Source organism: Vanellus vanellus (assembly GCF_965231255.1).
Source record: "Vanellus vanellus genome assembly, chromosome: 1".
Taxonomy (NCBI): Eukaryota; Metazoa; Chordata; class Aves; order Charadriiformes; family Charadriidae; genus Vanellus; species Vanellus vanellus.
This window is the reverse complement of record NC_138905.1, coordinates 64,965,380-65,036,966: the sequence shown is the minus strand read 5'-3', so window position 1 is coordinate 65,036,966 and position 71,587 is coordinate 64,965,380. Positions and strand designations below refer to the sequence as shown.

At 43.9% G+C, this 71,587-nt stretch overlaps 3 protein-coding genes across 5 annotated transcripts in view; 1 reads left to right on the top strand and 2 right to left on the bottom strand.

Moving 5' to 3' along the window:
- SSBP1 (single stranded DNA binding protein 1) overlaps nucleotides 1–390 on the bottom strand; it is a 9,816-nt gene extending 9,426 nt beyond the window's left edge. The window contains exon 1 of the mRNA XM_082496890.1: nucleotides 287–390. Coding sequence (XP_082353016.1) covers nucleotides 287–341 — 55 coding nt within the window. The 5' untranslated portion in view covers nucleotides 342–390. The remainder of the gene's footprint in view (nucleotides 1–286) is intronic.
- Nucleotides 391–13,969: 13,579 nt separating this feature from the next.
- On the top strand, nucleotides 13,970–26,054 carry DENND11 (DENN domain containing 11; the record flags this gene model as incomplete). Its single annotated transcript, XM_082496881.1, has 9 exons — nucleotides 13,970–14,207; nucleotides 20,267–20,366; nucleotides 21,412–21,570; nucleotides 22,247–22,400; nucleotides 22,661–22,799; nucleotides 23,270–23,401; nucleotides 23,591–23,741; nucleotides 24,206–24,274; nucleotides 25,345–26,054. 9 exons carry the CDS (start codon nucleotides 13,970–13,972, stop codon nucleotides 25,538–25,540), a joined length of 1,338 nt encoding a protein of 445 aa, XP_082353007.1. The 3' UTR covers nucleotides 25,541–26,054.
- A 5,949-nt stretch (nucleotides 26,055–32,003) lies between these two features.
- Nucleotides 32,004–70,646, bottom strand: AGK (acylglycerol kinase). 3 transcript variants are annotated; one of them, XM_082498388.1, is made up of 15 exons: nucleotides 70,454–70,646; nucleotides 61,610–61,649; nucleotides 57,191–57,270; nucleotides 55,837–55,912; nucleotides 53,925–54,017; nucleotides 52,898–52,930; nucleotides 50,800–50,894; nucleotides 48,646–48,715; nucleotides 47,779–47,858; nucleotides 45,617–45,674; nucleotides 42,115–42,262; nucleotides 40,914–41,011; nucleotides 38,567–38,637; nucleotides 34,189–34,273; nucleotides 32,004–32,461 (listed from the first exon to the last, which is right to left on the bottom strand). In XM_082498388.1, the coding sequence occupies exons 1-15, from the start codon at nucleotides 70,561–70,563 to the stop codon at nucleotides 32,324–32,326; spliced, it is 1,275 nt and encodes a 424-aa protein (XP_082354514.1). In that variant the 5' UTR covers nucleotides 70,564–70,646; the 3' UTR covers nucleotides 32,004–32,323. The 3 variants fall into 3 exon arrangements, with proteins under 3 accessions (XP_082354514.1, XP_082354516.1, XP_082354515.1); XM_082498390.1 differs by having other exon boundaries at nucleotides 70,501–70,545; XM_082498389.1 differs by lacking the exon at nucleotides 34,189–34,273.
- Nucleotides 70,647–71,587: the final 941 nt, after the last annotated feature.

Below are 71,587 nucleotides of genomic sequence, written 5' to 3'. Positions count from 1 at the left end.
AGAGTGGTTCCCACAAGCCAGGATTATGAAGATCATGAGACAGAAGTAAAATGCTGCCAAATATCAGAAAAGGCTCAGTTTTAGAGCAGCAGTAGTGGCAAGAATAAAAAAAAAAAAAAAAAAAAAAGAAAAAAGACACACCAACACAAGATATTTACCTTTTCAGGCAAGATCCTCTTTCCTTTGAAGCACTGTAATATATCCAGTCAGAAGGACCAGTTACAGGTCCCACCCCTGAAAGGTCACTTGGAGGACCCTCCACAAAGGAAGAGAGTACTGTACTTACTCGGTTTGATATCCAGGTGCACAAGGCCTGAGTTGTGGATGTATTTTAGCCCCATGGAGACTTGTAACAATATTTCTTTCAGCTCTGCTTCTGGGAAATACCGGCCAAGCTTTGCATTTTCCTGCAGCACATCTTGGAGACTCCCACCTAGGTGAAAACAGTCAGTCTGACACCTGAGAAAGGCTTTATGGAGCAGCATGTTTGAAATAACTTAGTAGAAACAAGTGCCCAGAGCACTTGCAGGCTTGCTAGCAACAAACCCTGACCAGACCGGACATATGTTCTGATGATCAAACTTGGGCATCACCATTTGGCTTCAGCCTTTCCATTGTCTCAGGGTGCCCTGCCTCCTGCTTGCCAAGGACAGAGCAACTGCAGTTCTACCTACAGCACCAGAAGGGCTGACCTGTTAGTGATGCTGACGCTGCTGCAAACAAACAGCTGAAAGTTAATTACTTTTGCCATGCTTACAGGCAGAAAGCAGGTCTATGAATGGTGGAGCAAGCAGATTAAGCTCCTAGTAGCAGATTTTTGATGGAAGAATGTAGCATGACAGAGTTTTGTGGGTCTCCATCAAGGCACTCTGGCTATTTCAGGACTAGCAAATATCATGGCCTGTCTCCTCATTAGCTTGCTTTTCACCACTTCTCCTTTAGTCTCAGTTGTTCATTCACTAGAACTCAAGAAATGCATCAGTGCTGCAGCAACAATCACCACGTTTCATGGTTAACTCCATGAGATTTGAAGTCATTGGTGCGAACAGCTATCACCACTCATCACTGAACCCCAAGACTGCAGGAACAGTTGAAAGACGAGAGCTACATATTTGCCTTCAGCTCCTCTGGCAGCCAGAGCTGTCCTTTCCAATGTCTCCCAAACAGTGGTGTGGCCAAGGGCAAACCCAAGTAAGAGTGTACCACCATGCTGGCAGCGCCCCGTTTAGTTTACCTCGTTATTTAACTGTGTTCCTCTGCAGCTGTTGAGCCCTTTCTTCTAAGCCAAGATGCAAGGTGCCTTTGTCTTAGCCAAGTAGCCACTCTTCAAATCATTACTCCCCTTCATTAAGAAGGGCTTGTTTCCAAGATACATGGCGCTTAAGTTAGCTGCTCTTGAGTCACTGATCAAGTTTTACCTGGGCCGTCCCAGACACAACTCTAAGCATCAGCACAGGGAATACTTTTCCAGGCCAGCCAACACAGAGGAACAGTTTTTAAATCCCACAAATTAGAAGGTATTCACTATTTGCAAGACATCAGTACCATTCAGAGCTTTGTCTAAATATTATGAGCCCTTACTGGATTCTCCATGGAACTGTAGCCCCTGTGCTGTTTGCTTTGCTTTAAGCCAAAACACCCCATATAAGCACAAAAGAAGGTAACTGCATCCATCCTGAGATCTCAGCCTTTAAAAATGTCACAGCTCTTACCATTGCAGTGTTCATTTTGGATAATCATGTGATCGTCCTCTGCCCATGCTGAGTAGTAGCGCACAACGTGGGGGTGGTGTCCAAGAACAGCATGAGCATAAACCTCACGCAGTGCCAGCTGCCTAGAGAAGCACGCACAGAAAAAGCAGTGGTGACAGAGTGCCAGGGTCCTGCTTGGGACCATGAGAGGAGCCCTGGTTTGCAACCTTACTTAAGAAAGGGAAAGCAGAGCGTTTAGGACTTTCTCTTGGGTTTTGGCAGACAGACTGGCTCCCACAGCTACTGAAGCAAAACCTGCCCTTGCTCAAATGTGCTGAGCAGCTGTTGAACACCACCCCCCCCCCCCCGCACTGAGCAAGTCTTTTGTTAAAGAGGCAAAGGCAGCTTCAAAGACTTAGCTTTAACATGCAGGACAACACTAGCTGGTCAACACAGATGTGAGCAGTGCTGGCCATACAGCAGGGCAGGGACATACCACAAATGAACTATTTGACATTATTTTAAAGAGATGGGGTGCATGGACCCAAGAAGGTCAAGTAAGCTGTCATCTCACCCTGCAATGCATGTGGCTTCTTCTCTTTCTCAGACGCTTATATCCAATAGTCCTAAAGTGGTAACTTCCCCCACTCTCCCAACTGTTACTTGAGCGCAACAGCAGCCAGTTTTCGCTCATGCCACCCCTCAGATACCTTTAGATCCACACTCCTTCCCCATCACACCTCCCAAGTACATGCCCATCATTTCAAATGGCAGTTTCTAGCTAGCACACTCACTCATCCGAGGATCCTGCCAGAGGCCTTTTGGAACGTTTGATGGCATAAACACATCCATCAAGGCGTTTGATGCACTTGTAGACAGAGCCAAATTCCCCCACACCAATTTTTTCTAGTTCCAGGAACTCCTTCTTATACCGGGAAACCATATTGCTCTCTTTCAGAGGATATCTCTACAAGGTCACAAAAACAGCAAAGACAAGTATGAGTTGAAAGACCTGGATAACAACATCTGTCGTGTTTTTCAAGCTGTGTGGCATTCACAGCCAAGGTTGCCTGCAGCAAGGACATCCTGCATCAGTTCAGACTCTCATCTGAACGGTTTGAAGCACCAGCTGTTGACTAATGGCAGATTAGCAGGTCTCGGTGTATCTGTTTGTATTCCCAGTGATTTCTCACCGAGAGCCACTTTTCCACAAAGGGCTAAAAGCCTGCAGAACAGCTGGAACATCATTATTTCTACAGTAATGGTCACTAGGGAAATAGGAGCTGCTGGTACTGCTTGTAGAGTGATGTCTACTGGCAGGGGAGACAAGTAAAGAAGAGAGAAGCAGTGGAGCATGAAGTGAACAAGAGAGTGGACTAAATTATTTTTCTTCATCCTCCTGTTCCCCTTACAGGGTGTTGCATGGTGGTTTCCACAGAAATCACTACTGTGATTTCTGTGGTATACATTATATGACCTTAAAGGGCAGAGGTAAAGAGTTAGCATTCACAGGCAGTAAGACTTGGCCCATAAGAAACAGCAGCCCTTCATAACAGGTCATATTGCATAAGGCAGCTATATTTTACTGTATCTTAAAGCACTCGGGGAATAGAGATACCTCCTAATACACAATTTTATATCTAATTTACATACTCAATCAAGTCAGCACTCGAGAAGAATAATATTTCAGTAAGTCACAAGTTATTCGAGGCCTTCCAAGAAAAACAGTAATTGTGGTAACCCCAAATGTTACCTGGTAGCAGATTTACTCCGCAGCTGTCGTTTTTCCATGCAGACCAGTTTTTCTGCAATACCAGTCTCCTCCGCTAGAGGGCACTGGTATTCTTCCAGTAAGCCTAATTATGTCACAATTACAATGGACAATTCTACTTATTTGCACAAGACAAGATAGTTCATTCGAGAGGCTGCTCAGGAAAACGGAGATTTTAACTCATCTGAACACATATATTTAGTTCAGGCTTAGCTTGCTTTCCAGAAGCCAGCTGGATGAATAGCTTCCCCCCAGATAAAACTGGGGAAAAGGAAGATGGCTGCGGGACACAGGCTCCCACACCAGCTACCCAGTTCTGCCAGTGCAGTGGTGAGTACATGAGACCTCACACCCTGCCCAGTGCAGCCGGGCCAACACACCCCACCGCTGAGATTTGCCAGCAAAGCATGGCCATCAGCAACAGCAAGAGAAATCAGGTTTGAGTTGTAAGACAGTACTTGCTGTCCTGTAGCTACATAAGCTGTGGTGGGTCCTTCCCTTGGACCCCAAGGCACACAGACACCCCACCGGCTGGACATTTTCCTACTGAAAAAGAGTACAGAATTTGCTGCCTTGCTTCAGAAGTTTGCCATTGCTACTACCGCAACTGAAACTCTGCCCTCAGTACTCATCCATGTCAGAGCCGTTCAGCTCAGTCTTTGTGGTTTTGCAGCGCAGGTCCATATATTATTTGCAATATAGAAGCCATGTTCCATTCACATCCAAAGATGCTCAGTACACCAATTCACGGGAACAGCAACACATCTGCTTTGTCCAACCACAAAGGTACAGTCACAATTTATGCAAACTCAATAATACAGTCCCCCTGAGGAAGCCAAATTATATTGTATCTCCTAGAAAGACCTGCTGACCAAAATCAATGAGGTTTAGGATTACTTGTCAAAGTTTCAGATCTGCTTTAGTACAAGTTTCCTTTAGAGATAGGAATAATTTCAGAGTTTGTTGTCTCAAACAAATGTTAACATAAAACATTCAGCTTGGAATTATTCTGTCATAGGTATTCATCCTCTGTCATGATGACATAACTTATACTCCAATAGAAGAATAAATTTCATCAAGAAATCTTTACAAGCATCTTATCCTCTCTGGGGGGGGAAATACAGACACTCACCTTTGTAGGTAGCTCCTGTTTTATCTGGCTTCTTGGATCAGGATCCCTCCTATAACAAAAGTTTAGGAAATTCTAGATGTATCATTTCAGTGCAGCAATCCAACTGAGATTTGAAATGAAATCATTGTTCAAAAGAATCTTCAAACCTTGATTCACAGTTTAATTAAAAATGTATTTTGTACAGTGTTAATACACAATGAGTTTCTAGTTGAGGTCTTAAAGACTGTAGCCTATGGCTAGGAAGTCTTTGTTTCCATTTAGAAAGCCTCCACATACCAACTTTGGTACTGCCCATAGGACAGAGTACCATCATTCAGGGGCATCATTCACCTGGCTACCTTATTTTAACTGTATACTGGGTTGCATCAGAAGTGTGGCCAGCAGGTCAAGGGAGGCGATTCTGCCCCTCTACTCTACACTGGTGAGACCCCATCTGGAGTACTGCATCCAGCTCTGGAGCCCCCAACATAGGAAAGACATGGACGTGTTGGAGCAGGTCCAGAGGAGGGCCACTAAGGTGATCAGAGAGCTGGAGCACCTCTCCTATGAAGACAAGCCGAGAGAGTTGGGGTTGTTCAGTCTGAAGAAGAGAAGGGTCCGAGGAGACCTTATAGCAGCCTTCCAGTATCTAAAGAGGGCCTACAGGAAAGAAGGGGAGGGACTCTTTATCAGGGAGTGTAGTGATAAGACAAGGGTTAACAGTTTTAAACTCAAAGAGGGTAGGTTTAGATTAGATATTAGGAAGAATTTTTTTTTGCTATGAGGGTGGTGAGGCACTAGAACAGGTTGCCCAGAGAAGTTGTTGAGGCCCCATCCCTGGAGAGGTTCAAGGCCAGGCTGGATGGGGCTTTGAGCAACCTGGTCTAATGAGTGTCCCTGCCCATGGCAGGGGGTTTGGAACTAGATGATCGTCAAGGTCCCTTCCAACCTAAACCAGTCTATGATTCTATGATTATTACTGGTGAAGCTACGTGGGCTATGACCTTGAACAACAAGTTCCTAGTGAAGGCGAGAACTGCCCCACTCTGCTTTCAAGGAGGATACCCAGCTGAGCATCTATTACAGTTGGGGCTATGAAAGAACCTGAATGTCATTGTAGTACACAGGTATTTGACTAAGTTTGTGTCTTGGTTAACCCAGACCAGATCCGGAACTTTTGCAGGTCAGCAGTAGCCTACATCCCTCTTAAAAGCTGTATTACATGCAAACACACCTGTCATTTCTTCTGAGTTGTGCGTATGTGCATAACTGAATCAAGCTCTGCTCAACCCATGGTCAAGAAAGAGGTACAATTTTCCCCTACAGCCATAGCATTGAGGTTAGCTCTTGATCCCTCACTTACATTTCTGAACAAAGGAAATGATTGATTTTTATTTACATTTCTATTACCTTCATATGTCTGCTAGTGTTTGTTCTGCACTAATGAATACTATGGAAGTGGATGATTCATTGTTAGCAAATAAGTCCAGGTACTAAACGTCTCCATCATTACTTATCTCCTTCAAACAGTCTCCTTCCAGCCTCTTATTTAAGAGTAGTTCACTTACAGCTCTCCTCTGGTCTTCCGCTTGCCATCAGGAAGAAAGAGCATTTGTCGATACGACTCTGGTGTAAAGGGATTAATGTTGACAAGAGAAGCTTGGGTAGAGTCATCCGAGTCAGCACCAGGAGTAAATCTCAGATGTCGGAAGCCTTTGGAGGGGACTTTTGCCCCAGGTGAAGGAAAAGCTGTCTTCGATAACAGGCTCTGTATTGGGGGGGGGGGGGGGAATAAAAAAAAGCACGGCAGGTAAGCCAGCAAAATGTCTTTGTTGCTATGTCAGAATAAAATCTCTGCTGTCCCGCAAATCAAGAACTCAGCTTCCTTCCTCAAGGTAGCTGAGTCATTAAAACCGTGCATCCCTAATTTGGTCCTGACACTTTTTATTCCTCCTTCCACAAAGTATTACAGTCTTCACTAAGCCCTTTCAGACTCTATTCCCTGCTCACTTGGGTGAGGCCTGCAGAGTCATTTTGACAAGCACAGTCCTCAAGAGGAGCCAGCTGCTCATCTTTTCCACCTGCAGAAATACAGGAATTGCATCATATGTTGCATTAGCACAGAAGACCCAGTTCTGTGAAGCATGGACTGTTGCATCAGTTTGGTCAGAACAGGTTTGTCAGGAGATGAAATAGACTATCACCCAAGTTTCCTTTCAGTTCCCCAGCAATAAACAGCATTAGTATAGGGGAAGTTGGTAGAAATATTTTTATCTGGATACTGGCAAAGTGACCAGAAAACAGTTCTCCTTGAGAAGGAAAACCAAAGTTTCAGAGATTTAAGTTCAGAAGGAACCTCTGGATCTTCTGTAGTTCAGCTTCCCAAAGATGACAGGCCATCGGGTTTCACCTAGTAGTCCAAAGCCTTGGGCTCAGTAAAGCATAACTACAGAGAAGCACCCAGTCTTGATCTGAAGACAAAAATCTACTTGCTTTCCGTGATTTGACCCCTTCAGTAACCACCAGCTTTTTGAAATACAAGTTTGGTTTTGACTTGTTTCAGCTTCAAGAGAGTGTTGTAAGGTCTAAAGGCGTTGTTAACATACCTCTTTCTTCTAGTTAAAAGCCCTTCAAGAACCCAGAACTCCTCCTGTCATGAAGATCAAAATATTTCTGTGTGGTTTTGATCCAACAGTGGTCTCACCCTTGCGAGTGAAGATGTGGCCCCAGGATCATATCTAGAGTTCCTCCCCTTCTCTCATAGAAAGTTTTTGAAGATAAAAACCCTGGAGCCGCATGCAGTATCCTGCATCCACCTAATTGATGCCACATTCATGGATATAGCTACTTCTGGGACATCCCTCTGTTTCTATACCTTACTTGGAAGTTCAGATACTGGTTTACTATGACCCTGAAAGTGTTTCTTGATCACTTCTGCAAGCTCCAGTCTGCATCTCCTTGCTGTCAGGTGGAAAAGTTCTGCATATGGATGTATTAAAAGCAGTATATGTCCAAGCCCAACTTACCCTGCAGCCTAGTTCTGTAGAATTTTGGCTATGTTCTAGTCCACCACGAGTCAAGAAAGGGGTCTAAAATACCATTGCAGCCTGCTGTTGTATGCATGCAATTCCCATCTGCTGTACTAAGGCTCTATTTTGTAATCAAGCAGACTTGTCTCCTGTAACATCATCTGATATTAGCTGCTGCCATACAGTGGAAGTAAGGCAGCTACCATAACTAGCTGTAGCAATCTGTTCCAGGATTGGATAAGTCTACAAAATACAATCATCTGCCTCCTCTGCTGTGCATCCTAGCTGGGACTTCAGTGCTCGTCTGTCTGCAGTTAGATGCGGCTCTGCTCTCTTACCCTTTCACTCACCTTCAAATGTTCCAAGACCAATGCTCCCAGCCACGTTTATAAGTAGATTTAGGCCCTTTAGACCCCACCTTCTGCAGCATGCTTGTAAACCAAGGCCTTTCTCCCAGAAGACAGCAAAGGAAAAGAAATTGTTGATGTAGTGCAATTGCTGCTCATGGACTACAGGGTGACAAACCACAGGCAGCATATCTTGAAGCATCCAGCCAACATGTTATCTACACGAGAGCACACAGTGAAGCACCCTGCACTACCAGTAGCCCATCTGGTCTCAAAGAGATTCTAGACCTCCCACCTCTTTTCAGATGAGATTCAGGGAGATTTGTTATAAAGGGTTATTGCAGGAAATTCTTGGAGTGATGCCACTTAGATTCACTTTCTTCTACAGAGCAGCAAGCCGTTCCTCTGTAACTATAACCACAGAGTTCATCATATGCGATCATATGATCATCCTTCTCTCCACATAATCAGGTTTCTGGAGTGGGACAGGGGTCAAATCCTAGTTCAGAAGCACTAAAAGCACTGATGTTCTGTGTACCATGTAAGCAAAAGAGCAGCCAGTCTATCAGTAGTGCAGGAACATTAAGAGAGGACTGAAGGAGCTACATTTAATTGAAAGTCTTGAATACTAGAAGCCAGCGCCCACAACAGAAGTTATCTAGGAACAGAGAAGCTGGCACCAAGTCTCCACCTGCACTTACAGAAGACAAAAAACAGTTGTAGTATATTCCATGCAAGACGTTTCACAGAAAATAGAGCCTGGGATCATCCTCCCAAGAAATTATCTCAGTGGACAAGTTACATTTTAGGACAGTGACTGAGGAAGACAGGATAACCTTCCTCCACAAGCACCCATTAATTTGTTACCCCTTCCACAGGGGACTTGCTACGCTGAAAACAAAGTCCTGCTTTCCCCAAACTCACTGAGCAGTTGAGTTTCACATGAAAAGAGAATCAGCATCACTGGCAACAAGCTGGTCGGAGGTGATCCAGACTTGCCAAACAAAGTATACCCCAGCCACAACGCCATTTCCAACTTTCTCTTTCAAGAGAAAACCCACTTGCATTCAAAAGTGTGCTGAACACAGCAGTCAGGGCAGCTGCTCGTCTCCAAGATCCCCCTGTAAAGATGAGCTCCTTGAAGAGAGATGCATTTATCCCTCTGGGAGCACAGTGCACAATTCCTACAGAGATTCTACAGATGTTCGCTCCCCTAAGTGGAGCGTGAGGAGCACATGGGCAACCGAGGCATGTGGTTGCTCGTTTTTTTCCAAGGCAGACTAGCCCAACACCAACTAATTGCTTTTAACAACAGCTTGCAAAGAGTCAAGACACATGCTCCCACACACAGATTTCTATTCACGCTCACAGAATAACCCTTCCACAGCTAAGAAGCTCATGGTCCAGGTTTCTAAGGGAAGAGTAGATGTTAACAACAATAACATTTAATAATGCTTTCCACAGAGCTAACAACATATCTCCTCACCAACCCTCGCAGCAATGCCACGGACCCTGCCTGCCCAGACACAGAGGTGATGCTTGCCATTACCTTGGGAGTGTACGGTGTGTCACACAGCTGCAGCTTTTTCCAGGTGATGTGCAGCGGTGTCTCAGCATTATGCCGGCTCTTGCTCACAGCTGGGGAAGACTTCTGGGTGGGACTCACCCAGGCTTTTGTCCTGCTCACAAAGATCTCATTAAGCTTTCTCTGAGGGGTTACTGGCAGAGGACTGCTCCATTGCCACTTCTGGAACTCAAAGCTGCTGGGGGGGCTCGAGCTCAGGGAGTCCTCCTCATTTACACTTCTGTCCTCACTCTCTTCACCACAGCTGGAAAAATCCAGTCGCTGAATGAATTCATTGCTGTTGTCCCAGTTATCCATTTCACCATATGAAACAGAACAGGTACAGCTGATACTGGCCTGCTTTGTTAGAGGGAGAAGAAGATAGTGTTATTTACACAGGCAGACTAACCACCCTCTTCCTTGCCTTATCAAAGGCTTTCATTCTACTCACAGCATGCACTCCCCCACCCTGATCCCCCCCCCCCACAGAAGCACTGATCACTCATAGATGTCATTTGATAGCATTGGTTAAGGAAGAGCACCCCAGAATTAGCAAATACAAATCCACTCAGTTACTGTTCATATAACAACAACAGATTCTGCTTTTCACCTTGTTGGTGCAAGTCAGATACAACTCAGAAGTCACTGCTTTTCCCAGTAAGACTCCAAGGCAACTTCTCCACCCACCAGTACTTCATCCCCTACTCTCATCACACATCAAAACAGAGCTATCAAATCCTAAAAAACAGCACACACCAGCCCTCCTCTCATCCTTTTCTATCTTAAATTTCTCAATCAGAAAAAAAGAACCCAAGCCACATACAGCTGTAAAAGCAGAGGGTGCCCCAAGCAGTTACCAGATGCCCTACAGACAACACTTCTCCTGCCCTGGTGCATTTATAACCACCCCACACACCTGGGCCACTGCTAATGGGAAGAATCTGGAGCTCGGCAGCACCTGTGCACAACTGCCTGTTGCCGAGGGAAGTTGGTGGCTGAGGGATTTTGCTGTGGATGTGGATTTGCTGTGCCTGCAACCAGCTCTGCAGGGAGCCAGGGCTCCCTCTGAGTCATCTCCTTGCTTCTGCAACGCTCTTCCCTCCTCCGGCTTCCCGGGGCCTCCAGGGAGGTGACGTTTGATGACAGTCAGTCTGCTCCATGTTAATCCCATCAGAGATGCAATCTTTGTGGGCTTTACTAGTATAAGTGATTAGTCTTTTGATGATGGGGCCCTGTGCTCTCCTCTTTTAAGTCTGAATTTCTCTTCCTGCATTTAGATGTGCATTAGTTTGGACAAGCATTGCAGCCTGCACTGAGAGGTTAGTAGCCTAATTTGTAGTGCGCTAGACTTCAGGAGAGAGTTAGGGACCATACACAGGTCTTTGTATGGGTTCCCATCTTGAGGTTTCAAGGGAGAGGAGGGAGAAGCTGGCTGCGTTGGTGAAGGTGGCCCCGCAGGTAGGGTGGATCTGCCGCTCAGCAGGAGTGCGTCACTGTCTCCTCTCACTGTGCTTCTCTGTTAAAAAATGGGGATCTTTCCATGCCTTTGTGAGCCTGCGTTGCAAAGAGGGTCCAGAGTGAGCTCTAACTAACTGGGAAGAAGGTTACAGCAGCCTTTTTTCTTAGCATCAGGGACAGCTGCTAGAAGGACATGCAGAAATTGGAAGTGGCCGCAGCTCAGAGGAGATGGGGGTTTGTCAGAACCGACATGTGCTTTCCCATGCATGTGTCGAGGGGAATTCCCAACAGAAAACAAAGGGACATGTCAATCTGAGGTCACTCAGCCCTCCTAACGTGGTCTTTGAATGCAAATTATGGCCATACAGGTCTTGGAAGTTGCCTGTTAAGACTGCGACTGGCAACTTTTTTGCCACAGGCCACCAAAGCTATATTAGGAGGACATGCCAGGAACACAGTATTGGTTTTACTGCTGCATCTGGCCCAGAGGTTGTAGCATTTCTTCCAGGCACAGAGCCTGTTGCTGCCGTGCAGACTCCCTTCTCCTGCAACGCAGCTGCTGCGTCTCCCTGCGCGTTACCTTGAGCGAGGTCCAAAAACCTGGGAGTGCCAGCGCTGGCTGCTTTTTGCTATGAAAAGCTATCTCTGCAGCATCTGGCCAGCTGAGCTCCAATGACAGGACCACTTTAGTACAGCTGTGATCTGACTGTATTAATCAGATGTTCAGTACTTGGAGCCTCGGATAGGAATATTTTATTTTAAACCTGAAGAAATAATGCTTTTAGTCTCCATAAGTACATAAATATATTTGTATTAATAATCCAGCAATGAAACTCCTTCAGACCACAGTTTTTAATCCCATCTGAAGTGTATTTTTTTTCCTTTTTTTTTTTTTTCTCAGGGTTTATAGGGAGTATCCATTTTTCTAAGGAGGAATGCGATACGTAAAGGAGAAAAGTTGGGCTTGCTGCGTAAAGAAGGCCCAACTTGTTCATCTTGCATCTTCTAACTAAAAGCCACTACATTTTCATTTTTTTTTTTTTTCTGGAGCACTGCTCAAAGATCTGATAATTTTCTTAGCCCTCAATTGGAGGGAAAATGTGTTCATTTTCTTCTGAAGGAGAGTTTTTTCTCCTAAGAGAGCCATATTCTCTCCTGGCCTAGGTCTTTTCGATTTTGGTGAAATACTAAAGTAGAAAATGCGGCCTTTGGTTTTTGCACTTATTTAACAAACAGTGTTCCCTCAGCAGGCCCAGATTGCTGGCCAAAGCAGCGTAGGAGCCACCGGATCTCTTGTCACACGAGGGCTTTTTCACTAAAAGCTGAGAGCTCAGAGTGTGATGACATTTCGCATATCGCAGAGCCAGCGCTGGCAGCCTCTGCTCCCCATCACTGGCTCCTCTCCCCACTGCATCTTCTCCCTCGTGCTGGGGTGACGCTGGTGAGGACCAGGAATGGCTCTGCACTGCAAATAGCCATGCGGGTGGAGGAGGAATTTTGCTTTGTGATTTGTTTCCCCTGCCTGGATTGCTGGGGGACAGACTGGCATTCATGCCAGCACCACTGCAGGGATGAAGGAGAGGAGAGAAACGAGCTGTCACTTTAGCATCACTGACATGCAAAAAAACATTCGTCAAAATGAAGCTTGGCACTGTCTGTATGGTTAAGGCAAAGCATGGTGCCAAGTATTTGCAGAATCTGGCTTTTCTTTATACAGTAACAAAATATTGTGCAGGGTTTGTTGTTTTTTTTTTTCTTCACCAGTCACCTTCCATGTAAAACTCCATCTGCTAAACACCTCCTACTGCGGTTTATAGCTCTGCAAAGTAAACTTGTGCATGGGCCTTGTGAAACAAAATGCCCACTCAGTGTTGGAGCTGTCTGAAATGAAGCTCAAGCAAATGGATGCTAATGTTACAAAAAAAAAAAAAAAAAAAAAGAGAAAAAAAAAACAAACCCACTGTTAAGGAAACTGGACGATGAGTTTCTTAGTGGCGTATTGAACACTTAGAGCTGCTCAACAGGAAAAAACTTACACAATTAAGGCTTTTATGGCAACACTTTCCCTTTAATTGTGGCCTGCTTAATTGGGTAATCTAATTAATCAGAAAGTCCTAGGGAACCACGTTAAACCTAATGACACTGAATTACATTGGCAGTAGCACAATGAGGATGGTAATTACACAAAAGTTGGCTGCCTGTGCATGCCTTGGTCTTGCCTGTGTCTCCATCTTCCAAACTCAAGCTGATTCTGCCTACTCCTCCAAAAACTTCCACATCCTTCTGTAGCACATACATATATATACACACACACCAGTATATACTGGATCAGTATGACTGACTGACTCAGATTTGTGGCTTGCAGCTTCCACCACAGCAATTTGGGGGTGCAGGACAGTGCCCCATTGCTGGCCCTGAGGCTGCTCTGCTCAACTCCCCGGGCTCAGCCAGCAGGACCAAGCTCGACAGGGCTCCCCCTTAGTGTTCCTGCTCACAAAGACAGCTGGTCTACGTTGGGGACGAAGGCTTGGGCGGGGAGACAGAAAGCAGACAGCCAGCTCTGCACCCCGGGAGGAGGCGAACCACGGGGAGGCGGGTGCCTCGTCCTAGGGAGCCCCCGGTCCTCCCGTGCTCCTCCGGGAGCTGACAGCGGACAGCGCAGAAGCCGGGAGCCCCCCACCCCCCCCTCGGGCAGCTCCGGCTGCTCTCCATGCCCCCGCCGCCACCCTCCAGCCCGACGCGACCACTGCCGGTACCACCTCGCCGCGCCCCCGCCAAAATGCACCAGGCCACGCCCCCGGCTCCACACCACGCCCCTCAGCAACAGGCCACGCCCCTCCCCGTCGACCTCGCCCTCTCCGCGACGGGGGCGTGGCCTTCCGTGTCCCCGCCCCTGCCCCGTCCCCGCCCCCCGCCGGCGGCCGGTGCGGTGCGGGGGGGGTGCGGTGCGGCCGCGGCTCGGCTGTGCTCGGCGCCGTGCGGGCGGGGGGCCGCGGCCATGGTGGAGCGCGCAGACGAGGCGCCGCTGCTCTTCTGGGCTGAGGGCCCCGCCGTGTCGGCGCCGCCGCCCGCGGCCGAGGCGGGCAGCGGCGGCGGCGGGCGGCGGCTCGGCGGCGGCTGGAGCGCGGCTCCTTGGGGCGGTGAGGGGCCGGCGGAGGCGGCGGGGCCGCCGCGGGCGGAGGCGGAGGAGGACCAGATCGTGGCCGTCTTCGTGGTCACCTTCGACCCCCGCACGGGTGAGGGGCGCCGGCGGCGGGCGGGACGCGGGGCCGAGTCGGGGCCTGCCGTGGCCGGGCCTGGGGCTCCCGGTGCCGCTGGCGTAAGATGGATGCGGGCCGGGGCCGGGCTGCGGGTCCCTTGCATCCCTCCTCCCCCGGGGACCGCTCCCCCCCACCACCTTTGAGGGCAGCGTCGCCGGACCCCGGTGGAGAGCGGCCTGCGGGGAGCCGGGCTGCCCTCTTGCCCCCACGGGAGATCGCTGCTTCACGGCACGACTGCCGGTCCCCCGTGGCCCGGGCCGGCCTCCCGAGGAGCGCCGTGCGGCCGGGGACCGGGGGAGGGATGCCAAAACCGGGAGTATGAGGGGGATTGCGTTTGCTCTCCATCCCGCCGAGAAGAACTTGTGACGGGAGGAAGGCGCCGCTCCCGGTGCCACTCCGAGGAGAGCCGGTGAGCCGGGCAGGCACGGATGTAGCTCTGCCCCGCAGCGGCACACGGGACAGGGATTCTGGGGGCAGCACTGGGGCACCCCCAGTACCCCGCATGGCACTCAGGACTCGGGCCGAGCCTGTGCCCAGCACTGCCTGGGGGGCACCAACCTGTTAGCAGCACCTCGAGAGCATCCTGCTCTCTCCGTGGGGTGGCGTAGACCTGCCTGCAGCCCTCGGGGATGGATGGTGGTTACGGCAGGCATGAATCTATCAGGCACACAGGGCATCATCCCCAGCAGAAGCACCAGCTCGGCGATGTATTTCTCGGTGACCTGTGCATTTAGAGGCTGGCCTCTGGTGGCATCTCTGGGACTCTTGGTACTTTGGAATGCTATGATCCAGGAGGGCAGAGGAGCGGGGCAAGGGGATGCAGTTTCCACCTTTCGCTGCCTTGTCCATCTCCCTCGGCACTGTCGGACTTCGCTGTTGGATCACTTCTTTTACTGACAGAGGTTATTCGTTTCAGGTCTGCGAATCGGAATGTCAGAAAACATCTTAACTTTGTTTTCTTAGTCGTGCTGCTCTAATTACATCCAGGAAACAGGATGTTATGACACAGAGAGAAAGTTAGTGCCCATCTCGCATTTCTTAACGCAGGCACTGTGCTTAGGGGGATGATGTCCCGATGTCCCTAGACTGTTCGTTGGGTCTTTCGGCTGCCTGGCGCCAACCTGGGGTGCCAAGGCAAGTGTGGGGCGGAGCTGAAAGTCTTGGTATGATCAGAAAGTTTAGGGAGTAGCTTGGGAGATGCAGGAGCCCATTTGCCTCCAGACCTGGTGGGAGCGAGTTCCTCTTCCCTCTAAACAGACGCTTTTTTAACAAATCCATAGCAAAAGTACTAGAGGCAGGAAGGAGCTCTGTTAAAGCATGGTGGGGTCCTTCAGTGGAAGGGGGAGGTAACTGAGGTCATGCTCACAAGAGGGCCCTGATAGTGAAGACTGAATCCCAGTCTTGAACTGAAAATCCCAAGGAAGTAGTGAAAAGAACAGAGCCCCAAGTGTGACGTGCTGTCAGAAATGCACACTGCCGAACAGCATGGCTGCTATGTCCTGAAACACCACAGGGCTTTTGAGAAGGTCCCCGTTTCATACTGCACCAGAGAGGTGTCTTCAGTTAGAGGTCAGAGGCTCTTGACTCATCGAAATTCAAAATGAGATGGGATGTCATCTTTCCAACAAGAGATGGAAAGGAGAGGTGTTTCTCATAATATCCAAAACATGGAAAAGTCTGGATGACTGCCCCAACAGCATGTTGTCTTTTGATCTGAGAGCATATGCCTTCTATGAAATGGTGAGATTTTCTTGGGTGGCAGAAAGCTGAGCTTTCTCAGGAGTTTGTCTGAACCAGCTGTTGCTTTGAATGAAGTCCAGGGAAAGTTGGGAAACAGCTCTTCTCACATCTGATGTGCAGTTAATGCTGGGTGTCATCAGCCTTGGAGTAGTCTGTCAAGTCCAGGAAGATTCAGCCTCCCAGTGCTACTCACCGCTGATGCTGAATGTAAGGAGTATGATAGGACAGTGAGGAACACATCAGCAAATGTCAGCTTCACAGGTGGCGGGCAAAGTGCCTGACGGAGGATGTGGACTTGGAAAAAAGATCTTGACGCTGCAGTGGTGTGAACTTGTTAGGGTCAGAAAAAGGGTGTGGGAATTCCAGGGTCCACCACGGCATATGGCGTAAAGGACTTCTGTAATGTTCATAAGGGTATCTGGTCCTTGTGTGTGACTTAAAGGACATCATCCAGTCAGTGTCTGAGCTGGAAACCTGCTTCATCCTGCCCAGGAAAAGCACAGCAGACCTCCTTCGGTAGCTTGCTCAGGCATGCGAAAGGCAGAATTTCTGGTGGTGGCTGGGAGGGTAGTAACACCAGGTAATGTCTACTCAAATACAGGCAAGCAGCTGGGTGAGAGAAGTTTTACTGTAGAAGGATGAAGTGGTGACTATGCTAATAAAGAATGTAAAAGCTTCCCTCCTAAATTTAGAAGATCTTGAAGCAGACAAGCTCGGCATATCTAGCAGTTGCATGTGATGAGTTCACGGAAGTAGGTTATGGGGTTGCCAGGCCACTGTTATAGTTCCGGTGTCCCTGGGACTCTGTCGATGCTTGCATGAGTGGCTGAACCTAAGAGCCAGAGACAGCTTCTAAATCAGTGGTGCTGTCCTCCCCTCCAGCATGGTGAACCTTGTGGCAGTTGATAAGGAGCTCTTTTCACCGCTATTACAGAGATGGCTCTTGCACTCATGCAGAAAGTGAGCTGTAAATTAAGTGGAGAAGGGTGGCAGCCAGGGAGCCAACAGTGCCATCTTCTTGTTGCTTCTTGCCCTTTGGTAGTCCCCTCCTTCAGGGAGTGACGAGTTGGGAATGCTCTGACACTTCAAAAAGTGTAAGCACCAGGTCTGTGCAAACGCTGCCCCTTAAAGAGCACCGTCACCAGGGGCTTTAACGAGGCTGCTGAATTGCCTAGTGCGTGTGTTCCCTTGGGCAGGTAGCAACATAAGACCCAACACCATCTTGGGCAGCAATGGGGATACATCTGGTAAGTGTGACTTACTTGGTATTAGGTTCAAGCATGTGTGCTTTCCGAGACTCATACTTGTCTTGGCTAAAACAACTGGAAAAAAAATAGAACAAATAAAGAAAGATCAAGCAAAGTCCGTGGCCACATCAACTCTATCAGGTCAGAATAGTTGAAAAGAGGCTGAACCTTCTCAGCCCTTTTTCTGTGATGGAGATGATGACAGTCAACCTTGTGGAGGTCCCCCGCAGTCTGTTGGCTTAAAGGGTGATGTGAGTAATGGAGGGAGACGAGGAGGGAGGAGAGGGAAGTAATCCGTTTTGCCCCAGTGAACATGCAAATACTCTGTTTTTCTGTCCCGCATCTCTTCCATGCAGGAAACAGCCAGTGTGACAGCTAGGTCACACTTCATGCTGCTCGTGTCCTGGCACTGCACAGCTGGGAACCCTAAAGATCTTGGGAAACATCTAATGATGAGGAGGGTCAGGTGATGACCACCAAATTCTAGTGCCATTATAATTTCTGTAAGGATGTGAAAATCCAGGGGAGAGAAAATAAAAGAGAAAGAGGAAGAATATCCTTAACCTTGCACACCAGAAACTGAGAGTGCTGGTTCTGACCTGGCCTGGAGCTGGGAGATAGCTGCCAAGAGATGTCCAGATCTGCAGATTTGACTCTCAGCAAAACCAGTCGCCCACTTTCTAACGCTGGGTGACTCTCACTTGGAAAGTTTCCCATGCGTACGAGAGCTGCGTTCTGCTCGGGGAAGGGCAACGCTTCCTGTTTTTCTACAACATTGCTCCCTCCTCCGGTTTCTTGGGCAGGCTGGCAGTCGCTGTCGTGTCTGGGTGAAGTCTCTCCCGTGTTTGCTCTACAGTTTCACCAGACTGACTTCATTTTTTTTTTTTTTATCTCTGCGTTTGTTCTCCAACTGCCACGTCGCCTGTACGTTCATAGGGCAGGGTGGCGTGAGGAGCTGCCAGGAGCACAGGTGTGGGTTGCTTGTGACAGATCCCAGGAAAAAAAAAAAAAAAAAAGCTGCATGATATGCAAGTTGGTTTTGTGGTTACGCATAGGGTAAGGATCTGTTTCAAGGCGTCTTTTCCTTACTGCTACGGAACAGACATTGTTTGGGCCTTGTCCACTTCAACATCTCTGTAGTGGGCGTTCTACCTGAGAGTAGTGTTTGTGACGAAAGTGAACAAAGTCAAACAGTTTCCTTTGCTCGATGGCGCCCTTGCATATTGATCTGTTAATGTATAGGGAATGACCAATAAGTGATTCTCTGTGATGTAAGACTTAAAAGCGGATCTGGCCTTAACCATAATTCTGTGGTGAAGAGGCAACAGTCTTAAGAGTTGACTTCCTTGCTCTTTCAAGCCTTGTGCCTTTAAAATAGAAAACCAAATGCACACACACACAAAAAAACCCGCCCAAACAACAAAAGCCAACATCTATATATAATATGCAAACCTACAGGGGACCGCGCAGGCTGACATGATGTCACTGGCTTTCTCTGCCAGCCTTTCACACGCCTCAGAGGCGAAGGCGCTTTACAGCAGAGCTCTGTGGTTTCGCGAGTGATTGCACGGAGCTGTGCTCGGGGTCACGAGGCGGCTGCTGCTCCCCAGCCAGCCCGGCTCTGCGGGAGAGGTCTGTTTGTGGACTAGAAGTGGTTAGTTGGATGCAAAACCTGTCCTGTTGCCACGCTTAACACTTGGGTTTTTTTGAAGTCCTTGCCAGGCAGGGCTGGGGGAGGTCTGCTGAATACTGTATGTGAGAAGAAAAATAGCCTATTTAAATGTCAGTAGCTAAGCCCAATTCCTGTGCGAGAGTGCATGCGTATACTTGTGCAGTATGAGTAATGACACAACAGACAGGCTTCAGAGACGAGGCCTCATATTTAAATACCTTTAAAAGTCTCAGCTGAGTGTACAGCCCCTTCCAAATGCACGCTGGCTGTGCAAGCACAGCTGGGATGCTTACCCCAAAGGGCTGTACCACCAGGAAGCATCGTCACGGTGCATCTGCCATTGCATTATACTGAAGAATGTTTGTTTGCTTTGTTGTTAAAAGAAAGTCATGTTACTTCAAATGCTGTTGCTATGGGCAAGCTGACAGGGAACAGGAACTCGATGGGTAAACCTGGAGCACATCTCGGTGCAGTGGGAGCATCCAGAGGAGCGGGCTAGGCTCTAAAGTGCTGCCATGGGAAAGCTTGAGGAGTCTGCCTTTGTTGTCCGTGGTAAACTTGCCAGCGGCGGGGCAGGACTTTATCAGCTTTAGGGACTTTTTGTGACTTCTCTGATACCATCTGTTCCAGGATTAGGCTCCTCAGGTGGCCTTTTGCACTGAACAACTGCATGCTTTCTGGCTGGGTTGGCCGGTGACAGATGTTTGCTAATCTTGATCTAGCTTGCAATTTATGTGCTTTTTTGTTTGGTTATTCTAGCATGCACAAACATGTTGCAGTACTTGGATCACCTCAGCATCCATATAAAGCTTCAGCTAACTCTTCCTATCCTAAACTAAACAGGAGATTCCTGGGAGAAGCAGTGATGATAGGGATGCTGGCTCAGGGGCTTCTGTTTGACCAGCCCTGCCACCTGTAGCCAAAGGAGGATGTTGGTGGTGGTATGAGCTATCACAGAAACTCATCCTAAAGAGCAGTAGTCTATACTTTGGATTCTTTCTGTATTGGATGCTTGTGTAGACAGCCCGAGTGGAACAGCATTAATACCACAGCTTATCCACTGTCACGTAAAATTGTGGCTGCTCTGTGATTAAGCTTATAAAGGATAAACCCACAAAATAGCACTAGCATCAGAAATGGCTCAAAAAGTTCTGCAATATTTGGGTGTTATGCTGCAACAAGTAACGTTCGCAAGAGATATGCGGAGTATAATACATCAGCTACCATCAGTGACAATTTAGGGGTTCAGGAGTTGCATTAGTGCACTGTTACTGGCATCCCAGTGATGTAAAAGCAGCAACTTGCTGTTGCTGGTGTTTGCCCTTTAGAAATGAGTACTGTGTCCACATTTACCCAAATAAATTTGTTCTCCGCAGGCAACATGGTAGAGTGGTGTTTACCCCAAGATATTGATTTGGAAGGTGTGGAATTCAAATCCATGGCGAGCGGGTCCCACAAAATCCAGTCAGATTTCATGTGAGTATGTCTGAGTTATATCACTTCTTTCTCTTAGCTATACATCTACACGACCATCCCTTAATTCAGAACATGCAAGAAAAATACCATCTATCAATTTAAGTTCCTGCATAAATGTGCTGCTAAACTGTATCTAGCTGAGCCAGAGATACTCTTCAGATACTCTCAACGTCGTATCAAGTACCAGCTAGCTGTGTGGGATCTGCTGTATAACAGCTCTGGCTGTGGAGGTCAACTGGTGAATGGGGCAGGGCAGCTTCTCAGTGGTGTGCAAATTTTATTGTGTATTGCGCAAATCATACTGCGCTAACCCTATTGGGACTGTTAGCAGAGGCCTAGGGTGAAGGGAGAGAATGGCAGAACTGAAATGGGAAGGATTTTGCAGGAACTGGACTTGGAAAAAGGTTCTTAATTCCGCCAGTGCCTTTGAATCCTTTAAATGTTGTGATAAACAGTCCTTACTCACTTTCTTCTCCACTAGCTCCTTCCTTCAGTGGAAAGACATAAGCTAGGAATTTTCTCCCTTCGCATCCTTTTACTTACCCAGAGTTGCAACGCAGCAATGCTTTGCAATGAACTGCAGTGTCACAATTGCCGGCGGTCAGGAATAACAGTTACTTTCTCAAAGGCACGTGAACTTACCCTTGCACTCAGCTTGAGTATGCTTCCACGTGCTGCCACCCAAAATATGACTAGGTAGCTAGACTATACTCACAACTTCATGCACAGCAGCCCCTTCTTCCAAGACTGGGTCCTGCATCCTCTGTTGGTCTTCCTTCCAAGTTCCTTATCAGCCTGTGACATGGCTGGTAGGGGCTTTAGTGGTAGAGGCACTGGGAACTCTTGCTTTAAATGTCCTGCCTTGTTCCTGAGAAGGCTGCGACACCCAAGGCCTGCCCTCAGCCCTTCAGATAGCAGGGTGGGATTTCAGGGGGTTCCCTAAAGAAGGAACTGTGTTCCCAAACAGTATTTTTAGTGGTCAGTTACCTTTTCTTCCTCTGCCCTCTTTTTAACATTAACCTTTCTGTCAAACGTTTGTCCCCAGTTATTTCCGGAAAGGGCTCTGTTTTGGCCTGGCCTGCTTTGCCAACATGCCTGTGGAGAGCGAGTTAGAGCGTGGTGCCCGCATGAAGTCTGTGGGGATTCTCTCCCCTTCCTACACCCTGCTGTATAGGTACATGCACTTCCTGGAGAACCAGGTCAGGTAAGTTCCCTTGGGAACGGGACTGGCCGCTGCCTGCCGGGGAGCGGTAATGTTGCCTCGATGGAGAGCGGTTTTAGGCATGAGTGAGGATTTGGCTACAATGCTGAGCTATGATTTCCTTGAACGACAGCTTCTCCAGAAAGAGTTACAGATTCACAATGGGAAGGAAACAAGGAACTGATTAACAGCAGTCTGTTGGTTGCTAACAGGCTATCCAAATGCTATCCAAACCCTTCTTATTTTGTGGGCACCTAAGTGTCAAGGGAAGAATTGAGAGGATGAGAAGTTCCTCTTTTGTCCTTCTGAAAACCATTTTACTAAGGGCTTACAAAAGGCTTCTAAGCCTACAATGGTTATCGTGGCTAATTGTGTGCCTCAGCTATGTTGAATGGGCCTGGCAGGGAAAACGGTAACGGTAGAAGGGAAAGCGGTTCCTACCTGAGCATATTTTAAACCAGGATCAGTCCTACGCATACATCAGCTTGCCGTCTGCTTCAGTCCTGCCTGAAGGTTGGTGTTACTCCTGATGCTTCGGCTGCCTCCTGGATAAGTCTGTGCAACTGAGGCAGCCAGGGCTCCTTTGCTAGCTAGGAAAGCAGATGTTGGCCAGGGATGACACACTAAATACGTAGAGTCTGGAGACGCTGCAGATATCCCCTTTTTCCCTCTTTTCCAGACACCAGCTGGAGATGCCAGGGCACTACTCCCATCTCGAGGCGTTCTATGATGACAAGAAAGGAGTTCTCCCTGATAGCAAGGGCACCCCCACCTCTCAGCAACCTGTCCACTGGCTGCCGTCCATCCACAGATACATGTACCCAGAGATGAAGGTGAGGCGGGTGCTCTCAGGCTTGCAGGAACATGCAGTGCGCTGCTGCTCCTTGCTGGTGTCTCATACTTCTTTATATAAGCAGTCACTCCAGCGCTTTGTAGGCTGCTTTAGATAAGGTTTTGTTACTTGGGCTGTTACAAGCTGCAGTTCTCTGTCACGGCTGTGTGCTGGTCTTGCTCCCACATTTAGACTTAGCATCTGTGCATGTGTCCCTGTTTCACCTCTGAGCGGTTTTCTTCCCTTTCCCTCCACCTGCAGATCACACACCCTGCTGGCTGTATGTCTCAGTTCATCAAATTCTTCGGTGAGCAGATCCTCGTCCTCTGGAAGTTTGCCCTGCTGCGCAAGCGCATATTGATATTTTCACCGCCCCCAGTTGGAGTCGTCTGCTATAGAGGTATGTTTCCAGGGACACCACAGAGCTCTGATCTAGTAGGCTGAAGCACTGCAGAAATGCCTGTTGGTACTGAGGGGACAGACATCGTGCAGGTCTTCAAAATCCATTGCAGCCATTCCTTATGAAGATACCATTCAGCCTGCATTCACCTATTTCCTACAAAATGCTTTTCTTCAGGCCTTTCAGGTAAGGATATACCTGGCACTGTCCAACACAGCTCCCGTCGACACAGAACAATAAGAGTGCTGAATGAATTTGTGGAATCTAGAACATGGGATTCCTATGGGAGAACTGATTATTTCCTATCAAAAATAGGATGTCCCCACTGGAGAAGTTCCGGTGTTCAGGGGCATTTCAAAGCTCTAACCGTTGTCTTCATAGAAGCGTGCAGCAGAACTGGGTAAGCAGGGTTGAGAATGCCCTTGAGGGAATATTGAACGCATCTCAGGATGTACTTCTCTTGTCCGCAGTGTATTGCTGCTGTTGCCTGGCCAATGTTTCTCTACCTGGTCTTGGAGGAACTGTCCCAGAGTCCAAACCATTCTTCTATGTGAATGTGGCAGACATAGAAATGCTGGAGACAGAAGTATCATATGTGGCCTGTAAGTATGATGGATTAGGCATGATGTTTTTAACTTTAGGCTGCAAAATGTCTTGATACACCAGACTCTGGCATAAAACTGATGAGAAATAGGATGTGCATGGAATGACTAACTACAAAAGCAGGAGAGAACAGTTGGTCTGCAGGGAAACCAACATGCTGCTCTGAAAATCTTCTCTGATTTTGGCAGGTACAACAGAAAAGATCTTTGAGGAGAAACGGGATCTCTATGATGTCTATGTGGACAACCAGAATGTGAAGACGCATCATGAGCATCTGCAACCACTCCTGAAAATTAACAATGCTGACAAGGAGAAGTACCGACGGCTCAATGACCAGAGGTAATAATAGACATCCGGGTGGTCCTGGTCGATAGGAGAACAGTGCAATGTGGGATAAAGAGGACACTGCTTCTTTTACTTTCCTTCTTGTCTTAGTATTTTCAAAGTTTCCCACTGCTTCAGCTCATCTCTTTGAGGTTCTGGTTCCGCTGTAGCTGACTGGTATGAGAGTCCATGGGCACTCTGCACACATATGATGCCTCTGCCAGTGAGCTGGTGGAGCAGGTAGAAGGCAGGAAGAGAAGCAGAGGTTGTGACTCACCATTGGTTCACCACTGATCAGTAGCAGATTTCTAGCCCAGTGTCTTATGAAGACTACCCTGTTGCCTCAGGTATTGGGGCAACGGTGTTAATCTGATTTGTCTCCCAGACATGGATGTGAATTTTTTAGTTGTAATCCTTGTCTTCTCATACTTTGAGGTTCACTGTAGGTACGTGCATTTCATCTGTCTCTCTTCTCTCAGGCAGATGTTAATGTATTCTCAAGAAGTGGGTGAAGATTGTAGCTCCTGTGAAGAGGACCTTTTCATCTTGTGAGTGGCTACCTCCAATACTTAGTTGGTCACTGTTAGGTTTAGGTAGTCTCTTCACTGATTTCATGTTGCACTGGTTTGGCATATTGTGAAACATGGTGGTTAACGTTAATTCCATAGTCAGCTGTGTTCCCCTAGGGATCCAAGAACCAAACTGTCTCTTCCTCTTCACATTATCTTCAATTTGAGAAGCCAAACAAAGCCGTATTAGTCTCCACTTGGGTCTCTTAAGTACTGGGAGGGAGAAAGGGATTTTTAAACCACAGTTAGAATTGCAAGAATCCCTTCCCATTTTTGAAAACATAAGCACCATAGGACTTTTCATGCCAGAACATTTGGCCCAGGAAAGGACACCGTCTGTGGGAAGCAGGCACTGTACCATGGCCAGGGAGGTACAGTGTGGAGATAAGACCTGCATGTGAAGTATTAGCCCATTGATGTGGTTGGCTTTGTACTTGGCAAACAGAGGAAGCAGAACTGGGTGTAGAAAGTGAAGTACAGAATTAGATGCAAACCACACCTCTGCCACCTTCGCTGCCTGTCGCTATTGTTCAGTCTGCAGCAGGTGAGAAGTAATGGGGTGAAATTGTGTGAAGGACTGTCGGGGCAAAGCTCTGATCGCTGTAGTCAGAGCTCTTTTGAATAGCCTTGCATGTTCCTAGGAAAGCACTAGGGAAGGGATGGCTCTCGCTGCTGTGTTGTGCGCCAGTAATGGAGAATTTATTTACCCAGTGGCTTACTAGACGGCCGCCGACACCATTTCCTCCTTTGCATTGTGGGAACTGTAGGTCTGATGTACCCACCTGATTACCACAAAGTACACATTAGCTGATAACATGGCTTGCTTCTGAAGAGTGAAATGCCTACTATAAATCAGCCAAACAGAAGTACCGCTGTAAATTACAAGTTGCTGCTTTATCTTTGTTTATTCTGGGTCATCCCTAGGGTAGATGCAAAACTACTAGTGTCACCTACGAAGGTGGGATCTATGAATAAAGGGGGTTAAATGCAGTTCTGGGGCTCTGCTGCCTGTTTGCTATGCCATAATCTCAGCTGACTTTATCCTGTAGGTTTTTCATGGAGCAGAACAACCGCATATTCCAGACACTGATGGAGGTGTCAGCCAGCCAGGACAAGACACTGACAGCTGACCACGCACGAGGCATGGGCCTGGATCCCCAAGGGGATCGAAGTTTCCTTATGGACCTGCTGGAAGTGTACGGCATTGATGTTATGCTAGTCATTGACAACCCCTGCTGCACTTAAACCAAGGGCAAGAGAGATGGGGAGCAAAGATCACTTTTTAAAGACTACCAGACATTGCTTAGGAGGATCACTGGAACTTACCACAGCCACTGGATGGATCTCATTTTATTTAATAACTTTATATGGGGAATATTTATAATTTTTAAACAAAATGTGATTTTATTTTCTCCCCCTCAGCTTCCCAATGAGTACCTCCTCCAGGTTTTTTTTTTTGTTTGTATGTTTGTTTTTGTCTCCCTTCCTCTTTCATTTGTGTTTGTTGATTTTATTTTTTTTTTTTTTGGTTGATTGGTTAGATAGGACCAGTGGCACCTTTGCACCAATCCTCACTGCTGCCAGTGATAGCTGGGCTTTGGCCTAGCCTGGATACCTGAGGGCTGATGACTTCAGGAAAGCACTTTGTCTGATGAGGACCAATGTGAAATGCTGTAGCTGAGCTCTCAAGACTTGAGTAGAAAACCCTCCTATCATCCCCTGTTCCATTTGGGACTGAAGAGAGCTTCAGCACAGGCTGTTAGTGGCCCAGTCTCAAAAAACACCGCCTGTCCTACCATGTTTATTGGTGGGGACAGTTAAACCAATGATAAAAAAACGGGACTCCTTTAAACACCCCTCACCAAACTTTTAGCAGCTGAGTTGGAATAAAACCACCCTTCCTCATCAACAGCAGAAGCAAGTTTGAGATAAGGGGGTGCTACAGGATCTTATGACTTAACTTACCGGAGCAGCATGGTTCAACTTCCAGCATTTGAGGTGGTATAAACTGGCAAAGACTATACCTACCTATCTCACAGCTGGAGAAGAGCACTGTCTCTACTTAATCCCTCCTTCCACTTCATCTGATTTTCAGTTGCATCACACCTGCTGCTTTGGTTCAAAATCTTCAAACCAGCAAGACGGTCTCCCGTTAAACAGGGACCAACATCACTGAGCCACCTTGCAGTCGCTATGCTCTCCAGCCTCAGCTTTTAGATGGTGCTGGGCAAGATTGGGTTAAATAAGTATGCTTTAACTAATGTCACTAGCCCTTCCTTTGTAGCAGATGGTACTTGTCACTCCTTGGCTTTCACACTGTCTGCTGATCCTCCTTTTGTGAAGCAGCCTTCCACTGTCCCTGGCTTTATGTGAGACCAAGAGCAGTATATGACCTTTCAGCAGGATCAGCTTTGCAGTTTGCAGGAGGTTCCCTTGGAGTTTGGTGTTCTTAACTGGTACAGTAATGCAAGCAGAAGCAATGTCTAACAGCAAGCCTTTTTTTTTTTCCTGAGCAGAGAAGCTGTAGAACCAGATGAACAGTGTTCCTCATTCTTGTGCTGTAGAAAGAATAGGATTCAGTTCGTGAGAGTACTTACTCCTGTAAAAGTAATCCTTACAGGATTGCCATGCTACATCCAAGAATGGTACTGTGGGTTCTAGGTGTGACATACTGCTTTGCCCCAAAGTATGTAACATCAGCTTTAAGCTGTTCTTCCTGAACTGTGGCTATAGCCAATTAGCTGCTGCTTCTACCATAGTAGACTTCAGCACCCTTAGGGCCTTTCTGCCATTTGTAGAAATGCAAACAGTAGCTGATGCATCCATTTATCCTAGCATTTTATAGGGTGAGACAGAACCTGAACCACCAAAGTCTCACCTGCTAATTCTTTTCAAAACAGGTGAAGCAAATGTTCTCTAAGTAGACCCTCTGTGGATTGTTTCCCTCTGGAAGGAAGGAAGTTGGCATGTCCTGTTTGCCCTTGAAGGCTATCTGCAGCCAAGGGGTAGTTTTGCTTGCTGTGGATTCAGAGGGGTTAGTGAGGTGTGGGATCAAGGGCCTCACAAAGCTTATTGCACTGTTCATTGCTGTGAGCTTCAGCGTATTATGTTCCTGTGATCTGCCTGTCTCTGAGCAGTCACTCCCTTGTCTGCTTTTTCAGGGCTTTGGATGTTTTTGTACAGGAGAAATCATACTACTGCTTATATTGCCAGTTGCTTACAACTGTAACATAATCATCCTTAGAAGGTTGGGGAAAAAAATGGAGAAAGAGGAAAAAACAGAGCTGAATATCTTTAATGGAAAGACCAGTCCTTTTCCTTAAGAAAAACTTTGTTTTTAAACTGACTCCTCTAGTATAAAAGTGACCCACAATCTCCATCCTTTTTTTGAACTCCCACTTTAGTTTTAACATGCTGTCTGCAGTGAAGATCCCCGAGGAAGTATAGCTAGCACTGTATTGCTGTCCCTTACTTTACTTCCGTCGGATGTAAAAAAGGGAACTGAAACTAGTCTCTAGCAATTCTTGCTCTCACTTTCTTGAAGGTTTAGCTGTGGTCAGCTGTTAGTGACTTTCTGTTCTCTTTGATGTCAGTAGTTCTTTTGTTGAACTAAACAGGAACAAACCTTTAATTTGTTAAAATTTTACAGCCTCTGCAGTCGAAGGCTTTCTAACACCCTGCATTAGAGTGCTGTGTTCACAGGCTGTCAGAACATCAGGTCTACTAGACAGCACTGCTAGAGCCCACTGAGCTGAACCTCCTGAAATTACGATTTGACATTTATTTAACCTCTGCTTTCCAGAAATGAGGTCTTCAGTTGCCAGCAGTAGGGTGGGTGCAGAAGCATCAAAGCAAGCAGATTACTGTAAAAGTAGCATCCATGCTACATCCCAGCTGGATGGCTGCAGCCTATTTTGCTCTTCCTTGTAATTTTGCTTCTCTACAGCCTCTCTTGGCAGGTGACTGCTACAAAGGACAGAAAACAGAACAAAAAGACTTCTCTGTCCTAACCCTTCCTTGTTTGATTCCCTGCAAAAGAACTTTCCACCTGCACTCCTTTTCTAATAGACACTGCTTCTATTGTTGTCATGTGTGGAAAATCCTTGATAAATGGGTACATAATACAAACAAACGGCTGCAGCTTGGGCCATAAGGGCTTGTTCAGCAGGCTGGTTTTGTTTGGAACCAGCTTCACTGAATCTTATCTTTCTGGGAGATAACATAATCCAAGGTAAAACAGTGAAGAGCATACATTTAAAATCCCCTCCTTGCACTTAATAGTTGCTTTTTTGAGTACTAGCAGCTGGAAGGGAGACGGTTACTTGGTGTATTTTGAATTAAAAGAGGGAGGAAAGCGTGGCATAAGGTAGGATATTGCTGATTACTGCAAAAATCCTCTTCTCCATTGGAAGTACTTTGCCTTTACAGTGGTGCCTTCAATTTCCTTAGTGTGATGTCTCTGATCAGTTTCTTGTGATCAGAGCCCAGGCTGAATGGTGGTTACAGTAACCATGTATAGATATCCTGTGCCCTAGTAGACAGAGTCTGGTATGTTCTTCTCTGACCCCCAAGTTGTGTACAGCCATTGCAGGTTCTCAGTTGGTACTTACTTGAGTTTAAACAGGAGAGCGAGAGCTTCATAGCTGCATTTTAACACAAGTTGCACTAGAAATGTATAATCAAGTAATGAATTATTACTACTTGTATTATCTGGATTGGAGGGTAAAGCTTGGGAGAGAAACAAAAGATAGGTTTTCAATCTGAACAGGGTTTACCATGCCAGACACTTAAATCACACAAAAGTCTTGTCACTGCAGGGTTAGGGCAAGCTGCATAGAGCCAAGTACAACTAACAACTATAATGGATATTAGAAGGCATTTTACTGAATTAGAGTTCAGATTTGTCGTAGAGACATGCTAATACCTTCTTTTCTAGCGTATACGAAGTAGTTACTCCAATGTATGTTAGAGCTAATGGTCACGTCTGTCACAGATGAGCTTGCCTATCCAGCATCCTTAAGGGCAGAAGAAAGTGCCATCACCTTTTCAAGGGAAAGTAGCTTACTGTACAGCTTATTCTGTAAAGCAGTGCTACTGTACTACTTCTTCTGTTTTAAGAACTGCCAAAGTTAATGGGGAAAAAGGTAGGAGTAGCAGTGGCCCTCTTGGTGACAGACTATGCAAGGGACAGGCATGCTTTGCTCTGGGAAGGCGAAAGGCAGTGGTTTCTGGAATAGCAGTGCAAGAGGACTTTGTCCTAATACAAAAGTCTAGGTACAAAGCACACATACTAAGCCAAATTTTCTCATCATAGCTATTCTAAGTTAGTTGCTGTCTCCTTTCTGCACCCCACCCCCACCCGAGCTAGTGGTCTAGCGATTATGGGAGAAGACAACACATATGTCTTTTGTGAGGGACTGGAATGTACTGACTTAACAGTAATGATATGTCTGTCTAAACCAGAGGGTAGTAAATGCCTATGAACCAGGATTTCAGGTCCTGGTTAATGCAACATGCCATTCAAATGGGAATGTTTAATTGTGGTTAAAATAAACAGGTGCCTTGGGCTGGTCCATCATGAGGTTGTTATCCTTTCTTTTTATTTATGTTACAGTATTTTAAGCCCTTCTAGAATGGACTGTAAGTTGAAGCCAGGATAAGTGTTTTCATGAGTGGGACCTAGGATTGTACTGCTTCCTGTCTTGAAAGTTCACACAAAGTTGTTTGTCTTACTGTCAGACAGAAACACAAGAACAGAGTCCTTTCCTCAACACTGTAGATAGCAGATTCAGCCTCTGCTTATTTTATGTAATGTTTTCTTCACACCTCCCCTCTGAATATTGCAATTCAGAGGTCTAGAACTGCTCCACAGTGACCTCCAAATTGTAGAGGAAGGAGAAAAATTACTTGACTGGTATTCATACAAGCTACTCAACTTATGCTGATATGAATATTTAAATATCTCAGATGACCCTTGATACTTTAATATGAGAGCAGCATTAACAAGACGAATTCTGAAGGGAGCTCTTGGTTACCCTCAAGCAAGGAATCACAGGGCAATGGGAGCTATGCATCTGATACTATGGAAGAGAATTAGTCATTTTCCCTGTAAAATGGTACAGATGAATCCGAAGCTAGTTCTTATCATCTCTCTGCTTACAGCAGGCTGGTTGTAGTTCTAACAGCTCTGATGTTGTTTGCATCTTGCAGATGTGTGGTTGCTCCTATAGGCCTGTGGCTGTGTAGAGAAACTGCTTACTAAAACATGGGTATTTTTTTAATACAATTAAAGCTTACCTTTTTGAAATGGCTGCTGCCTTGTCTTTCCTGCCACTTGAGGAGCATTGGTAATTTTATTACAGAAGCATCAGCTTGATGAAAAACTCAGTTGCTGAGAACTGCTCTGAGCCAGTGGCTGCAGAGCAACGTTCTGGGTGTCTCTGTGGCAAGCAAAAAGAGCAGAGCACAGCCAACATGTTCCTTGGAGAGTATCCCAGGTGTCCACTGGGCACTAAAAATTGCTGCAGAGCAGAAGAAAGACAGCACAACACAGGCCCTATCACCAGCATAACCATTAAAAGAACTAGCAGACTTCTACTCCCCTAGGGTCTTGGTCAAGAAAGGGATGAGTGCTTGCCCCAATAGCTTAGGTTATTAGTTTCTTCACACCGTAGTCAAGGGAAGGACAGCATTCAGTTTGGTTTTGGCATCACCCAGAAAACCAACCCTACTTCCCCTTTCAAAGCATTTTTCCTTTAGCAAGTCTCCAGCAGAGGATGCTGTTGCAGCAGCATGCAGCCAGGATGCAGTCTTTTAACAGTCTTTAACAAAGTTTCTAGAAGTCAATTCACTAATGCCCTTATTTTGATTACAGCAAAGAATCAACAGATGAACTTAGACTAGATCACAGCATAATATGGGGACTATGTACAAACAACAGTCACATCAGAAAATAAGGATCTTTTTTTTTTTCTTCCAGTAAGCAAGGCAGAATCATGTGAACTTGTAAGTTATAATAAGAAGGGCAACAGATAACCTTGCCCAAGTCAATAATATTTTCTTTCAGCAATTAAAGCGAAGCTATAAACAAAAGCTTAGAAAAGCAGCAAAACCAATTACAGTACCAGGGCTCCAGGGAATGTAGGTTGCATAAGGAGTGATGAGCCCTGTTTACATAGAGAAGAGCAACCAGACACAAGGAATAACAACATTATTTGAATGCCCTTATTTGTGTTATACTACTACAGGAATAAAAGGAATACTTACAAAAAAGACTCATTTGGCTTGTTTAAAGAGTCTTTCCACATGTACTTCATACAGCTCTGGGTCAATGATGACATTTTCCAATTTGCTTCTGTATACCATACCTAAACTTGATCAAAGGAACATATTTCTACTATATTATTAACTGGAACTCTGTGCTGTTGAATCTGGCAAGATGAAAAAAAATAACATAAATATCTTTTATCCAGATACATATGGGGAATTTTTAAACTTTCTCTGAAGCTTTGTATCACCGATCTCGAAGTTATTTTGTGACAGAGTAGATAACCAACCACCTGTTTTAATGTGTCAATGCCAACATTTCACAGATCTCTTTCACATTACTCCGTCAAAATGAATTTTTCCAAGATTGCAGGTTTTGCGAGATTTATGCATAGGTAAACTGGACCTAAACTCTTAAAACACAAGGACAAGTGTGCTTTCATTTTACTTTAATATACAATTGCATTAAAGCAGTAGCATCTGGCACACAGCACTCAGCCTGCAGTGCTGTAAATGGAACACTGATGACTTTGGGGGAAAAAAAAATGCCATCAAGTTAACATGCATTTCTTAGAATTTTCGTTTGCATTTTTAGCCCCTTTGAGACTAGCCAAATTAGCTACTTCCACTGGAAATACCTTGTGCATAAAAATAGCCAAATGGCTTACTAGTCTGGTGGAGCTAATCAAGTCAGTGAGGTCTTATGTGCCTTGAAGAGGCCCTGATAAGACTGGTAAACATTGGCCCCTTTGACATCAATTCTCATTGTACTGCTGCATGGAGCATCTGCTCTCTCATTCTGGGATCACAGAAGAACCGGAGTTTCCGGGGTAATAGCTTCACCTCCACAGGCATAGCTTCATACTCCTCATTATCAATGCCAAAGGATCCCTCAGTGCCCTGTGTAAAGATAACAGTGCTGATCAGGGTTAAACATCAAACAGATTATTTCAGCAATGCTGTAATGCTGATACCTGATTTTACTAATAGACTACAGTTGAATACTTAGCTGAGTCTTAACCAAGATAACCCCCTCCCTATGCCTTCCAGTCCATTCGGTCTCAACAACACAGTGAGAGCTATCCTTTACCGCACATAACATATTAAGAGCCTGTTGTGTAAGATATTACTTCACTTAGTTGCTAATTGGTGATAATTAAATGCTTTAATGACCTACATTGTTTATACTGAAAGATTCTTTGCTATTGGAACTACAATTATATTCACTTAGATCTTGGTCTGCCAGTGGTGACAGAAACTAATCTGCAGAAGTGCCTGTTAAATAACTCCTATTAAATCCACGTTACAAACACCTTTTGGTATTGTTTTAGTACATTGATTTGAAACGTGAGATGCAAAGTAATTCACAGGTCAGGAATTACTCAGCAGTAGAATTTTCTTGAGCATTTTCTTTAATGCTGATAAAGTCACCAATGATTAAAACCATTCATCAAAATGGCAGGTTGATTTTACCTAAACAAATTCGGTGACTGCTTTGCATACACTTGACTCAAGGTAGGGCTATGTTATGTGGATACTCAAACTAGCTCCAAGTGAACTCGTACACCAGAACAGCACAGATTAGAGTAAGTAGCGTAGGTCCTGGAAGTCAGAGGTATAGCAGCCTCCCTAGATCAACATATCCTGCTTCTCTGCAAAGCTGGTGAGACTCATCTGAGCTGCCTCCAGTTCCTCCATGAGAGCTATGTCAAGGAATTGAACAGCACTGCTTTATGCCATGCACACATACTCTGACTGTCTTTGCAGCAGCTGCAGTACAAAGAGTTCATTTTATACCACAACCTTTACTTATGGCTCAGTTGTACTTAGCCCAGCACTCCAGAGTATTCTTTCAGAATCACAAAGCTGCCACAATATGAGTTTGATGCAGGTATTAGGATGCTGGCAAATCATGACATCATAATTAATGATTTCCACTTTGTAGCCACAGATTTTTTCACCTTTTGGCATGTTCTGTTCTCTCTTAATATGAAAGTCTTTTGCTGAATGATAGAACATTTGAAGATAGAAATTATTTATGAGACTGACTTCATGTCCTTGCTAAAACAAGAAACAGTCCTCCCCAAGACTGCAATAACAGTCTCTTCTTTCTAAGAGGCAACAAAAGACTAACCTAAACTACACAGGCAGACATAGATTTGGCTTCTTTTTCAGCATCATCTATTCAAAGTTTCAAGACACTTCCTTGTAGTGATCTGAGCCCCACTGTTTTTTGTCTCCCTCCTTAGTCTCCATAAAGCTTCTAATATTTATCTTCTCTACACACAATCCCTCTAGGGTAAAATGTAGATGAGAAATTCCATCTTCAATACTAAGGAGAAGGAGGTGTGCAATGCACCCTTTACAGCCGCCGCCGCCCCCGCCCCCACCCCCCGTAAAAGGTCTGTCACTATTTACTGGCAGAATGAAGTTTCCCCTCTGGTTCACAGACCATTTTCTGGTATGTGTCCCCTAGTCATCGACTGAGTTGCTGCACTGAGAAACTGAATGTCTCACTGGCAGTGTAATCAACCTCCCAGATTTGGAGTAGGGATTTCTTAATGTGCAGCAACAACTGGCACGAGGAAATAAAGTGACAGAGTTTTCCAACTCCCTCAGCTTCTCACCTCTGGAAGCTGCAAGATGCATCTGCTGGCTTGGATGCACTGACTCCCTTCAGGGCACACATGTGGATCACGCATCTTTTGACTTCTGTTCAAACCAAAAGAGAGGTAAGGTAAGGTAAAGAGATGATTCTCTAGGAAACAGCCATCTTTAGGGATGACATCATCGTGGATTGGTAAGTCACTATGCATTTATAAACTTAGAGGTTATGTGTATATACAAATATTTGTGGGTTTAACTGAGAAACTAAAATAGACATTTCTTCTTCTGCTGCAGTTAATACATATAACAGTATGCACTGACAACCTCCAACCAGCTCCAGCTCTGAGGCTTACTGAATATATTTGAACACAGTTTTGTATATTTGAACGTACAGCACAGTTTTGTGCTCCTCACTTACATGCTGAACTGTACAATTCCTGCAGTCAATGACTATCATCTCCTCATGTCCCACGCACCCACATAACTTACCAGCAACCTAAGCAACCCTAAGCCAAAAAAACCCGATAGAATGTTATACTGAACCACTAAATTACCATCTAAAAAACCTCTTCTCACATCAACACGAGTCAGCGTGAAGTTTCTTACTAGCTGCTTTTATATCATTCTTGTGAAGAAACCCCCCAGAACATCACCATTTTACCCATTCCAAATAACATACCAGATTCTGTCAGCTACTCTTCTGGTGCCTGTGAGATTCTTATTTACATACTGTACTTAGAGGAGTGCTACTCTCCTATGTGCTCCCAGTTGACATCCACAGAAATAGAAGGCAGTTGCCTTTCCTAGAAAGCTGGTCGTGCAAGTGCCATGCGGTCTTTTTCAAGACTTAGGTTGCTGTCCTGTCACTGGATCAACTGTTAAAGAATAGCACACTGCGATTCCTTTTCCTAACATGTGCTGTTGCAGAGTAAGCACAAGCTCTTGGGTACACTGACCTACCTCTGGCCTCCTGACTGAAAACACACATACCTATTTGGCTGACCTGGGACAAAGGATACACTGCACCCCAGGCAGTAACCCCTCAGTTTGGGCCCCTCTCCAGACAGACAGCACCACACAAAAAGCAAAGGGGATAGCAGAAACTTAGAGAGTTAATATATCACAGCTCTCAAGCACGGCAAAATTATCACAGATATTCCTCCAACAGGCAATGGCAGCTGTCCCCAACTTTTCTGTCTATTCTGTAGACTGATATGAAAGAAGACTGCATTTAAATATTGCCCAGGAAAAGAAGTCACAAAAATATGTCAGAAACTCCCCACACACCAAGCCTTCTATGCCCTGAGGAATGCAAGTGACTCAAAATCACAGAAAATCCCAGAGAAAGAACACAAGAAGAGAGGGTTGAAACAGGAGATGGTAATCAAAGACAAAGGAAGAAAAACCAAGACACCAAAGGAAAGGGCAGGGAAGGACGGAGGCAAGATTAACTGGGGAAAGTTTGTTTTTAATAAAATATGTATATACTAAAAGATTAATGAGTGAATGTGAGGGAATTAAGGGTCCTCTTGGCAATATAAGTTATAAATCATTGATGGCATGCAATACTGTCATTTTACACAGTGCTGTGCAAACAAGCAGCAAGATTCCCTGCTTAAGGTTTAACTTGCTCGAAGTTTGACATACAAGGTCCTAGATATCACAGTCAGGTGAGTCAGTAGATTTTTTGGTCCAAGAAGGTAAGTGAGGCTCTACATAGATGCTATTATTGGGTCAAGGGAAGCTCAATAGAGACAAGACATGGAACTAAATTAAGATCAGTCAAAGGAGAACGCTGGTAGAAGCAAATAGACACAACTCCACTTGCAGTGATTGCCTCTCTGGTGACCCAGTATAAAAGGATCAGAAGTTATTTCCATTTGATTCTGCTTCGTATTCTAGACAAGACAAAGTGGAACAGGAGCAAAGCCTAACAGCAACAGTTCCAATTCTTTTATCCCACTCCATCTGCTGAATTACAAAAATACAGGCAGAGAGCACACCACAGAACCTACTGCAGATAAAACACACAATATTAACTTAGTTCTTGTCCCCTGAAGTAGCCAATGTGAAATGATTCAGAGTAAGACGCTCTAACCGAAAAGCACTCTTCTCCATCGTAGCTGGTAACTGTATGCATGCCCTGGAGTGACAGCTCTCTATGCTTTCATATATAGAATCTAAGCTGGCTATCAGGATGTGGATACCCACTCTCCTTCCCTCCAGCACTTCTTAGCACTACAGTGTAACCACCTGTTCTTCCCCCACCTTATCTTTAACATCAGCTCTACCCCTGCTGCAGATGCTCTTGTTCACACCAATCTGATCCACAGCCGGAGGGCACTTTTATACACCTGGGATGACCTACTCCTTTCTTTCAAAACCAACAGCAGTTGCCCTCCAGCACTCTGATGCACCCACACACACCCTGCGTAAGCCTGCATGGTAGTTTCCTCGCTGGATGTGTGGTTTTCTCTGTGTGATCCATCAGTTCTGATCAGCTTGTGTCAGTGGCCTCTTCAATATAAAAAAACTTGCTATCTGCACTGATAAGGTATTTTCCCTAAAAACCCTTTCAACCCCCCAAATTCTGGCTGAGTTTAAAACTATGCATTAAAAAAAGAATTAAAAAGAAAGACCTTCTTCACACATTTTGAAAGACAAAGCCTGCTGGTGCTAGGCAATGGGGAGCCTCTAATAATGGGCTTGATTCAAACCTAGCTGCCAAAGGGCACTGTGTGGTGAGGGCTTCTCTGAACACCCTGATTTTGCCTTGCAAAAACAGGGCACGTGTTTTCTGTTCTGACTCCTCTCTCTAGCACTAACCAGTCCCTCCCACTGCTCCCCCACGCCATACACTTCTCTTTCTCTTTCTTTGTTACCTACAGATTTTTGGGCACTAGTTAATCAAAAGAGCTTTTTTCTTTGAACTTCTGCTTGAACAGCAGCTCAAAGCTTTTGGTACTGCCTCTAATTAGTTCTAGCCAGCAGGGCATGTTAACTCAAATCAGAGGCTTTTTCTGCAAGACAGTGTAATTGCAGTCAGAAAATGCGACATACTACTGTGTGAAGCATGTCCAGTCCACACGGGAGGCATTCTTTACAGTGGGTGTACACTCAAATACCCCTCCCTTAAATCACACAAATTCATCCACATTTTTTCTGCTAACAAAGTGTCCAAGAACACAGCATAGCATCTCCTTTGTCTCCCCCCTTTTAAATGCCAGGTTTCTCTTGTTGCTAATGGGAAAATCTCCTCTTCCTTTCTTTCTGTAGCCTTCAAAGCAAAGATTTCAGTCCCAAGCAACCTGTGATCCACGTGGCTCATGCAATTTAAAAGCAGTTGCAGATGGTAACCTGACCTACTGTGTACGTATAGGTCAGAAGATCCTACGCCCACTGAGGCTCGCGGGATGCTCAAATAAGGGGCCTGCTGCTGCTATTACTATCATAAACAAGACATACATGCAGGAATTCTTACAGTGATGACAAGCAGGTAAAAACGTGTTGAAATCTTTCCATTGACTTCAATAGAGGGAGCTCTAAGACTAGAAAATAGTATTAGCAAACAAAATGTAACATGCAGAAGAGCACTTCTGGATTTAGTAGGAAAGTCTGTTGCTGGTAAAAACTGCAGTGAAAATGCAATATATTTGCTAGTGGGACTTCATGGAGGAGCTGGAAAAAGCTGCTCAGATTCATGTCTGGTGAGAGCAGGAGAAACAAATGTGCTACAAGACAACATTCAAGCACAAAGGAAGCAATACACATTCACTCTTTCTCTACATGCTGCTTTTTCATACCTGCAGCCTTCTTACTCCACACGCAAGCAGCACCAATACGTTTGCTTAAAGTCCCTGTTTAAATTCTCATCTTCCAAAAGTTCTTCCAGCTCAGACCTAATTTCTCACAAGAGATACTGAGTCAAGGGAGCCCTCCACTTAGAAGCAGGGCCTGTCTAATCAGAGTTCAAAAATCCCAGGTACCACTAATACAAACGTATCAGCTCTGTGACCCACCTCTCAATCCACTGAGCAGCTAGGGCTAAAAGATTCTGGGGATAAATCTGTACAGCTGTCTATAAAAGTCAGTTATGACAGTATTATCCAAGTAGCACCAATCAACTGCAATGGGGAAAAAGAGGAAAGGTATAGCAAACTGAGAAGCTAGGAATAACTCCAGGTAGGCTTTGTTTCTGCCTTGTTTCCAGAAAGAGAAAATTAGGAAGAATTTTAAAGAACAAAATCAGTAATCCTCATGAAGCGTTACTGACTGGTGCCTTTTGCAGTCCTCTGCTTCTGAATTTTGCAGCACAAGATCAGAGAAAAACAGCATACGTCTCATTCTGAGTGTTCCAAGTCAGATTCTGTCATCTTTTTGCAACCTTCCCATACTCACCCTCTGTTTACAAACTGTCCTTTGCTGACGGTTTCTTCTTCAATGCAAATATCCATGAAGTCTTCAGTGCGCTATGCAAAAAAAGATTCAGAAATGAAGCAGTTAACATTTCAAAATGCCACACCCATGATGCTGCAATATTTTCACAAAATGTCCAGTCCTTTGTCCCACAAAAGGAGGCAGAATATGCATTTCATGCTTTTTTCCTCTCTTGACTTGAGATTCAAATTATAAATTATAGGTAGCAATTTCTCATTGATGACTATTCAGTAATAAATACCTCAAGACATGAAATAATGCTTCACACGTTTGGCTTCTTGCTACGTTTCACAGACTTATTAAAGACAGTAATAGCAGATCACTTGGGTTTACTTCTGTTCACAAAGATTGCTAATCAATAGGTCTTTCATGACTTTCAGCAATAGTACAACGATGCAACATTTGGCCACCAAACATTACAGCAAGAAAATTTTTAACAATACAAATTGGAAGTCAAAGTGTTCTTGATATCATTCCTTTTGACTCCTTACTCAGCTTCTTTTCTATTTACAGCCTGCCCTTAAATTAAGTATACAGTAAAGCTTTTGTCAGGAAAGCAGCTTCAAGATGCAATTCATTTTTTATTTATTTCATTTATTTATTTTAACATTTCTGTCCTGGCAAAAGTCCTAGTGCAGATGCAATCAAAATGACAATAGTAAAAATACATGGATCTACTAGTATAACTGGTTTTATTTCTTTGCTGTATCTGCAGAGGTAGGCTACACGCTGTCTGAGCTGCACCTGTATGGCTTTATCAGCTTCTCTTCAATAGGGCAGCCTAGGCATGATTCTGAGGTGAGACAGAAAGACAAGAGTGGCTGACAGTGCTCCGCAGATACACCCTGGTATTGACTCGAGAGCTGCTGTTCAGCTTTGATGACTACATGGACAATGGCTTCAAGAGCAGAAGTTAAAAGCAGCTATAAGGGATCCACATCTGTAGAAAAAAAGATGCAGTATCAAGATACTTCCAGCTCTCGAAACAGAAAAGTACAATTGCCCTAACATAAACCTGTCTATTTCTTTAGGCTATGCCAGAGAATCCAACATCATTTCTTTGTTCAATACCGGTATTAAAGTGCATCTTGAAAGCATAAAGGGGGGGGGAGGGGGGGGGAGAAAAAGGACATAAGGGATAGTCTGTGGTAATGAGATACTTTTTCAGTTCTTGGTAGGTCTGCTTTTACTTCACATCACTGACTCCAGGTCACTGAATCCAGTTCAGCGACCAAAACTGTTCTGTTCAAGTGCCATTTTGAAACCACTAAAAAACAAAATACACAAACACTAGTCTCTGTCTAGCTTCTGCCATTACTGGGACACTGGTGGTCCAAATCATAAGCCACTGACAAAGAAGCAGCTAAAATTCATGTGGTACATTCTAAGAAGAAAACAGAAGGAAATTTTAAGTCTAGATCTGCCCATAGTTTGGCTGGGTTTTTTTTGACTGATCCTACAAAGATAACATACCACTATAACACAAATTTTCAGGTTCTTAAAGACCCTGAACCCCGAGCAAGAAACACCTTGCAGTAAGTTCAACACCTCCTGTTATTCTGGGTGTACTGGCAGTAGTTTCCTGCAGCCATGAGGAAGACATGAAGGGCAGCTCACCAGCACAGGATCACTGTGTTAGCATTTTCCAGTAGAACTGAAGACTGACATCTACCCAAATAGCTTTCACAGCAATAAAATTGCACAAAACCACAGACATAAGCCCAAGACAGGTTTTAAAACAGTGAATGAACAGCATGAACATGTTGCGAAGGTTATGACAAGAACAGTTCCCCTGCTCTCTTGGTTGTACTTTTCCACAACCACCTGCATTTCCTGTCCTTCAACTCAGTGTAGCCCCTGTCCTTTCTCTCATCCCAGTTCGTTTGAACTCTTTGCTTTGCAAGCCAAAAGACAAAGAAAAGGCCACGATTCCAGGTAGACATTCAGGCTCAGAGCTTCCTTCCAGCACCAGCTGATAAAATAGAATCACTATCTCATGGCTCAAGAAGGAAAGGAGTGCCTGTTATGATGCCTTGTTTTCTCCTGGGCAATCCTAAAGTTTCTGTTTGGCTAGTAAAACCTTCTCATTATATAAATTCTTCCTGATCCCACTGCATCCCAGTTTTACATGTGTCTCCAGTGCTTTTACACTGCCTCTGAAACGTGCCCATTCCTGGGTTTAGTCATGGGCCCCTCCTTGTATAGGGTAGTAAGCTTTATTTATAGAGACAGAAAAATAGGAGTTTAGCAACACAGGAAAACTGTGTGGGCAGGCAGCATTGGGAATCCAGTTATACTATGGTCTTACTGTCAGATCAAGCTGCCTGTTCCGAGTTGCAATGGAAAGCTCAATGGTGGACAGCTTCAGTTCTTCCCAGTCCTCTGGGGCTACCTCCTGGGGGATCTCTGCAAATACAGAAGAGAAGATATCATTAAGTGGAATTTAATTACACAGATCATCATTTCACTGTTATGAAGCATGAAACATCAATCTGCAAAAATCACTCTGACCCATTGTGCCCACTAGCTTTGTTTCTTTCAAACATCAAAATCTTAAAAAAGGAAAAGGGAGCTTGAGAATACTGAAGGAAATAAAAAAATACCACCAATATTTACACAGTGGCAGGAAAGACTATCAACCACATTAAATGGCAGCCCTGTGAGTCCTTATGCCCAGAGATTAACATATCTCCTGGGCTAGTATTACAGGAACATTTAGAAAACACATGAAGCTCTGCTACCAAAAAAAAAAACAGGAATCCAGTGTTCAGGGTGCCGTGGTAATACACATTTTCTTTAGGAGAAAACTCTAGGGTTCAGTTCTCATACACAGGTCACTTAGTCCACGCTTCTGTCTAAATCACCTCCACTAGCCAAGAAGGAACGAGAAGTACTTTGCATCACTCCAGACTCCGCAAAATGCACGCTCCCCTTCCTTCTGCAGTCTGCCACATGCACTGCCTAGCTAACAACCCAACCCAAGAGAGACTCACAGAGCACACAGAAGAAAATTTATGGTACAGAAAGAAATTTAATGTACTAAGAGAAACTTAAGGCTTCTGCATGGCCCAAGTTTTATTGTTCTATTTTAAGTAACATTTGTTACTGTGTCAGAAACCCCCCACACACAGAAAAACAAGGGCTGCTCCTCTCTCACCAGCTCACTAAGAAGCCATTCTATAGGAGGAATAGCTTTCAAGAAGCTCACCCGTAAGAGCCAAGTATCACCTATGGAGGCTTCCATAGCAATGGCAAGCAACTATGAGCCCAAGGAACGCTCTGGGTTCTTTACAAATTCATTTTTGTAGAGACCACAAGCACTGACAGGACTACTCTGTTCCATTTCTGGCAGATATCATTGTAACTATGTTGACAAAGTGAAAGTTTTAATAAATAATAATATAAAAATGAGAGAGTAGAAAAGTAAAGCAGAACCCCACCTCCCGCCTCTGATCTATTAGAGAAGTAAAGCCTGCCTGTGAGTTTATGCCAAAATACACACACCTCACCTTTTGGACGAGATGCCCAGTATAATCGAAGTCGTCTGTAAATCCTCACATACAAAGGAGGTCTGGAAGGTTTCTCCTCTGGCTCTTCTGGAGGTCTCTCAGTTGGACCCAGATACATGAGAGCAGCTTCGTGTTTCTGAGGCCACTCCTTGGATTTACATGGAAAGGAAAGAAAGAAGATAAAGGGCCTTCTGTTGAGTATCTACCTGTTTATTCTGTTTAGTCCTTCAGCCTATTTATTCAGTGCTTCCAGATACTCCTTCAGAGCTACCCAGATCCCACCACTGCCTCAGCCTAGCTTACTGCTCTCCAGCCTACAGATACATATGTGAGATGACATTTCTGTAGCTCAGAAAAGATTACCCACAGTTCCCAAGTCTACTAATCTACTCCTTCCCCACACAGAAGTGAGGAATTTTCCCCTCTATAAGCAGAGGGTAAAGGCACGTTTTCTTTCCTGCTGATGTGTGGCAGGGTGACACAGCTGCTTTTGGCTGGAGGGACCAACCAAAACCAACAAGGTCAACATTAACATTTGGAAGCACAATTGGTTTCGGCATGGCACAAAGACAACCTCAAAAAGCAACTGCACAGCGGGGTCCAGTGCAAACAGGCAAAGACTACAGTGCTGTGTGCAGCCAACGGGCACTAAAACCTGGCCAGCCTTTGTTCTCCAACTACTCATGACAATCAAGATCTGGCCTTATAGTCAGGTGCTTATAGACAGCAATACAACAGGTCTTAAGGCAAGTCAGGTGAGCTTTACAAAGCACCTGAGGGGGAAAAAAAAAAAAAAAAAAGAAAAAAAAGTAGTAAAGTAGTAATACATTACTCTTGGTGATATTTCAGATTCCAGTGCCAGAAACTGATGGGCTACAGAAGAACCTTAGCTCCTGAAATACTTCCAAATGTTGACAAAGTTTATTTCCTCTCTTTTTCTTTTTAATAGTTTCTGAAATGCTCAAAACATAGGACTGATGAAAGGAATAATATGACTTTTTTTTTTAATGTATATACTAAAACAACACAGCCAAGAACCCACATGTACTCGATACAATTATTTTTGGTGGTGTTCCTCAGGGGTCAATACTAGGACTGGTACTATTTAACATCTTTGTTGGCGACATGGATGTTGGGATTGCGTGCACCCTCAAAAAGTCTGCAACAACACCAAGCTGTATGGAGCAGTCAACACACTGGAGGGAAGAGATGCCATCCAGAGTAACCTTGACAGACTTGAGAGGTGGGCTCGTGCCAACCTCATGAAGTTCAACAAAGCCAAGTTAGTGGGTTGGGGCAATTCCATGCACAAATACAGGTTGGGCGGAGGATGGACTGAGAGCAGCCCTGAGGAGAAGGATTCGGGGCTGTCGGTGGATAAGTTCAACATGAGACAGCAATGTGTGCTTGCAGCTCAGAAAGCCAACTGCATCTTGGGCTGCATCAAAAGAAGCGTGGACAGCAGGTTGAAGGAGGGGATTCTGCCCCTCTACTCTGCTCTCGTGAGACCCCACCTGAAGTTCTGCATCCAGCTCTGGAGCCCCCACCATAAGAAGGACATGGACCTGTTGGGAGTGGGTCAAGAGGAGGGCCATGAAGATGATCAGAGGGCTGGAGCACCTCTCCTGTGAAAACAGGCTGAGAGAGTTGGGGTAGCTCAGCCTGGAGAAGAGAAGGCTCCAGGGAGACCTTATAGCAGCCTCCCAGTAGCTGAAGGGGGCCTGCAAGAAAGCCAGAGAGGGACTTTTTACAAGGGCATGTAGTGATAGGACGAGGGGGAATGGCTTCAAACTGGAAGAGGGTAGGTTTAGATTAGATATTAGGAAGAAATTTTTCACTCTGAGGGTGGTGAGACACTGGAACAGGTTGCCCAGAGAAGTCGTGGATGCCCCATCCCTGGAGGTGTTCAAGGCCAGGCTGGATGGGGCTTTGAACAACCCGGTCTAGTGGGAGGTGTCCCTGCCCGTGGCAGGGGGGTTGGAACTAGATGATCTTCAAGGTCCCTTCCAACCTAAACCATTCTATGATTCTATGATTTTTCTACGCACAAGATTTTAGAAGTAGTTTTGGATCATATAGCACAGGTTGTTAAACTAATTTACCTCACACCTCTGAGAGCAAGGAAAGACTCCACTATCACACCTACATAATAAACAGGACGAACAGTGGTTTTAGCAGCAGAGTAGGTCAATAATCATTAACACTTATTGTTTGTGTAAAGGGAAAAGCAGCAATGCTGTCATAATTTAAGCCTGTATATTTTAGAAGAGATAACACTCATAACAACACCCCTAACAATATCAGTGCTGAGCTTTCCCCTTATGCTGTTTTCAGCTACAGGTCATCCTGTTTCAAGGGCCAACCACGGAAAAAACAGAAAAGATGAAGTGCACATCAGCAAAGACAAGCTAAGAAGGTATTAAGCTCAACAGGCTGGAGCCATAATTCCTTATGGAAATTAACAAAATGATAATGTAAGAGGCACATAAAGCAATGAATACCACAATTAGGGGAGATCAGGTAGAAACTTTTATAGCAGAAAAAGTGGGCACTTCTCTTTAACGTTCAGCAGGTTAAACAGATCTTTTTGATGTACAATAAATAGCTCACCAGTGAAATCCACTATCACTGCCACTAACTGAGGCTAAGGACTCAGCAAGAGTGAGAAAGGGGCTGGAGAGGAGTAAAGAATAGGTTTCTACCTCGTGTGCCAGCACACAGAATCATCATCTCAAATTTCCTGGGGATGGGGGTAAAAAAATAAAAAGATCTTTCATGGACACATTACAATTTAACTTTTAACTCCACTTTACAGGAGCTTCCTATAAAGGAAGCATTGGCACTACCACAGACAGAATGGTTGGACTGCACAGTCTGATCTACCACACCAGCTCCTGGGTATTTCCACAGACTTCCATGAGGCTCCTTATAAGTTCAGAGAAAGGAAAAGCACGTGAATGAAAATGCCTCACCTTTCACGCAGGTCAAATTTTAATCTTTCCGGGATCAATTTTAATCAACAGAGAAGTTTAAGGTGAGAGAAGCTATTAATCTTCATGTACATTTTACTACACATGGAAGCCTGATTATCAGTGTGCATGAGCAGTCTAATTACAGACACTTCTGCCAGATGAATAAATCAGAACGAAATGTTATCATTAGAAAGTCTGCTGAAAAAAGGTGACAGAGCACTTTAATGGTTATCTTCGGCACCACTACTGCTCTCCGGTTTCAAAGGTGGTTTCTGGCTCCCCCTGGTGATCTTGCAGCAACAGATCCTCAGTAAAGAATTTTTTTTTTTTTTTTAAGTATTCCTCCTCCCCTTCATCTTTTCAGGTGTTATGTCTATCAATTGGTAGGGTTTTTTAACATGTCGAGTTTCACTTCCATTTTATATTGATACCAGAACCCTTCACAAAAACTTGCAGGCAAATAATACAAAGCATAGTCAGCCTTTTCATTTCCCAACTACAAAAATATTTTCCCTGCAATTACTCTTTACCTTAAACGTACTGAAAAAGTGAGCTGCTTTGGTTTTCAGAGGCCCAAGGTACCAGTACCTGAAAAAAGAACACAGATAGAACTTCTAAGACATCCAGCGGTCAATACTGGGAAAGGGAGAAATCTTGTATGAAGTCAGAGCACACAGACTTGTTTGCCACTGAAGTTAGTGCTTCCCTACAACATTTATGTGATACTGTAAAATAGTTTCTACACATCACCAGCAGCTTAGCAGTGACATCCCTTTCCTGAGCTGTAGATCACAAAAAAACAGTATACAATCTTCACTACAGGCAGCATGACATCTCAGTGGCAGAATTTTACCTAGTTATGTGACACAACTGGGAATGATTTAAAGGTCTGTGGTCTAACAGCTGGTGGGATGCATCTTCACAATATGCAATAAGGAATGAGGTTGGAGGAAACAAACAAACAAGCAAAAGTCTATAGCTTCAGTAACAAAAGAACAGAGCCAGCAAACATCAATTTGCCCCAAAGGATTCTCAGATCAAAATAAATGTTTTACAAAATAAAAATCCTGCCAGCCATAAAGTATTGTATAGAATCTAAAGATGTGACTACATTTAGGCACACTTGGCACACATTTTGATCACTGTCTTTTACCAACGAAGGTCAACAAACCGCATTAAACACCATTAGCTCAAGAGTACTGCAAATTTAAGAGTATCATTAACTACTAAGGTGTGCAACTGCCACACCACTCCCATCAAGTCATGAAATTGTCTGTAAAACAATAAAACCTCAAAAACATAAAACAGCACCATGTCTCCAACAGGACAGCGCTTAGCAGGGAGATACCCAGACAAATTTCTGTAACCGTGGCTTATTGCTTGACTCCATTCATAGTAGGTGCCTTCTTTTAAATATAAGATCAGTTGTATTGGAATACACCAAACGTTCATTTAGCGCAATATCCCATCTCTGACAGGGATCAAAAGTGGATGCTTAGGGAGAAGTATAAAAACAGGACAAGCACACATGGTCCTTGTCCCAAGCACATTCTGAGCACTCATTCATTTGTGGCTGAAGTGCTCTCCAAGTGGGGCACATTTTCTGTGCATTTGAAAACATTCATGGAAGAGAATGAGGTTTGAAAATGGTCATGCTGCCCCAAATACAAAAGGTGCTATCACACCTCCAGCACCGAGTCCAAAAGACTCTTGCGAAAGGGAGCTGCTGCAGGAAAAGATGCGAAGACTGACACCAGGCAAAAAACGGGGCATGCGCAGGAAGCCTAGTGAGAGTGCAGAGGGGACAGAAGTGCACTTTCTTAATCTTGGGGGTACAATTAGCAGGAAAGCCTACAGCACAGCCAAGCCTACACAATCTACTGAGCATGTCCCATGCTTCCCAGGGACAAACATCCTGGCCATTTATCACGTCTCCCCCATTCTCTATCACCTCTCAATCCTACTCAAATATCTGCCTGTCAGACTCTAGAGGTCTGCTACTTCTTGTTTCCTGACAAAGATAGTTCATTTCCAAAACACACGGTATTTCCTTATAGCTGCGCAGCAGAGGCATGTGCTGCAATTCCTCCATAACAGTTCGAGAAGTGAACTGCTTTGGCCCTGTTGCTCCTTCACCAGATAACACTAGTCATTTGATACACAGACAGTGGCATATTAAATGTCCATTTGGAGAAAGCCCAACAATTATTAGTTTAGCATTGAGAGAACAGTCATCAGACAGCACAGTCCATGCCATTTCTGGCAGGAACTGAAGGGCATTTCTACTGCATCTGATGTCCCTTGTTGGAATTGAGTTACAGAGTCTACGTGTGTCTTTTCATTGGCAACTGATGAAAAACAATGGCCAATTACTTTACTTAGACTTTACTCAAGGGAGAGCTTTTCCCACTGATACAATCTGAATAAAGTTCCAGAAGTGGGTACCACAAGGCAAGCAGAAAGTAAATACTTAAAAGAACAGGTCAGCACCAAGTAAGTGTTTATTTCAAATGACAAAAATGCTGAAATGTCTTACACTCCCATGTGCGTAATGCAAGACCTAACAAGAGTGGGTGCCTCTGTCTGTCAAATGCCTACACTCAAGACAGACTTCTTTAAAAGAAGGGAGTATGTCTTTTTAGGCAACAGATGCTAAAAAAAGGTACAGTTTCAAAAAACAGTGTTTTCTTACTTGCTGACTTTAACTCCTGCATCTCTGTAAGATCCCCATCTTAAACCAGTCACTGCAAACACAGGCTGCTCCTTTTCTCCCTGTAAAGAAACATAAACATTGTGAAATTGCTTTCTCTTATCTTGGTTCAAACTTTGGTTTTTGCAGCTAGAAAAATATCATTTCTATATAAAAACTGATTTCTGATTAACCCCAAAAGTGAAATTTCACAGAAGTATGATAAATAGCCAACTGCAATAAAGCTAAACAGAATTTAAGCATTATACATTTCATCCACTCCCAGAGAGGAATATAAGAGGTGAAGTTTTGAAGAGGTTGATTGAGTTTGTCTGCACACCCAGCAGTAGCCATTTCATTTTGTGGATATGATATTGTCAGCCAAAAGCAAGGGGCTCCGCACAGAGACACTAAGTTCTTGCTGTAGAAATGTCCATTCTACAACATAACAGAAAAATTATATTCAAAAAACCATAGGGGGCATAGTCAAAGGTTTCCCCATTTCGCATTTTTCAGTTTGTAAAAGAAAGCTATTAACTCCACAATACATATGAATGCATTAAATCAGCTCAGACAACTATTGTTATCTCTCGCCGTTTCTACAGAAACACTGGCGTTAGTAAGTTTTGTATTTATCAATACTCTCTGAGCCTCAAAAAAAGATGTTCAGGCATTCTAGTGTTTTCTCCAGTTTAGACTATCTGATGTTATAGCATACAATGGAGAAATGACTGCCACCATAACTGCTGATATCATAAACCAAAATTCATGACAGCATTACACAGAGGAAAAGCAGTCCTTGCAAACAGAACAAGACGAGAATAGGAAAGTTTTAGGAATGTTGGTTGCCAAATAATCAGAGGCTTTTACCTTGATCTGCAAGACATCAAGCGGAACTGTCTCTCCCTTCAAAATGGCCAACGTAGCATTAGTAATATGTCTGCAAAACAAACAGGAGAGAAGGAAAAGAAACAGGAAGGAAGAAGAAGAGTAAGCTTTAAAATTAAACTTTTTTTCAGTAAACCCCACTCCCGAGTCCAGGTGCGGCTTTTCTGCAGCAAACAGAACCACCCCAGGGAAAGAACTCTGACAAAGTATTGCACTTCCTTGAGATCAGAAAGCAAACTGCGTGGCTGCAACACATGACAAACCCTGCATTCTGACAAACAGCAAAAGACCTGCAAAGCAAAAGGAAGTTCTTAGCCTAAGCTTTTCAGAGATTCCTCCTTCCTCAGCTGATCTAGCAGATCATATGCCAACTCTGTTACTCGCTGTTTCAGATACTTAACACACTAAGGACCCAAATCATGGGTTTATTTTACTGGTGGCATGTATAACAACCTGGGAGAGAAGGGGATGGTTACAAGACTGGTCTCAATTCATGGGTCTGGGACTGAATCACCTTAGTATGTTAATTTGTTTTGAAGTTTTTAATCAACATAAATCTACCTATCAGCAGTGTGGGTTTGGTCTCCATTAAGTTGAGGACAGTAACTAAGACACTCTTATTTCAAGTCATAAAGCATGGCACTAAAGAATTTGTAACCAAAATGTTCAACTTCATAAAGAAGTCTCTATGTGCAGATCTTGAAGCATGTGTCTCACTGAAACTCCTTGTTTTCAAAGTTGGGTAAAATTTAAATTCCACATTGCACACATTTCCAGTGTCTCAGATGGACAGGGGAAAAAAAAAACCAAACCCAAATCCAGTTTTCAGATCCAGCCCAATATTCATTTCAATCAGCAGGAGAAATTGCCCTTGGCTTCACCAGACTTAGAGGATACTGAGACAGAGAAGGAAGCTGTTCTTCCCTCAGCCCTTCTTTTTTCCTAACTCTTCTCTTTCTGTAAGACTTCTACAGTTCCTATACTCCAAAGGTATGAACTAATAGTGCTGAAGGAACCAAAGCCCAAATATTTCTTTTTAAAATATCACTTCTGCACTTCTTAAGTCAGGTTCTGTTACTGGTGTGGATTGTTAAGCAGCCTATTGACCAAATTCCTTTCAACTTCACCAATATGCTGCCGTCTCACCTGCACAGTTCATTACCTTGGGACAAGAAGATCATTCATTTCTAACAGCTTCTCTAGAACCCAAACATAAATTATTATTTTAATCTTAGCTGCTGATTACAGCCTTGTCCATCTTGCCAAGCTTCAAAGCACTCTGGTAGCTTTAATGAAGGATGTTATGCCAGTTGGCTTGTGGGTTTCATGTATGATGGATACCAGCAAGGGTTCCACAAAGAAGAATGTTAATGAGTTACCGGGAGAATCAGAGTGAACAGATTTCAGGAGCAAGGAGAAATATATTCATTAGTATGGGAGAAGAGGAAGGAAAAGATTGAAAAGAAATGAAGTGTGGGGAAAAGAAAGCACAGTTGACTAGCCTTTTTACTTTAGAAGTGGACAAAACAAACTTACAACAAACTGAAATGCAGACAACAGATACTGTCAGACTGGGTCATATCCAGGATGCTGATAGGTAAGATTCAGGTTGTTGGAGAGTTGCCAGCATCAATCCCATCACAGGGATTGGAGAGAAACCCTGCAGAAGTCAGTAATGGCATCCAACCTTTCCCATAAAGATATTCTTGTATGCCTTACTTTGAAGATCCTAACCAGGCTATATGTGGACAGGTTTATAGAATTCTTAAACTGAAGAAGGAACAGAATTTTGTCATATCCTTGCTACATCCTTATCATATCCTTTCTGGCTTTTCCTAAGAGGCTTGATCCTTTTAAGCCCTTTTTTTTTTTAAACTCTGAGCATCAGACGATCACAGAGAAATTAGCCACAGCAAATTATTTCATGGTCTAATAATATACACATTTCCTTCTTTTAATTTTAGTCAGTTTTTGGGAGACATCAATTCAGGCAAGTCCAGAGAATCATCAAGCTATGCCCAGAGACTGCCAACTTTTATGTAACATAGAAGAAAAAGAAAAGTATCAGGCTACTGTGAAGCACTGCTCCTTGAAAACAAACAAAAAAGCCCCCTTGCAGAAACATGTAATACTTACTGGACTTGGTTCGCGCTCTCAGGGTAGAGCGTGTGGCTCAGAGTGCAGGTCTTCCCAAGAGGTATGAATCCTATAGGAATCTTACTGAAGACAGCCTGGACACATGAGGAGAGCAAATTAACATTTGCATCAGCTGAACGAAGCTTCCTGTGTGGAGATCACAGCTGTGTCTGATATCACCCCTTTGGCACTAAGCAGCCAGGCACTTCCTTAAATGAGGCAGTAATACATAATGACTCAGAACATGGCATCCAAATCTGTGAACCCACCACTGCCAACCGGGTACAAAGGAGCTCTCTGTAATCATTAAGAGCATTGTTACATGCAGGTTGGCAGCCACGTCCTAACTAATGCATGGATTCTGTCAGCAATCTGCCATCTTTCTTAATACTGATGGTGGCATCACAAGCTCTGAATGTCATTTACCATTGCAGAAATCCCCCTCTGATACAGTAACCTTGCATGGCAAAGAGACACTCTCAGTTAAGGAAAGGAAATTAATTGATTCCTCTGGCATCCAAATCATGAAGCAGCAGAAGGTCTAATTTTTGGAAGTCACTGACCGTGTTATTTTTCTGTACCACAGTTCAGCAAAAGGGCTTGTTGAAAGAGCAAGTTATTACACTATCCCTCATAATAAACTGTGCTTCTTGAAGCGTGTCAGCAAATCAATGTAAACTACCATATATCACAATGTACCATCTCTCTCCTGGGCACTGCAGCTAGCAGCGCCCCAATACTGCAAATCCACAGCGACTAAATAATACCCCTCTCACTTCATGCCCACCCGCTCTCCCTTGCTATCTCTGTGTCACCAGCAAATCTTAACACATCTCAAACACCCTTCTCTCATTTTCTTCAGAATTGTTTTACAGCGTGCAGACTACTGGCTGTTTGCAGGTCATGCAGTCATGCTCTGCTCCCCTGGCTGCTAGGAACAGCGCTTCTGGAATACCTTGCACTGCCTCTTCTTATCCAGGCAACAGTGGTATGACATACCCAAGTGAAAAAGGGAAGCAGAGCACAGAGTGAGGGGGCTGAACTGCAGATCTCTACTCCTAGGACAGAGTGATATGAAGGACAAGAAGAATTCCCTGGCCAGAGACAGAGTGTGACACAGTGGCAATACTACAATGCAGTATTCCACCCAAAACAGTGCTGAACGCAGAATTTTCTATGCTGTTGCAAATCAACCCAAGGTACATCAAGATCATGAATCAAAAAAATGGAGAAGAAAAACTAGCCAGTAAAGCCTCTAGAACTTTTCTTCCTGTATCTTTAGATTATGGAGGTCTCGGGGGACAACTATAATGATATTAAATTTAAAAAAATTGATGTCTCAGAATTGATACAGCCAGCGCCCCTTTAAAAATACTGGTTTGGTTACAGAGTTTCTCTTGTCACATTCAGACAAAGCAACTGCCTAAACAGATACAATTCTAGCTGCCAAGAATATCATCATAATCTTGCCTGTATCATTTAATTGAGATTTGCCAGCTCCTGCCAGAAGGTTTTGGGAACAATGATTCCCTCCTTTCTTCAATAACGCTGTCCTCCCTCTTTAAAAAGAAAAATCTCTCTCATTTCCATTCAGAGCGATCCACCTTGAGAGGTTAAAATTCACTTTCTGCAGCCATCTGCATAGGTGGGTATTCACCGCTTGAAAAAATAGCAAAGCAATCACAAAGCAGTAGGAGCATGGCCATAACTGAATTTGGGTTCAAGCTTGTACAAATACAAGGAAAACATGTACTTTTGCCTGATGCTTCTGCCAAACAAAGCAGCATACACAGCTGGTCCACGGGTCTTTGAAAGTTGTGCATTTGGCTTCTCCACAATCCTTATTCTGATGCTGGAAACTTCCCAAAGCCGTGGCTTGGGAGCCACTGCACTCCCTGAGAAAGGGAACGAAGAACAGTGGGCAGAATTGCAGGACACTAGCCTGGCTGACATATTATGCAGCAAGCTGGCTCCACATTAGTAAGCAACATATCTGTAGGAGACAGCTGAGGCCAAGAGATCACAATGGATGCACAAGACACTTCCTCTAAGAAATAAACAAAATTAAAAAAGAAAAAAAAAAATCACACTTCCTCACCTCATCTGCTCTGCGGAGAAGTCCAGTTATGACCTGAAAAACATGGAAAATACTCAGCTCTGAGAATTTTGTTTTTCGGTTCAGTAGAAAGCTACAAAATTCATACCCACGTGTACTGTTTGGAAAAGATTTAAGGAGCAGCTACTCTTTTATGGAAGATGCTACAGTTGCTTACATGGGAAAGGAGGCACGTTCAGCGTGCAAACACGGTGGAAATAGCAGATTATGAGTGTGTGTGAGTATACGCTGGCACTACAACCAATGCCAGTGTAAATGTTTTAACATTGAACAATGTTCTGCATAATACAAAAATAGCATGGGTCAGTGTGCAATTAACAATAATCAGTTCTAAGGCCAAGTGAAACGTGCAAAAATATTCTGACTACTTTCTCTTAAGGTCACTGCATTTCATTCAGCCACTGCCTTATGAAGCCAGTAGTTAGCATTCCAGGAAATGCTTTAATAAAATACAACCTTCCTTGAAAAATAAAAGTATCCCCTAGTTCTGCTGGTAGTTTGCTCCTGTCATTAATCATCTTGACAATAGGCATTTATTAAATACATAGCATGCTTTGTTATCACTCCCACATAATTTTAAATTATTTGATTCCCACTTAGGAAAACATGCATTCCTCTTGGGGAGGACAGATAGGAATGAACTTTGAAAATTAAACCATTACAGCTACATTACACAAAAAGAAAAAGTTAGAATCATGTATCCCCAAGGAAAATTCTCATTCCATAATAAAATTCTGGAAGATAGTTATGTCACACACTAGTTCTGCCCCTACTCCCATCTCCCATCATCACTTTTAGACTAATAACAACTCATCACTTTTAGACTAATAACAACTAGCACAGTTTTATTATGCCCAAAAGATTATAACATTGACTGAAAACATAGATACTAAAATGCCCAAGTCTCCAGTAGTAGCTGTTATGATGTTGCTACATTACACAGACTCAATCTTCTCACTCTCAGCCTGACTATGGTTCTCAACAAACCAGGACAAAGCTCCTGCAGTACCTCTTGTACGGTGCCATCTCCTCCTGCAATAATGATCAGATCTGTGTTTTCCACCAACTCCAGTAGCTTTTTCGCTTGTCCCTCATAATCAGTCTGAAGAAACAGAAATCCAAACATGAGAACTCAAGTGACTATTTCTATGATTTCTCTTCTATAGAAAAAGAAGAATCATATATCTATTTGCTTAACAGTTATTCGGATATAGCCACACAATACTGCGTATTACTGACAGTCACTGAAATTTCTTCAACCTCAAGAACAAATCTGCTGCCTAATACAATATGTGCAAGCAAACACACACAAAGGCTAAATGAAATATGTTATTCAATAGATCAAGAATATTGCAACAATTATATTTCCAGTTAGTTTTACATTGAAACAAAAACACAAGCAAACCACACTCTTGTAGAAAAAGTCCCAACATCTTTAGCAGCCAAAGTGTTCAAATGCGTCTCCTGAAACACAGAATCAGCTATATAAAAGGCAACCACCTGACAGCAAGCTGTTGACAATTGGTTTAGCAGTAAAGAGAGCACTGACTTTCTTAATCATCAAAACCGTTTTCTGCAACATGAATGTCTTTTACAGGGACATCTCAGCCTCAGTTACTGGCCCAGCCCTATTTTACTAATTTGTCAGGTCTGAAGCCACAAAGCATCTGTTTTAATTCTTGCAAAGTATTTTTTTCTCTTAGGGTGGACTATGTATTTTTAATGATCAAAGAGGGGCATTAATAAAACCAGCATTTTAACACTAAACCTTACGAAAAATATTCCAGGACAGAAAGCTACATATTTGAATAATTCACTGCTAGGACACAGTCACTATTAAACAATCCACATATGACAGCCACAAAAACATGTAAAAAGATCAGAATTCCTTCGTGTTTACTTTTTCTCCTCTTTCCAAAGAAAACCTCTGCTAATTCACACCATTTAGAGCTCAGTGTTCTGCTTTCATGATGGGAACACTGAATTATTTGGGGATACAGTGAGATATTTTTAGTGTAAAAATAAAAGATTATTTTTAATTAATCTGAACAGTTCCACTGCACGTCGAAGTTCCTCACTTCTGAATTCTGCAAGTGCAGGCAAAATTGACAATTTCAACAGCGATGGGCACGCACCACTAGCCAGCACTCAAATATTTAGAGGTTTTCTCTCAAACATGAATTATAGAAAGGCTGCTTTAGACACACAGATAAGCACATGTACTGTTTTAGCTGAAAATGAAAAACTCAGTACACAGTTTGTAAATTAACTGTGAATTGAAAAAGATTAAGTACCAGGTTAATATGGAATCATAGAATGGTTTAGGTTAGAAGGGACCTTGAAGATCGTCTAGTTCCAACCCCCCTGCCATGGGCAGGGACACCTCCCACTAGATCAGGTTGCACAAAGCCCCATCCAGCCTGGCCTTGAACACCTCCAGGGATGGGGCATCCACAGCTTCTCTGGGCAACCTGTTCCAGTGTCTCACCACCCTCAGAGTGAAAAATTTCTTCCTAATATCTAATCTAAACCTACCCTCTTCCAGTTTGAAGCCATTCCCCTTTGTCCTATAACTACATGCCCTTGTAAAAAGTCCCTCTCTGGCTTTCTTGCAGGCCCCCTTCAGCTACTGGGAGGCTGCTATAAGGTCTCCCTGGAGCCTTCTCTTCTCCGGGCTGAACAATCCCAACTCTCTCAGCCTGTCTTCACAGGAGAGGTGCTTCAGCCCTCTGATCATCTTCATGGCCCTCCTCTTGACCCACTTCAACAGTATTTCAGTATATCTCAGTATTTATTTCCTCTCATGAGATGTCTACATGTAGACAACTGAGAATTTCAAACGCATCCCAAATTGAATTTCAATTCTTCAAGAGTACAAGGCAGAGCAGACAATATATCTGTATTAACAGAATAGCTCTTACCTTAACCACAGTTACATCCAAGCCAGATAAGTGCAAAATTGGAGCAGCATTCTTTTCGAAAAGATTCCTGGCTTTGCTAGAAAAAACAGAGGAAAAATTATTTCATTAGTCTGGTGGCTAAAAAAAATTGAAAAGTAAAGAAACCAATGAATAACAAGAAGAAATCTACTTAAAAACAGAGCATACAATCTACACAATCAGTCACTCAACCTGCCAGTCAGGAAAGATGAGATTTCATTTGGATCAAGTGTATTACATTTCTAGACTCATATCTCAGATGTCAGCTTTTTGTTACAGTTTTAATAAATGCAGAAGAGGTTATCTAGCTTTCTCCAAAAATAATTAAAAACAAAACAAAACAAAAAAACAACCACAAAGCAAGATCTCCAGAAATAAATGTATTAGAAAATTAATGACTTGCAGAGCAGTGGGCTTTTAGACCACAAAGAAGGCCCATTTAGGTTTTCAAAAACATTTTAAAAAATATTTATTGTTACATATTATTAAATAAGTTTAGAAGCAAAATTTTATCTGACTTTCTTTGTTATAGGACTCATGCATTTTCTGCCTATAACTGCATAATAAAATAATTATGCCATTAACCATAAATTGCTTACAACAGGTAGAAACACAAGACTTGAAGTCAGAGGCTAATTTTATTAATACTATGCATTTTCCAGTCATGGGAGTTTTGAACAAAAGCACATAGAAGTCCAAACACTTCCATGTCAGATACATAATTCCTTTCATATTGTTACTGACCCCTCCCCAGGATGCAACTGATACAAAGCTTAGCTGATCAGCAGAAACAGACACACATTATAGCCAAGATATCTGTTTTTCTGCTAATGAGTATGCAAAAAAATAGCAGCTGACCTCTTCCAGGAGTGTTGCTCTGAGCCCATATTTAGCCTCTCAGTTTGTGGGCACATCCCTTTCAAGGACAGGTTCCCACAGAAGTAAGATCACTGCTGGCTAACTTCAAGTCTTGAAGCATTCAAGGTTATCTCTTATTTCTATAGTTTTTGAGGACAGAAATGCATCACATGCAAAACTGTGGAAGGAATACGAAGGAATTCCACATATGAAGGAATGACAAAGGCCAAAACACAGGATAAAAGAAAAATTAAAAATATACATATGTTTAGAAATCTTTCTTTCACCTGAAGCATCTAGTTCTATTTCTCACCCCAATATTTTTGGTGAAATAAAGTTTGGCATAGTTACATAGCACCAGCTTGGCATCAGAGGGAGGCAAAAATGAGCTCAAAAATCTGGCTGGCTTTTATAGTGGATGGCGGAGCAAAAATAACAGAGTGCATCACATATGAGTGTAGGGAAGGGGCAATTTTACCCTTTGCAAGCTGCTGGGTTGAGGAACACTGTTGCTTTCTTCAACGGCATACTGGAAGGGATCAGCTGGTTGCCAAAAGCCTAAGTGAGATAAAAAGAGCAGAATTCAGTTTCTTTTAACCACATCAGTAAAACAGTTCAAAATAACGCATCTCTACAAATGTCAATGGGTTTTCAAGCCTCATGACGTTCAAGTGACTTCCATCTTCAACCACTGTACAGGTCTCCCATTCAAAGACCAGCACTTTTAGCAACAGCTCACACCACTGTCACAAGTACATTTTAGCTCATTTTTACAATTCCACCACCACCATGACATCCAGGGAACTATCCTTGACTCCAAGGTTACTTGATTTTCCTTCCTTATGTAATTCTCATACACCTGCCTGCCACCCTCTTTCTGCATCTTTTTTCACTTCTGTACTTCATTACTTACATCCCTTCTGCTCATTTTTGTATTTTCTATGCTTAAGTTTTTGAAAATATGGAAGATAATCACCAGAGAATTTGCCCTGACCTGTAAGCAAGCTCGCTGTTTCTCAGACATGTCTCCATATAAAAATCACTGAAATCCTCTTCAAATTTTAGTCCAACTCTGAACAGGTGCCTCGATTTTAAATTCTTCAGGAGTTACTCCATACGGTCTCCTGTATCTTTTCGCCATTTATACCTATTTCCATAGCTTTTTAGCACAGGAGAGGGAAGAAAAGGTAAAACTTCCATAAATGTCACTTCCCACTCTGTAAACCTCTTTTAGGTCACCTAAAGGCATCCTCACTACCACACCAAATCAAACTGGTTTTGAATACAAGGATGACAACGTATTCAGCAGTACCACCCAGAAGCCCCAGAAATAAAGTAGGCACAAAAGACTACTGCGCTGAACACAAGACAGCTTGTGCTTTTATCTTTATTAACTTTATCTTGAAAGTTAATCCCCCTAGCAGGAATTTTTATATTGAAGAAGGTGAACACTGTACACAAAGCACAGTAGATTTTAGTGATCGTTAGCTGTTTAAATTTATAATTAATTCCACTTGCCAACTTTGCTCAGGAAACCTCAGTTAAAAGAAGCATGCAGCTGGCTATGTTGCTTAAATCCTTCAAATTTCTTCTTCAAGAAAGGAAAAGGATAAGAGAAGTTGCTGAGAGTAAAGAAATCATCAAAGAAAGGGAAACAAATAAAAAGCTCTTAAGCTTTACTCAAAAATCAGCTGGAAAACAGACCAACTTCTTCTATTGCAATTGTTGGGTGTGAACGGGGAAATACAGGGGACCTCTAGCATGTTACAGCTGCTAGAAACAATTAGTTATTTGCTTGGGGGGGCACAATGTGATGTATTTGCTTGTTCTAAACAACCTAACGAGGCTCATAAAGAATTTATGAGTAATGACATAATCACTTCTTTATGTAATATACTTAGACATTTATGTTACATACAGGAGGATTTCTAAAGCAAATGCTCATTTTTAAGACAGGATATTAAAGAAATAATAATGCAACATTCTAGAAGTCTTTTTTTTTTCAGAGCACAACATAAGGAAAGCCAACTTAAAGCCAGATATTAAAAATGGTTATTAAATATATAGATGAAGGTATAATTTAGGAAAGTGAGTGACTTTTTCACTTCCTTGTCAAATGCACGCTTCCAGGTATTGCATTCCTGGACTTCTAAGATGACAATCATTATTTTCCAACTATGAAAAACCCTTTATACAAAGGCTTCGTAATGCTTTACGAATACTAACAGAGAAACTACATTCCTTTGCAGAAAACTATCCCTGCTTCACAGAGTGAATTGTTTGCCAGCTAAACAGGACCTCTTTAACACGCGCCCAGAACTCAAGAACAACAAGGTCAATTAGCAAGACCACATTTACAAAGGAAGTTCATAGTCAGCTAACACTTACAGAGAAGGAGGTCTGAAAGGTTTTAAATTTGATAAATCGGTTCTTTAGTATAGATCTTTCTACGATCATTTGCCACCTCAAGGCTATCATCATAAACTGAGATTTAAACTGAGACAAGCATGATGGAGTCTTTGCATGAAGTACTGCTGTAGCAGATATTTTGGAAGGCAGGTGGACGCCTCATCAATTTGTTATTGTAACAGGCTTAAAAACTTAAAAATCTGATGTAAAAATAATAGGGAAAACACCCCACTTCACTCAGACTAAACTTTTTCTGGGGTGAGTCTGCCTCTGTTTTTACCCATTACTTACACAGCACTATAAACACAAGCAGCATTTTTCAAACAATTATGGATTGTTGTTATTCTGAAGAACATATCAGACATTTCTTGCCTTACTGCTGTATTGCTGTGTATTTTCAAGTAGTATTTGGTATTGACACATCAGTGAGAATGGAAATTACAGCAAGAATTTATTACTAGGTTTTCTGGTTCACTCCTTTCTAATGCAGGAGTCTTCTGCAGGGTATTTTCCTAGGCTTTAACCACTGAAAATGTAGGCAACTCTATTGACACTGGTTTTGCACTTCCATTTACAAGAATAAGCCATAATGGAATAGATCCCATGACTTAACGACTTAAATTGAGGAACAGGTAAGTCAGAATTTCCACAACAGAAATATCTTCTTGTAGCAGTCTTTCCTTAGCAGTCACACCTTTTTGACAGCATACACACTTAGGTCTTTTAACTTCTCCTTATATATAATTTCATCAGTGCTTTTTAATTTTTTTTTTTTAATTTGGTCAGCCTGCTTCAAATACTGAGGTATTAACTGCTCTTTTCGGTGATACAAAAAACTTCTATCACTTCGATATTATGCAGTAAAAATGAGTATTGAGAACATAAAAATCAAGAACAACTGATACGATGAGTTGGAAATGCATTTGACTGAAGCTGTATGGTTTCTGAAAGCAGTATTTTCAGGGAAAGATTTTTCTTATCCTTTCAGGAGACTTGAGCTACCTTACATCTATTCTGGCATGAAGTTCCATTGCCCAAATCAAGTTGCTGTGAATATCTTTCCCTGAACAGGAGGCAGGCTAAAATTGGGATTATTCAGGTGCAGCACAGAAGCAGGGTAATCTCAAGGAAAGTTCTTTAATGAGAAAAATAATTTTCACCATTCTTCTCGGGCCCCAGTACATAGGAATGATGGGAGCAGTGTTACACCCTGCAAAATGTCCAAGATCTGGCATGGAGAAGCGGGTTTAGAATAAACTTTATTTGTGGGAGGTAGAAAGGCTCTTAAAATCCTACAGCACACCACGGGGGTAATCAGAACCCATAAGCAGTACCTGTGCAATGATGTCATCCAGCAGCACTTGCACGCCTGAAAGACTGCTTATTAAGGACAGGATTTCTTTATGGGAATACTACTGTATGGGAATTTGTTCATTGCTGGTTGCCCATACAGGCCACAAACTACAAAATGCAATAGTCAGTATACTCAGAGAATAACTCACTCTCTCTGAATACTAGCTTTCTTGTCAGTGATCAGTGAACAAGTTATCTCCATTAATTTCCCAGTACAAGGCCAATCATCACACTTAGTATCATAGAATCATATGATAAAATCATAGAATGGTTTGGGTCGGAAGGGACCTTAAAGATCGTCTAGTTCCAACCCCCCTGCCATGGGCAGGGACACCTCCCACTAGATCAGGTCGCACAAAGCCCCATCCAGCCTGGCCTTGAACACCTCCAGGGATGGGGCAGCCACAGCTTCTCTGGGCAACCTGTTCCAGTGTCTCACCACCCTCAGAGTGAAAAATTTCTTCCTAATATCTAATCTAAACCTACCCTCTTCCAGTTTGAAGCCATTCCCCTTTGTCCTATAACTACATGCCCTTGTAAAAAGTCCCTCTCTGGCTTTCTTGCAGGCCCCCTTCAGCTACTGGGAGGCTGCTATAAGGTCTCCCTGGAGCCTTCTCTTCTCCGGGCTGAACAACCCCAACTCTCTCAGCCTGTCTTCATAGGAGAGGTCCTTGATAAAGTCACTCAGGATCAAATAGACAAGGGCAAGCTATCTGCAGCTGAGCACTAACATGAAGCAGTTTTCACTGCTTCTGCCCAGACTACACCTGTCGTGATGGATCAGATTTCGGTCTCCTGCCTTATCAACAAACCATCTACCCACCAGAACTTTACAGACATGGAGTAATTACACCTGCAGAAATGGAGGTCTGGGTAGCTACAGCAGTAACTAAGATTACCCCAATGATAACACCACACCATCCATCGCAACAGCCGTCAGGGCACGAAAGGCACAGCACCCCGACTGCAGGCTGGAGGCCACATCCACCCTTTGGCACTTTAGCAAAAGAACACAAATGGCATCATTATAAAGCTTGTCACGTAGCAAGGGCCCGCTGGGAAAATCTCAGGAGCCCTGCACAACCAAGATAAGAGGAAGATTTTAATCTAATTTTATCACTTTAAACGGTATTACCTGGGCTTCTTGGCATGCAGCTCTTCGTAGCAGGTTATCACTATTAGGTAAGACAGAAAAGAGAGTGGACATTAGGTTGTGTAAGTTCAAAACAATTTGCTCATTTTTAACATGTAGGTATGTACTATTTTTTTTACACCCACTTTGACAGTACTAAAATAAAAATTACAGGTTCTTTAAGACCTATTTAACATATTTTAAAGATGAAATACATGCATTTAAGCACACACGCATAATTTTTTTCTGCATGTGCACACCAACACCCTTTCTATAGTACAGAAAAGCAGAAAACAAAGACCAGGATACCACGTGTGATGAGATTACATAAGCTACGAGACACAGTATAACTGTGATTTATTTTTAAATTGCTACATGACTGTACTCCAGATCTAAAGTGTGGGGTTTTTTTTCCAATGTTAATACTGCCTGTTATTTACACTGAAGGTACTTAACATTCTGGCAGTATAGAAGGGATTTAGAGTATACTTAAGTATAACTTCCATAGACTTAAATCTTTGTGCGTTATAATTGTGAACTCCCCTCTCCATCGGTTTGTAAGTCAAACCCATGTTAATGCAGCACCTACCATCCACCTAGGTCTGAGCATGGCCTAGAGCAGTAACTCAGAGAGGTGAGAATCACTCAACTCACCTAAGTGAAGTTTAAATATAAAGAAGAAAATATCAGTATTAGATATGTCACTGATGGTCATTTCAGAAAGAATTTCCAGACTAATCATTGTGCTTGTCATTGGTGACAGACAGCATTAGCAAGGTGGCAAGCAGGGTGTAGTTGGCAAGCAAACTGGAGACAGAGCTACTGAGTGAGGAATAAGATTCCATTCTTCCCCAGACCAAAAAATGCTCTATTGGCCCTTGCAGACAAAACGGAGTCCCGTTGGGCAGTGCCCGAAATCTGACCTGGCCTCTAGATACGAGGCACTCCCCCACCTTGCTAAGGCCAAAAACCTCCTTCAGCTTGCTAATACCTGGCAAGACAGTATACTATTGTCTCAAAAATATCAAGTACAAAAAAAACAATTATAGTCAGCATACCAAAATGAATACACTACAGTAATTAAAGGGATTCAAGGCCAACCATGAAAAATAAGTGACTAGGAAAGCAGCACACCCCCACCACAAAGTGTGGCTCATCAGACCGAATCCTGCAATGGAAACGGCAGAGGAGAAGGCAAGGCCTTGGTCAGACCTCTGGACCCAAACACAAGTGCCATCTACTCAGTTCCATCAGTTTACGCTAGTTATCTGTCACTGGAGCTATATAAGTTGCTTTTTGGTGTCACCAATAGATGCTGAAATGCCATAAAAGGAGAAGCAGGGTGAGTTCAGGTGACATAAATTTGGGTTCTGAGAAAATAACTCTACAGCAAAAAAGCCACAGATTTATTCCTGGTAATAATAAAAAGTCAAAGGAAGAATTCAGGCATGAAAAAAGAAAATATGTGAATAATAATAATCAGGAAAACAAGTAACTGGAATGTCTTAAAAAAATTTCCTCAGAGGCATGCTTTTAACTGTCATGTTTGCTCCTTAAAACCAAAGGAATAAGTCATTTGTATTAAGCACCTGAAATATTACTTAGAGGAGCGACAGACTTGGTTTTGATTGCAGCAATATAATAAAAGCGCACTAGTTAAAAATTAAAAATAACAATCTCTGAAAAAGTTTGTGTTCCAAGCCAAACAACATTCTCACAGCTAATTCCAGTTCAATCAAGACAGCATGACAGGCTAAGTCCACACTGCGCTGCTGAGGGCATGAGCCCTCATATAGGGACGTTTTTTCCCCTTCTGTGACTACGCGTGGCCAGAGCAAACACAAAGCAATTGCAATTTCTATATATTAAGTCGAAATATTATGGGATATCAAGAAAACCCTGCTATCAAATGATGGCTGCACAGTTGGTGTATTTGACAATTGCTGTCCTAACCTCATTAACAAACTCTAGTCAAATCCATGTTATCTGTTTACTTCACATTGATGCTGTTTTGTTCAGAAGTCAAGCTGGGTCACATCGTCAGCCAGTATGTTGTCCTGGTGCCCGCAACCTTATGCTGCAGTGTTAATCACCTTTAAATCAAAGTCCAGCACAACTTTTCCAATGCACGCAAAAGATACTGTGCTTTCTGTTCCAACCTGCAAAGACCACCAAAACAATTCTCAAAGATGCAAGCTTGATTCAGCTCAACGGAGTCTTAACCATAAAAGTTAGGCTTGACAGTTTAGGTGTCAACATTTAAGCTTATCTTCTCCTGCACTGAAGCATTTACAGAAACAGAAAAAGTCTACACTGACACAGATCATTTTGACATCAAAGGAAAGGTTTAGGTTCTGAGACCAGAAACACTTATTGTCTGGTAACTTACAGGTGATATATCTCACCTCTCCAGTAGCAAAGCACCCCCAGAATCCCATGCCATAGGATTCCCACTGATTCAACTAGGACATATATATATCAAAGTCATCCAAGTTTGCCTTAAAAACGTCCCAAGTTTGGCTTAAAGATGCCAGGCAACAGGAAAACTTTCATTTCCTTAAAATATTACGTCAACACTTAACTATCTTCACACTTAAAGAAAAAAAAAAGCACCAGTAGACTCCGAGGGGTGCGTCTGTGAGAACAGCAGTCCTCTTTCTGTATCACAGCTCTTACCTTTACTCATCTCACATGGCTCTCCTAAAATACCACAAGTGGGTCTAGAAGTCCTCTGCAGGTCATACCAAGTAATAAATATAGCTAGAAAAATGTTAAAAATAGCAAAAAGGTAACTTCTTAAAGTCTTCTGTCTCAGTATGTATTAGATTATCAAAATATGGCTGTGTACCAGCTCCCAGAGGAGACTTTAATAATAAATATAAGATTCTGTTGTGGTTTTTTTGTACTGTATTGACTAATATTATGTAGTAACAAAGCCTTTTTGACGACACCTGAATGCGAGCACGTGAAGGCTGAGGGAAATTGCTACACTGCCTTAAAGAACACACAGAGATTTCTTCCGACTTGCACCACGTCCACAGCAAACTAAAAATCAATTTTTACTTTATGTTTCCCCTAAGGGCTTACAGACACAACTCCAGCCTTAAAGCAAACCAGATGTGCAGTATTGCATCTGCTGGCCAACCCAGGGCTGCCTTCCCACTGTGAGAATTAAGCATCGCACAGCTTACAACTGGGCCACCTTGCTTAAGTGGTAAAAAACTGGGAGACAGAGAGGAACAAGCAGTGGCAGCGGGGTATGGAAGAAAGAGGATGTCCTAAGCTGAACCCACGGACAGAACTTTGACTGGTTCAACAAAGGTATGAGTCAATCCTGCAAAGCCAGCAGCCACCGCAGCACAGCCTCTTTGGAGAACAGAGCGGACTTACACCAAAGCAAGGAACCACTGCAGAAAGCAACTGTTCAGAGCTCACCAGGCACCAGCCGTGTCAGGCTGCCAGAACACACCGGGGCTGTGAGAGCACAACACCTGTACAACCTGATCGAACAGGGGCTGTTCTGATTTGTCTGCAACATCCCCAGCACGGGGATGATGGCCACTTCTCCTGTCCTAAGCGTTTTCAGCTAGAATAGGGAATCAACTCTCTTACTTATAAGCATAGAGATCCACCCAATTTAGTACATATGCTCCCCCAGCCAAAACTGCATCCTCTGCCCAAGTGCCAGCAGAGGCCAGGGCTGTGGGACAGTTCCCACGATGAAAGGTGTGAGATCCTATTTCAAAAAGGGTTATCAGGATTAAATCTAAGGCTATTAAGTACTTTCAAGCAAAACAAAGCCTAAAAACTCTCCAGTTCAGTGTCTGCATCAAAACACAGAGTTTTGTGAGGAGAAACTTGACCAAAGCTGTGTATATAGGATCACTCCTCGAGAGCTATAACGGCACTCCTAAAAGAGATTTTATTTTAGCAGAGAGCTTTCTGGATGCTTCCAATACAGCAAGAGCACAGCATCCTCTTTGCTTTTACTTCCAGCTTGGCAATGGAAGGGCACGAAAGACAAATCTTAGTTTTCATCAGCTTTAATCAAGACTCGGAATTTATACTCCCTTTTTTTGACAAAGTTTGATGAAATAAAGGCAGTCACTCAGGAAGTATATGCAGAAAGGTGACAAAGTGAGTTATCAGTTGGCAAACACGCAGACACTAACATTCAAATTATAGATAACAATAAGACTCAGATTACTGGCAAACAGTCAAAGGCCCAGATGCCTTGCCAACATTTTCTACAGAGAAAGTCAATACTTTAACATATACAGAGTAAAACTGAGTATCCGAGGAGTCCACTGCCTCAGTACAAAGTGATGATCACTTACCCAGTGATACCACTGTAACAGTCTGGCCAAATCTGACAATCAGTTAAGCTGATGTCCCTCACGCCAGAGATTAAATTTCTGCTGATTTGACATAGCTGGTGACTCACTGCACCACCTGGACATATAAAGAACAGGAGCAGCTCAATTCAGGAAAGGTGACCCAGGACACAAAGGTGAGAGAGGCTTCCAAACTTGGTGGAAATTTTAAAACAATCATATGGTATTTTTACTTCATCTGTAATCAACCTCGTGTATATGTTAAACAGAAGTATGTTACTGTGTATGAGCACGTATCTGACAATCTGCATACCCTCTAAACTTTGACCTTGTACATTAAATTCAGTGTCTCTTGTACCTGTAGTATGATATGCTCTACATTAAAATGATGCTAACACATAAATTCATGCAATCCAGAGAAATTAAAGGGAGACAATCTCACATGTGACAACACTGAGTTAATCTTCTTACTTCTCCAATACTACAAGAGTATTTGCTACCCTAAGTAGCAAAGACAATGGATTTTTGAAACATTCTTTTATGAGAAAGAAAGACATTTTAAGACTCACTAAGGTTTTGTAAGAATAACAGTAGGGTTTTAGTTAACAATAGTTCAACCAGACATAATGCCTACCATTTTACATATGAAAAACCTTTGCCACCTCCTGATCCATGTCTCCTTCGAAAAGGCACCTTCTGTTTTATTACATACTTAGAAGGGCTGAATCACAAATGGGGGAGGGGGAATCAGCACAAGGTTTCCTCTTTACCCTTCCATTCATCCAAAACCCCCTTACAGTTAAATCAGCCAGTATTTGAACAAACGCCTCCAAAGATGAAAGGCTAACACACCAATCCAGAAACTAAATGCTGCATGAAGAAAGTATCACAGAAGACTGGGCTAAGCAGCTTCTTGACCTTTACAGTTATCGTCATCCACAACCTTTAGACTAACTCGGCAATGAACCATAACACTCCAATGCCCCTCTTTCCTCTACAGCCTGTGGAGCACGAGGGTGTCCCCATCAGACCCCACAGCACAGTCTGCAGGGTGCAGAAGGGGGATACGCGTGTCCATTTCCAGGTAGGGAAGAGGCACAGGGGACAAGTCTGGAAAAGGTAACATTCTTCTTGTCATCCGTATTTGACCACTAGCATCCTCCAAAGTCTTAAGGAAGTACTGCAGAGCTCTTTTGTCCCTATGGGCGCAGAGACGCTGACTATAGAAGAGTTGCCATTTATCTGCAGGACAGTTGTTATTTACAATAGCTCCACTTAAAGCAGGCATCATAGCCTCTGCATCCAAAAGAAGAATGAACCTTGAGAAGTCAAAAAAGCAAATGATCGCCTCCTTACAAGAGAAATATCTTAGAAAATCCACGAGGATGGAAAAGCCAAGAAAAAGGATGCAGGATGCGGGGAAAAAAATACCACTTTCTTCAGCTGGAAATAAACAAGCAACATCTCAGACAGCTAATTCCAAGAAGTCAGAGGCTAATCTGAACTGATGCTGTGCAAAAGCAAGCCCCTTCATCAGAAACTCCAGTGATGCCCGAAACCGAAGCACAAGACTTCACTAAACCTTTAATCTGTTCTAAAAAGACAAATATAAGTCTAGTCATCTGTGCCTCATGCATAGTAATTTAGCCCCTAACGTCAATAATGGCAAGTCTCACAGCCAACATAGCCCATACATGGTTCCCTCATTAGTCTCTTCAAGTGTTGCCTGCAGCAGGTTGTGCATGGGGCAAAAGGCATCTCTCATGCTCCCCAACATAACTGGTACATAAAAAAAAAAAATCTGGGAAGAGAGAATGTACAAAAAAAACCCCACCACCAAAAGCCACTGCCATATTTGGAGGCAAAACAGATCTGCAGAGGGGGATCCTGGCCTGTCCAGCAGCCACACGGTAAGGCCGCCTACTATGCACAGAGTAGCACAATAGGACTGCTGAGACCACCTTCAAACTTTTACATTCTTGCCATCAGGCTCTTCCATAATTCCTCATTTTTCTATTCCCTGGCTAAAACAACTCTCCACAGATATCAAGATATGGCTAAACAGTTGCCACTTTTTCAAAACAGAGTTTAAATCTCTGAAAGCAGTACTTACAGCTGTGCTGTAAGTCTACATCAAAGTCATGCACTGTTGTTTGTCATCACAGGATTTCCTACCTTGCATTTCCAATGTCTGGTAAGGAAATGTTGTATTTCCCCTTACAGAAAAAAGGGCAGATTTAAGAATGGGAGGTGTAAACATTTTTTTGCCCCCACCACATCATCTGGGTTAAAGCACAGTGCCTACACTTGGATGCAAATTACCTCCAAGCACTGAAATTTAGATACCAAAAGTTCCCTTTTTGTTTGTTTGCCTATCATATTTTCCTCCTTATTCGCTACCATATCACCTACGGCACGCTTCACATTCTGCGTGACCAAAACATGTTTTCACAGTTATTGCACAGGAAATCAGTAGAGCTGAAGCCAAAAGTACACAGGCACCTGAATTCCCAGAAACAACGGACATGAAGGGGAAACTGGTTGTGTCTGACGCAGCTCCTAGGCCTCCTCAAGTGCCCACTCTCCATATTCACAAGGAGCAGATATACTCTTTTTCTTAATGCTCTACTTCAGTAGCTCTCTATAGCACCCAGGCCTGACATGCACTCTGATGTCATTAGTATCTGTGGCAACAGAAGGTCAGCAAAGAGGCCACTCACGTAAGCAGGTTACCTGGGAAGGTCAGAGGCTGCTCTGCCCCACCAGCGAGCCACTCATATGAATGCCACTGAGTGATTTCTTCCTCCTCGCTTTGTACATTAAATTTAGTCTTTTGGCTAAGAGGTATCTAGAATGACAGAACTTCAAATAAATACTCATTTACATTTCACTATTTTATCTGAATTCAAAGTTCAAGTCGTCAGAGGGAAAAGTGGAATGCAAGCTCAAGGATTCACTGACATTAGAATCATAGAATGGTTTAGGTTGGAAAGGACCTTGAAGATCATCAAGTTCCAACCCCCCTGCCATAGGCAGGGACACCTCTCACTAGACCAGGTAGCCCGAGGCCACATTCAGCCTGTCCTTGAACACCTTACACATTACACGAAGGCATCAAAAAAACCCAACCTGTTTAGCACAAATACTTCTGCTTACAACACAGCAGTATACTATGTACTTCTTTTCTGTCTGTTGTCCATGTAGGCATACACATAAACCCACGACCTTGCTACCACCACTTTCACACAGTTATTTTCCATCTTACCAGAGCCTGCCCTATTACCAGCAATTACAAGGAAAAAAGTATGGAGATACTGCTTGCCCTGCAGTCAACTGAGCCTTAGTGCTTTAGGTAAGAAGTAAGCAACTAAAGCAGATGTACCATTCAAAACAAAGACTGATTTAATGCAAAAGTCCCTAGGCAAAAGGAAATAAAGAAGGAAGGTATAACAAACAACATAAATAGATTTATTTTCCTAAGTTTTCCACCAAGGCTTTGGCAGCATTTAATGTAAGCAGAAAAGAACACTGCTAAAATAATGACTTAATAATTAAAAGGCATTGTCAGTGACAGAATAAACAGCAGCCCCAGAACTAAGAATTTTTAAAAATAATTTGGCTATACTCTCATTTTAGTCAAATCTATTAACCATAATCTTAAAGGACAGGGATTACAACATAAGCCTAGTTATTTAACAATTGGGAAGGAGGATTTTGTTTACTATCAGGAACATTTGCTCCACAGATAATGAGTGGAAACAACACCCATCTAGGCACAACTTATGCTAGCAGTACTGCTGCTGCAGCAGCTGACGGGCTCCTTCCAGCCAGGTGGGCAACAACAGGGAGGCAGGTGCACCAGGGAGAGGCAGAACAGAAATTCTGGCCCCTTTCATAAGGTGTATGGCACCATTGAAAAGAAAAAGAGCAGGTGGGAAAGCCCACCCACAGGCACATGACCACCATGCAGGTGGCCTCCCCTCAGCCCAGTACCTGTGGCACCATGTGCAGGTGTAGGGCCTCTGGTTTCATTCATCCTCATAATATTGTGGATGGATTAGATGCACTTGACTGACGGAATTTTTTGTTTTAAGTTAGAAGAGAGAACTCTTTCTCCTCTCCAGCAGGCCCCAGAATGATTCAAAGCCACCCTGACAACATTTCTATTCCAAACTATCGCCTGAACCAGCCCTAAACTTATGCAAAGACCAAGGCGGGACGCTGCAAAGAGGCACGGAGCCTTCCTAAGCTGCTGGAGGGAGGGAGGGAGGGATGGAGGGATGGCGGGGGAGAGCCACCCCCCGAGGCGCCGCAGCCCCTCCGAGGGGAGCCCCTCCATTTCACCAGCCGCCAGGGGGGTGGCAGAGGGCCCTGCAGCCCAGGCGCCCAAGGCCAACACGGCGGCCTTGGGCCGGTGAGGCGTGCGGTGAGGCCGGTGGCTGGTGAAGGCCCGCGGGCACCGGGCCGGCGGCCCCGCTCTCCCACATCCCCCCCCAGCCCCGCCGGCAGTTACCAGTGTTTCCCATAGAGCCAGTGCCCGCCCCAGCTCAGCGCGCAGACCCCGAACGTGGTTTTCTTCCAGTGATTCCTCAGGGTCCTCAGGACTTTCACCACCCCGGCCATACCGCCCCGGGGCCAAGCGGCCGCCCCTCAGCGATGGGCCGGCGGGAACCGAGAAGCGCCGCCGCTCCCGCCGCCCGGCCTGGCCCAGCCCAGCCGGGCTCGGCTGGAAACGACTCCCCCGGCACCGGCGTTCCGCGCAGCGACGCCCTCCCGGCCCGGACTTACGGCCCCCCGGCTCGGGGCGGAGCGGTGTGGGGGAGCCTCTCCCAGCTCCCGCCGTGCCGGTTTTGGCCAACCTGCACTCCCCGCCATGGAGTGCAGGGCTGAGGAGATTTTACTCCCCCCTCCATCCGCGTTACTATGCCCCGGCCTTGGGCCTTGTGTGCCCCCAGGCGCAGTCCGGGCACCCTACCTCCATTTTTTTTTTTTTTTTTTTTTTTTTTTTTTTAAAGTCCGGAGGAAAAGTGTTTTCACGTCCCTCAGTGTCCCGGCCCCCGCGGCCTCGCTGCCTGGCCGTCCTCCAGCCCAGGAGGTGACCCGCAGCCATGGACTCTGGCCAGCAGTCCCCGGCCACCACAAGAAGCGAGGGGAGCCAGAGGCGTTCTGTGTGGCAAAGGACAACAGTGCACAGGTGTTTTTTTCCCCACTCATAGAAATATCCAAGATGCTCCCTCCACCCCCCCCCCCTCCCAAAAAAAAAGATAAAAAAAAAAGCAACAACCAGAAAATATTTCTGAAGGTTCATCTAAAAGAAAAGTTGCCTAGGAGGTACCTGGGGTTTGCTGTTTAAGCCTCACCCGCGGGATGACCACGTGCACCAAGAGAAATGTCTCCAGCCACACATGGAAGACAGACTGTCCTTGCAAGGACGCCACAGAGCCCTGAACAGCATGAATGTCCTCCCAGGGAAGGGCAGAGACACAACCAAGTGGCAGGACCCAACTTCACAATGGGAAAAGTTTTGGGACAATCCAGTGGTGGTGGCCCCCTTCTAGCATTATCTCTAGCCATGGCTTCCCACAACGCCTGAAAGATGGTGAACGGCTGTCGTGGTTTGGCCTCAGCCAACAACAGAGAACCACAC

Excerpts from the sequence above, each read along its gene's own strand:
- AGK (XM_082498388.1), bottom strand. The coding sequence starts at position 70,563 with ATGGCCGGGGTGGTGAAAGTCCTGAGGACCCTGAGGAATCACTGGAAG. Across the intron at positions 54,018-55,836 it reads TGGATGTAACTGTGGTTAAG|ACTGATTATGAGGGACAAGC; the intron begins GTAAGAGCTATT and ends CTGTTTCTTCAG. Across the intron at positions 32,462-34,188 it reads GCATCTTGCAGCTTCCAGAG|GGCACTGAGGGATCCTTTGG; the intron begins GTGAGAAGCTGA and ends ATCTTTACACAG.